Here is a 72089-nt window from a genome sequence, read left to right on the forward strand (position 1 = left end):
TTTTATTTAATTAAATTCCATGTTTAAGATTTAATCCTCATGGTGATATACAACTTGGAATTGTAATGTGGCATGCTAGAAAATTAAGCTTATGTATAGTTCTTCACATATATTAAATTGGGATTAATTGCATAAGAATTGCAACTTTTAATTTATATTTAACTTTAGTGAAAGTTCAATTCACATGGTCTTAAATTGAATGAAATAAACTTGTAATGTGATCTTACATTAGTTTTTGGCATTTCCAACATAGGTTAATTTGAGAGCATTTGGCGAAGTTTCAAAATCAAGAGATTTTAATTAAAAGAATTAATTAAAATCTATTTTGTGGTCCCATTAGCTTAATTAAGGTTTTAACTTGATATTTGTATTGGCCATGACTTGTTTACTAGTATATATTAATTTGGGACTATTTTAAGTTGTTTTAGAACCTTGGGATTTAAATTAGCATGATTTAATTAAAGTTCTACCTTGTTGTTGTATTTAAACTCTTGAGCTTATGTTTTCAATATTGAATATATTATTATCTTACGTAATGATTTGCACACTTCATATTTAACATCATTCATGCATAGCGTGTAACGAATCGCACACTGAAAATTCGACATTTATCATATCATATTAGTTGTGGATTTAGAGCATGTATTGTATAGGTTTCCAAATTTGGTTGTGCTTGGTAGATAGTTGATTATCTTGCATATTCCTGTTGATATATGCATTGTTGCACAACTTGTTGATTTTGGAAACTTGGGGATGTCGTTGTTTGACTATGGCTAGGACGTGGTTTTAGTACGAGGGATAGTCACTTTATGTAGTCTAGTGCGCACATAGGGAGGTTACCCATGGGCTAGTAACCCTAAAGTAACTATGTTGTCGGTCTGATCCGACGTGACATCCAAGTATCCACTTTGTTTGACTTCGCATTTCATTTTCAAGTTGATAACTAGATGATGTTGTAACTTCTTGTTCCTTATTTGTCGTTCCATTTTAAGTTACATGATGTTAACTTTGCGAAATTATGCTTTATGCGTTGTATTGAAAATTCTAATGTTGGTTAAATTGCATCAATATTGAAAATTGTGTTTTGACATTCTAACAACGCTTAGGATTGATCCTATTGATTCATTTAGAACTTAGACGTTAGGTGGCATGAACCACCATTGTTATTTTGTGCTTTAGATTCTAAGTTGATGGCTTTGAGAACTTATACCTTGTTGCATTGTATAACATGCTCTTTTGTTGTTGAATTGCATGGATAAGGTGATTCTTGTTAACTGGTATTCAAATATGCTTTTGTCATGTTATATGGATTACTCTAGACCTAATTCAATTGTATTGAAAACGCAATTCATGTTAATCTATGCTCAAGCATTCTTCTTGTCGTGTTCTTTAGATTATCCCAACCATGATTCGTTTCATACACGTATGTATATCATGATTCTTGTTGCTTAGACTCTAAGGTAGCTTAGGATACTCCCCGAGTCTCATTTGGACATAGACATTAGGTGGCATGAGCCCCTTTAACATGTTTCACCTTAAGGTGATAAATTTGTAAAATGCTAGGTCGATGCATGCTCATCTCTTACGAGTAGCTTTATGTTACTCACCCCTAGATACTGGGGCATATTTCAGATACAAGAATCAAAGTTGAGGTCTTCATTATACTTGGATGGTTTGTGGACTTGGAGACTTCCATTTTCGTAAAGGTTGGCTCGGAATGCCAATTGTAGTCTCATATGTCAAAATATGTATATTTGATTCCATGTATGTAATGTATACTTAAGTACACTTCTTTCAATGTATTTGATATGTATGAGATGAGGTCGGAGGCCAATGACATGTATATTGTATTCTATACAACTTTTTAACTTCATGAAATGTTATGAAAACTTTAAAAAATCGCAAGTCATTGCTTCACCATGGTTGCATCAGGTGTGGGAATTCCATTTTCATTCTTTCATAGGGTCTTATTAATCTTGTATGAAGTGTGGCCAAGGGCCAAACGGTCAATTGACTCCATTTTGTGTTTTTGGATTCCATGTTTTCCATTCCAGGTCCATTTTTGACTTTTTGCCCGTTGGGGGGTCGGATTTTGCATCGGCTATGTTTTTAAGCCATGGACCATTGTAGCACGTCTAAATAGGTAAGTTACGTTTGTGTACGTGGTCGTTTCCGGGCAAAACCTCATCATTTGTGTTTTGGGCCTTCTACGAACTTATTTTGCACTTTTGTTGCATATTCTGATCTAGGGGAATTCTAGACTTTTCAATTCAATTTTTTTTTCCTTCTTTCAATATGGTTTAATAGAAAACATGATTTTAGGGGGGGTTTCTTTTTCGTATTTTTCCAGAAAATGTCGTCTTGGTATCGGAAATTGCATACGAAGTTCAACTCTCAGTTTTTAAATTTAGCAGCTTTTTGGACCCTCTGGACCAGTTTTCTTGGTAGGGCATTTTGGGCATTTCACAGCGAGTTTTTTTCGATTTTTCTCTCAAGTCATGTAGAAAACTCGATTTTGAGGTTTCTTCTTTGAGTTTTTCCAGAAAATGTCATCTAGGTCTTCAAATTTCCATTTTTTCCGGAAAAACCCCTGCTGCTAGGTTTTTGGGTCGCACCCTTACTGCCCCTTCACATCTAAATGTTTAGATGGGGCTTGTAACCGGCTAGATGAGTGTGGGCAGCGTTTTTGTCACTGTTTTTGGCCTTCCAACTTGTTAGATAGGCCATCTAACCGGTTAGATGTTCATGGGTTGCCTCTTTTGGACCGTTTTTCCCCTTCTTCTTCCGTTAGTCATCTATTCTTCATCTGGACTCCGAATCAAGTGATTTTTGAGTCTAAGTTCATTGATTTTTCGTTGTCTTTCCAATGGTGTGCTCGATGGCACCTACTTTTAAGCTGGAAATGATAATTTTGCCCCTAGGTTCAATCTTGTTCGTTTTTGAAACATTGCTTCCCTATTTGATTCCTTTAGGTTCCGTGACCTCGTTGAGGGTCATAATGGTGTCTTAGAGTCATGTTGTATCTCTAGAGACCGTTGTTTTGTCTTTTGCTTCCGCACTTCGGATCCGTTATCGGGTCATCTTTCGGTTCATCACTGACGCACCGGGTTGAAAAACTTGGGCCGTCACAGGTGGTATCAGAGCGTTCGGGTTCGAATACCTTGGATGATGGGTTTTGGGTGCATATCATGCTCATGTTGTTTTGTTTTGATATGTCATTTGTATCTTGATAACATGCCTTGTTTGATAACATGTCTTGTATGATAACATGTTAATATGCTTAAATGTTGTGAGACGCCTATTATTATTGTTACGCATGCTTTCGGTGTATATGTGCTTCTTGATAACATGGTCTAGGTTAGTATCATGTCTTGGTGTGACATCGTGTTTGTGTGCTTGTGTTAGCATGACTGTATGCAATGTATGTTGGCATACCTTACGTTTTTTATTCACGTGTATTATCGTACCATTTACTTACATGCTTCTTGATAACATGTTTTGAGTTGACAACATGTCTGTTTGCTTATGGGGCAACTTGTTTAGAAGCATACTTTGACTGTCTTAGTATATGATATATGCTTGTTTACCTTAGCACATGGTACCTGTTTGTCATCTTAACATGTGGTATATGCTTGTCTACCTGAATATATTGTATACGCTTGTTCATCTTGACATGATTATATGAAGCATATCATCATGCTTTACGTCCTTCTCCTATATACTTTGACATGTTTTATGTGATCTTACTACTTGTGTGAGTAGATAGTCTGTTGCTATGTTGTATGCTAGTTGTCTCCTTTTATGTCTGGTTTTGGCATTGTCTCTTAGGATCTGTCGTATCCCTTGGATGCATTCTTGTTTCACGAGTTTCTTCCTTAGATAGGAGAAATTCATTCTGTAAGGACCTATGTTGGGAACCTTCTTGTCTGTTCTGTCGATTGATGCGAGTAAGGCTCATGTGAGCGTAGAGGACTAGTGCTAGTGTCATTGTTGTTAGAGTTTTGGGATTAGCTACCCCAACTCTCGCAAATGCCTAATTTCCGTAGTGCCTTTGGTAATGACCATTTTCAACATTGATGTCATTTATATCAAAAAGTTCCCTTCTGGAGCATGTTACGAACTAGTGCCTTATACTGTCATGCTACCTTACTAACGAGTAAGTGTGGGCGAGTTCTGGTCACTGTTCGTACTGCCTTGTCACTCTCTTCTTCTATCATGTTTCAACGTTTTGTTGTCTTGGGATTCTCTCGATAGTTGACGTTGAGTTAATGTGCCGATTCGTATGAGGTGTTGTCTCAGTCCATGGTTTCGCGTTCCTTCAGTTGATCTTCAGGATTTGTCCTTCAGTGCGTTGTGAGCTGTCCATTGATTTGACCTTTTGTTCGATCATTATTCTGTTCTCTCTGGTATGTTCCTAAATTCGGGGACGAAATTCCTTTAAGGAGGGTAGGTTGTAACGACCCGGTCATTTGCCTTCCTTTCCTTTTTCCTAAAATTTTACGAATGAATTTTTTTCGTTTAATTTTCTTTTCTGAGCTCTGTTTTGTGTCGCTTAGTGTCATCTCAAGTGCTTAGAATTGGTTTCTGAGACTCTCTCATGTGAATTGACAACTTCCATTGAGGACAGAGTCATTTTCGCATTTTTCGTTTTTCGGACACTATACGTTATTTCGTCTTTTCCCTATTCTGTCATTTTCCCTATTTCGTCTTATCTCCGTTTGTCAGTTTTTGGCACAACCTCACTTCTCATGCTCGGAGTTGGTTTTTGACTTCACGTGCCTTCATCTTGAGTGGTTTCCTCAAAATACGTATCTTTACTTTTGTAAGAAAGTACCCTGATTGCTCTTGGTGTCCACAGGGGTATAGATGCACAATTCTTCAGAATCTTTTTCATTTCTTGGGGTGTTTTTCGTAAATATTTTTTGAAAATATTTTATTTCAGGGGCATCTAAGAAAATATCTTTTGGAAGATATTTTCATTTTGGGGCAATTTCGCAGTTAACCCTTTTTGTAGGGGCCATTGTGCAATTAACGAAAGTTATTGCAAAAATGTCTCGTCTGGAGCCTGGATCCTCGTACGGGATTCATTTTAACTTTTCGTTGACTCATAAATTCATAAAATTTCCTTCTGGTCATTTTTCTCCAGTTTCAGAGTTTCTGGACCCGGTTGCCGCCGAACTTGTTCGGGGCATAACATTCTGCTCGAGATTCAGTTTTCAACACCGCTTCTTACGCTGTTCATATTTTTTTGTTCACAGAGTTTTTCCGTTTGAGCGAGTTTGCTCAAAATCCACTTTTCCGGACCTGGTGGGGCCCTTTCGGGGCACTTTTTGAGACTTACTATAAATATGGGACTTAAGAACAAAAAAATCATATTTCTTCTTCTTCCTCCTCTCCCATGGCCGGCCATGCTCCCTCCCACGGCTGCCACTTTCTCTTTCCTCCTTTGATCCACTTTTCTTTAATGAAAAGTCTTCGGCCTTAACATTTGTTGTTTGCCTCGTCGTGCTCTACCATTACCCTTTATTAGAAACCATTTCTGATCAAATTTTGAGTTCGGGATTGAGGTCAAGTTTGGATTTTCATGGGGCTTCTTGGGGATTCATATAGATCGTGTTGTCCCTGACAAAACCTAGGAGTTTCATCGGATTCGGAGCAGTTTCAATTCGGTGGGGATTTGGGATTTTCATCTCAAATTGAGGTAGGAGGTGTTATAGGTTTAATTCTTGTTATATAACATATTATTGATGCTTATACAACTTGATTGCATACTTAAATATGAAATCTAGAGATTTTATTATTTAATTTTCTTGTATTGGAATTGATTTTTCCGGTTGCTTATGATTTATTTTAAACATTTAGCATGGTAATATAATACTCTATAATATAGTCATTGACATATATTAAATTAAGGGAAATTAAACAAGTAATAAAGATTTTAGTTAATATTTATCTTGAATAAAATATTAAATCATGTGGCCTTAACTAGCTCAAAATCAATATGTGTTAGCATATTAAATTAGGCCTTAGCATGCTCTCCAACATAGTTGAATTTGAAAGTAATTGGAGGTGTTTTGAAAATTAGTAATTATTAATCAATTTAATTAATTAATTTGCCCCGAGTGCACTATTCACTCTATTTGAATTCCGAGTTGATATTCTTGATTTACATGTCATATAGCTTCACATATATTTGATTTAGAATATTCGGTTAGGTTTTGAAACCTTTTATTTAATTAAATTCCATGTTTAAGATTTAATCCTCATGGTGATATACAACTTGGAATTGTAATATGGCATGCTAGAAAATTAAGCTTACGTATAGTTGTTCACATATATTAAATTGGGATTAATTGCATGAGAATTACAACTTTTAATTTATATTTAACTTTAGTGAAAGTTCAATTCACATGGTCTTAAATTGAATGAAATAAACTTGTAATGTGATCTTACATTAGTTCTTGGCATGTTTTCCAACATAGGTTAATTTGAGAGCATTTGGCGAAGTTTGAAAATCAAGAGATTTTAATTAAAAGAATTAATTAAAATCTATTTTGTGGTCTCATTAGCTTAATTAAGGTTTTAACTTAATATTTGTATTGGCCTTGACTTGTTTACTAGTATATATTAATTTGGGACTATTTCAAGTTGTTTTAGAATATTGGGATTTAAATTAACATGATTTAATTAAAGTTCTACCTTGTTGTTGTATTTAAACTCATGAGCTTATGTTTTCAATATTGAATATATTGTTATCTTGCGTAATGATTTGCACACTTCATATTTAACATCATTCATGCATAGCGTGTAACGAATCGCACACTAAAAATTCAACATTCATCATATCATATCAGTTGTGGATTTAGAGCATGTATTGTATAGGTTTCCAAATTTGGTTGTACTTGGTAGATAATTGATTATCTTGCATATTCCTGTTGATATATGCATTGTTGCACAACTTGTTGATTTTGGAAACTTGGGGATGTCGTTGTTTAACAACGGCTTGGACGTGGTTCTAGTACGAGGGATAGTCCCTTTATGTAGTCTAGTGCGCACATAGGGAGGTTACCCATGGGCTAGTAACCCTAAAGTAACTATGTTGTCGGTCTGATCCGGCGTGACGTCCGAGTATCCACTTTGTTTGACTTCGCATTTCATTTTCAAGTTGATAACTAGATGATGTTGTAACTTGTTGTTCCTTATTTGTCGTTCCATTTTAAGTTACATGATGTTAACTTTGTGAAATTGTGCTTTATGCGTTGTATTGGAAGTTTCAATGTTGGTTAAATTGCATCGATATTGAAAATTGTGTTTTGACGTTCTAACAAACCTTAGGATTGATCCTATTGATTCATTTAGAACTTAGACATTAGGTGGCATGAACCACCACTGTTATTTTGTGCTTTAGATTCTAAGTTGATGGCTTTTAGAACTTATACCTTGTTGCATTGTATAACATTCTCTTGTGTTGTTGAATTGCATGGATAAGGTGATTCTTGTTAACTTGTATTCAAATATGCTTTTGTCATGTTATATGGATTACGCTAGACCTAGTTCAATTGTATTGAAAACGCAATTGATGTTAATTTATGCTCAAACATTCTTCTTGTCGTGTTCTTTAGATTATCCCAATCATGATTCGTTTCATACACGTATGTATATTATGATTCTTGTTGCTTAGACTCTAAGGTAGCTTAGGATGCTCCCCGAGTCTCATTTGGACATAGACGTTAGGTGGCATGAGCCCCTTTAACATGTTTCACCTTAAAGTGATAAATTTGTAAAATGCTAGGTTGATGTATGCTCATCTCCTACGAGTAGCTTTATGTTACTCACCCCTAGATACTGGGGCATATTTCAGGTACAAGAATCAAAGTTGAGGTCTTCATTATGCTTGGATGGTTTGTGGACTTGGAGACTTCCATTTTCGTGAAGGTTGGCTCGGAATGCCAATTGTAGTCTCATATGTCAAAATATGTATATTTGATTCCATGTATGTAATGTATACTTAAGTACACTTCTTTCAATGTATTTGATATGTATGAGATGAGGTCGGAGGCCAATGACATGTATATTGTTTTCTATGCAACTTTTTAACTTCATGAAATGTTATGAAAACCTTGAAAAATCGCAAGTCATTGCTTCACCATGGTTGCATCAGGTGTGGGAATTCCATTTTCATTCTTTCATAGGGTCTTATTAATCTTGTATGAAGTGTGGCCAAGGGCCAAACGGCCAATTGACTCCATTTTGTATTTTTGGATTCCATGTTTTCCATTCTAGGTCCATTTTTGCCTTTTTGCCTATTGGGGGGTCAGATTTTCCATCGGCTATGTTTTTAAGCCATGGACCATTATAGCGCATCTAAATAGGTAAGTTTCGTTTGCGTGCATGGTCGTTTCCGGGCAAAAGCTCGTCGTTTGTGTTTTGAGCCTTCTACGGACTCATTTTGCACTTTTATTGCATATTCTGATCTAGGGGCATTCTAGACTTTTCAATTCAGTTTTTTTTTTTCCTTCTTTCAACATGGTTGAATAAAAAACATGATTTTAGGGGGGGTTTCTTTTTCATGTTTTTCCAGAAAATGTTGTCTTGGTATCAGAAATCGCATACGAAATTCAGCTCTCAGTTTTTAAATTTAGCAGCTTTTTGGACCCTCTGGACCAGTTTTCTTGGAAGGGCATTTTGAGCATTTTATAGCGAGTTTTTTTTTATTTTTCTTTAATTCTTTTATAGAAAACTCGATTTTGAGGGAGGTTTCTTCTTTGATTTTTTCCAGAAAATGTCATCTAGACCCTCAAAATTTCATTTTTTCTAGAAAAACCCCTACTGCCAGGTTTTTGGGTCGCACCCTTACTGCCCTTTCACATCTAAACGTTTAGATGGGGCTTCATAACCTGTTAGATGAGTGTGGGCAACATTTTTGTCACTATTTTTGGCCTTCTAACCGGTTAGATAGGCCATCTAACCGGTTAGATGTTCATGGGTTGCCTCTTTTGGACCGTTTTGCCCCTTCTTCTTCCGTTAGTCATATCTTCTTCATCCGGACTCCGAATCAAGCCATTTTTGAGTCTAAGTTCATTGATTTTTTATTTTCTTTCCAATGGTGTGCTCAGTGGCACCCACTGTTAAGCTAAAAATGATAATTTTGCCCCTAGGTTCAATCTTGTTCGTTTTTGAAACGTTGCTTCCCCATTTGATTCCTTTGGGTTCCGTGACCTCGTTGAGGATCATAATGGTGTCTTAGAGCCATGTTGTATCTCTAGAGACCGTTGTTTTGTCTTTTGCTTTCGTACTTCGGATCCTTTATCGGGTTATCTTTCGGTTCATCACTGACGCACCGGGTTGAAAAACTTGGGCTGTCACAAGTAGTTAGTTTTAGTTGTGTATAGCAGGATTTTACTATAAGGCAGGTAGTATGGGGTCATTGGAGTGCTTGGTTGTTTATGGATGAAGTGATAGCTGGTGAGTATGGTGTTATCAAATGAATTATGTTTTAGAATTTGAAAGCTGTGGATTCGGGTTGTATTTCAATTGTGTCTGATGTATCAGGAGATAATGCTCGGTGTTTGAGGATCCGGAAAGGTAGACTGATAATAAGAATGAGTAGAACGAGGTTGATCTTGTAGGCTTAGTTGGTAGGCCATTTGATTTTATCGGGGTCAATAGTGTTTTAAGGAACAATGATGAAGGGAGGTAGTGACGTTGAACCTGGAGTATGAGGTTTTCTCATTTAGGCATGTAGACCGCCTTAGAATGAGTAGATTAAGTTGTCGGTTAAGCGTTAATGATTGATGGCATCATTGATTATATTGAGGTGATAGTTGGGTGTTGAGCATTCTAGGCTTTATACTTATTTTTGTTCTGAGGATTTAGCAGTATGGTATTGTCATTGAGGTTCTTTTCTAGTGGTATGCAGTGATCGTTGTGGGGAGTATCGAGAGTAATGCTTGTTCTTTTGTTACGATGATGTTATCACAAGGATATTCGAGGCAAAATCATTTAGTAGTGGCTTGATGGTCCGGTGGGATGATAGGATAGAACTGTGGTTGGAATGAGTGGCAGTAGAAGTGTTATGGTGTTGTAGTGTGATGCTTAGTGCTGATGAGCAGAGTGGTTTAAGGTATGATTCAACTACTATTTGAGGCGATTGTGGACGGTGTGGTCGTTAGAGTCAGTGAGGACGACATTGCCAGATAGGCACCCTTTTCTTTTGATAAGTCAGTGGGTCATTGTGATTGAGGTCACGGGTTTTATGTACACAGTGATTGAGGCAGTGTCGCCTTCAAAGGGTAGAGGTGGAACAAGTGATCAAGTGTCGTTGTATTTCATAGAGTTTCTCATTGGGAGATTATTGGGTAGAGGTGGAACGTACAGTGATGGTTCCTAGTGTTAGTATGTTGAGGGCGTTGGTGCTTTTATCTGATTGGTTTCAGTTAGCATAGTGTTGCAGAGAAGTGTGTGTGAGGTTTCTATGTTGATTGTGTAGAACGGTCCGTTAATGGCAAGGTCGCTTAGATTGGTGTTCGTGGTCTCATATGTGTTTCCAAGTTGGTTCTTCTCCTTGTGTATAAGGAGTTTATTTCATCTCATGAGAGATTAGGTGTCCATGGTTGGACGAACGATGAGTAGCGTGTGATAGCTTATCGGGTGCATTTAGATGTGAGTCGTTGGACTCTTGTGAGAGTGGGGTTTGTTACCCTTTCCGTTGTTCTAGTCCTGGCAAGGACGTCATTTGTTATGAGTGTTGTTCTCCGTTTAGGAGTTGTACGTGTCCGTGGGTGCACAGGCCTGTGTGTGGTTAGTTATATTGTCAGAGTTCACCGGTAAGGTTTGGTTGTATAAGTCGACTCACTCCCACGGAGGGAGATGGAGTCTTGAGTTTTTGTAGTGTTTGTTTTGAGAGTGGTTTGGCTGGTAGGATGTGAGGCACGGGTTGCTGAATAGGGTTGTGTTTTTTATGTTTAGTACTAGTGGTGATGGCTAGGAAATGTGTCATGAATTGTAGTTTGAGGGTAATTAGATGATGTGATGTGACTCATGTATTTGGATGTTTTTAGAGGTGATTGATTCTAGCAGTGTCTTGAGGACAAATGTTGGTGTTTTTTGAATATTTTGCAGCTAGAACATGATTGTGGGATTCCGTTGAAGAACTGTAGGAATGATTGACCTTGGTTTTGAGGTTTCAGACATGAGACGGTCGTATTGTGTGTTCTGAGGAAGTAGGAATTAAACCGAATGATGTTATGGAGTCGTCTACTTGGGATCGATATTTAGAAAAGATTGAGGTCTCATACTGGTTGATTATGACGTTTGGTGTCGTGTCGCTTTTAGTTTGTTATGATTGTGTGATTAAGGCATGATTGGGATTCTTAGAGCTGTTGTGTGATTGCATAGTTGTTGAGGTTACGTATAGTAATGGATGGATAGTGAGTGGATCTTATGGTTGTTTTATGGACTATGTAGGGTTGTGAGAATGGCCTGGCTAACCATTTCTCCTGAATCAATCCATTTTTAGCGCGATGTCGGGTCAAAGGTCAATGATTGTTTTGAGTCGTCACGAACAGTGAGAGTATGGTTTTGGGGGTTGTGTTGGTGTGATAGTGTGAATTCAGGTGGTTGATCTCGGGTGATGAAGTGTGTTAGGTAGCACCAATTGTCCGATAAAGGGTTTGTGGTACGATCATTGATTATTGAAGATCTTGTTTTGAGGATTTGTGTCCTGGGTACAAGATGGTACGTTTTAGTGATTTGGTGACTAATGTTTATGCAGTCATTGGAGGACTCATTGTTTAATCATCTTAAAGTTGTTAAGTACAATGATTGTCATACAGTGTGATTTGTAGTTGTTGGTACGGTTATGTGGTGGTGTAGCTACATACTAGATAGTAAGTGTTTGGTCTGCCAGGGATGTGTAGGTTAGAGTTGAGATTGATCAAAAGATAGACAGGATTTCTTGTTTGGGGTTTGGTGTGTCCTTTGAAGGATATGTTGAGGTTAGATGTTGTCTTTTTTGATGGTCTGATAACTGTCATTTTCTCGGGTTTTGGAGCCTTTTGTGACTGTGTAGAGTAGACTGATGTCCATTTTGAGTCAAGCGTAAGGTCTAATTGGTCTTGTGTTATGATGAAGGGAGAGTTGGGTAATCTCATTAGGTTTTGGTGGCAATGACGTGTGATTGCCTGGTGACGTCCGGTGTCAAAAGCAATAATGTTGTGAGTTCATAGTCTCAGAGTTTTGTGTGGTGTTCAAGGAAAATATGGGGTTGTGGGCCTTCTCTTTAAGGAGGGTAGATTTAGAGGACGAAATCTCTTTAAGGAGGGTAGATTGTGATGCTTCCAAATTTTTGCCATTTTTCATTTTTTCTGAAATTTTGTCGCAGTAAGGGCATTTTCATTTTTTACCCTTTTTTTTGTACCGGAAACTGCGGAGTGTACCGGTTGTGTCCGAGAGTTGTTTGGGACATTTCATTAAGTCCAAAACTCCTTGAAATGCAAGGGTGATCATTTTTTCATTTTTCAGTTTTTCGGGCTAGACAAACCCGTGTAAGACCCCCTACCGGTATTGTTATGTACGGGGATTTTAGTTGGGTTCATTTGCATCTCATGTATTTTATTTTATATGTTTTGTGTGGTATTTTATATGGTAGTGTACATAATTATTTGTGCGGTGCAAAAAGAAAATTGAAATAAAAAGAAAAAGAAAATCATTTTTGGTGGTGGGACTTACCACCACCATTTAAGGCCAAGGGCCCATTTAGAATTACACATTTCCTCTCTCTTTTCCTCTTTCCCATAACCCACTCTCTCCCCCATTCTCACTTCAATTTTCTTTTCTTTTCCAAGTGAGATTTTAATCTTAGATTTCTCCTCCGTCTTTTAGAATTTTTGGAAGCCGTTTGAGGCAATTCGAAGAGCACGGCGAGATCTTCACATCCATATAAGTAATTTCAGTTTTAATGCACTTTAGGGATTCCGGTTTTGAAACCTATTTGGGGGTTTTTAGCTTAAATTGAGGTAGGAGTTTCTAATCCATAATCTCTTGGATTTTTATGAGTCAAATCCTCCTAATTTGTGTTATTACATGATTAATTTTGTATATATTTCATGTAAAAATTTGTTATGTGTTGTATATGAGATGTATTTGTATGCTAAGTTGATATGTGATGAAGAATTATGTTTAAAAGATGATGTTTTTGTGCCTATTATATTATAAGTGATGAATTTTGTGATTAGAAAGCTTGAGATATATTTCTAGAATTTTTCTTTTGAATTAAAGCATCTAAATATGTGAATTAATTGATGTTGTATGAGAAACCATGTTTAAGTGGTGAATTGCTATGTCTATTGTGTTTGATTTGCCAAATTTTCATTATAGAGACATGTTGGTTATTATTAGAAATTTCCTACAAAGCTTGCTGTATTGTGAATACATGACTTGTACGGTATGTGATTCCCCTTTATGATATTATTGAAAAGCATGATGTATTCATGCATAGCATTGGGCAAGGAAAAAGGGAAATAATTGTTTTGAAATGGAAAAAGGGGATTTTTGGGAAAAAGATTTGATGAAATGGTTTTGTGAAAAACCCGGTCATCGCGGAGCTACCAAAGGTCCGTGGTGTTAATATAACCTAGAAAGAATTAAGAAGATTGCCCTAGCGTGGTTGGGCTATTTGGGCCCAAAATGACGCTGCGAAGGTACCAACAGTCAGGGATAGTAGCCAATCTTTCCCTCGTGTCGTCGCGGAGTCACCAACGGATGGGTTATATTAACAATTTGAAAAGTGATGGATTTGGATTTTGAAAATGGGAGTGACATTCATGGCATCACATATCATAGCACGGCATTGTTATTTTGGAATTAGAATTAATAATGTATTCTTTCTCAGCATAGTATGACTCCTATTCTCTGTTCCTATTCATTATTTGGATTCACGGGGTTACAAGAGGTGTGTCTTAGGCACCACCTACTGAGCAATTTACTTACCCCTTATATTTAATATTTTTCAAGACATGGATGGCAAGTGGCAGACGACGCTCCTCCACAGGGTTCGATGGGCTAGTAGACCGTTTTGACATACTTTGTAGCTATAATCTCATTTTATTATTATTTATTTATTTATTATTTTTTATATATATAAACCCGGAATGACACGTATAATATGTATTGACGTAAGAAAGAATGGTGTTGTCCCTAGTTGACATCGGGTTCGGTTAAGGACTCGGCTAACGGTTCGGACCTACGGGTTCGGGTCATTACATTATTATCTCATTATGTGGGTTATTCATATTTTGTTTGATTAGGCAATAGCCTATTGTTAGCGATGTTATATATTTCAAGTCATGTGTATAAAAGGGTTTTTATTTGTTTTGCTGCAAGAAAATACAGTAATGGGAATAATTCCCAATGCATGTAAATTGGTGAGATTAAGTTGCAAAGAAATGCAACGAGGCATAGATTAGCTTAGTATATTCTTAATAAATTATGAGATATGCCTGCTAATTATGAGTATGTGTGGATGGTTAATTTCCACACGGATAAAGGGAACATGAAAATTTGAAATTTAATAATCAAAGTTTTTCATTTCATGGATTCGTTAATTCCGAGGACGGAATTCCTTTTGTTAGGGGGGAAGAATGTAATACCGCGATATTTTGAATGATTTATTAATTGGGATTAATTAATTTTATTTTATTTTGTAATGATTTGTTTGATTTAATTAGGATTAATTGTTTTATTTTATTAATTGCTATGCCAAGAAAAAATATCTGAAACTTGGCATTTGATTTAAGCAAGTATTTAACATGTAAAAAAGAAGAAAAGAACAAGTCTAATTTAACTCATAGGGATAGTCCGAACATTTCTGAAATGCAGGAAGAAAAAAAATATGTAAGAGGAGAAAAGTAAACCTTTTACTTTGATTCCCTGCACATACCACACTATATCACATCATAAAATCAAATTGCATTGTTCATGCGCAGCTCGGTCCTACCCCAAGGCACATAAATATTTGTGTTAATATATTTTTGGGCACATCTCAATAATGGCGTAGTGTTCAAAAGTTTCTTGGCTCTTGCCATATGATTCAAAATTTAAACAAAGAAGAAAAGGAAACTGGACATGGCATTAAGAACATAACGCTTATATCTTGTGGACAAAAGTTGACACTAACTGTTGTCAAGTTAGGATTTACAAACATTAGGTGATTTGTAATCTCCCATTTTACGTAAACTGCTAAACTTGCACATTTGCCAAACTCCAATCCAACTGAGTCCTCCATTAAATGTGCCACCCAATAATCTTTTAGTATACAATAAGATACGTGTGTGTAACTTTTAATTGTAATTTTGTGTTTTGTTCAATGTTATCAATGAGGTTTATCTCCAATATTTTCCAATCTATTTTATGTTAGAACTAACTGTTTAATTGATTTATTTTTTCTCATTTTATGTTGTGTTCAATTTTGAGATGAGGTCTCAGAGTATGAAATCATCGAAATAGCGGAGAATATTTGCAATTTGAAGAAGCAGGAAGTAGATTGGATTATAAAAATTGATATAGTAGAACAAGGGGATAGATTAGAGGTGAGAATGATGTATGTGTTTCTTTTTTATTGTCTAAAATTATTTTTTTTATGGATCTTCATCGACCCAATGGGGTACTGTATTTTTCATTAATGGATGGCATGTTGTTAGAATGTCAATAAAATTATGTATAATTTTTCAATTAGGAGACAAGGATTGAGTTATGGAAGTGGGTGGGTGGGTTGCTTCCATGTAGCGGGGATGTAAGATTTTATAGTAATATAGTATATTAGTATTGTTGTTGTAAAGGTAGACTTTGATGCACAGATTGCGTACAACTTCAGTTTTTAATGCCTTAGCTAGATATCTATCTTCAATTTTTCAACTTGTGTAGCTTGTCGAACAAGACTCGGAAGGACAGAATGTAAAACAATTGAGTGGGCATGTCAGGAGGTGAGATTCCATACATGGTTATACATCTGTGAATGTATGGTATGCAGATTTGATACACGTTCCAAAAAAAAGGATGAACATATATATAATAATTTTAGAAGTGGATTATAGGCCATTAGGCCGATCAAAAATGACTTCACGTTAGCCCGAACAGGGGCCCTTAGAACCATACCATCTCAACCGAAGGAGTTTCTTCCCTATTTACTCCATTTAACAAGGGTTCAAGTTTTGATCGATATTTGCGGAGTTAATAGCTTATAATAAAGGAAATCGCTTTACTTCTTGTTGCATGAGTCAAGTCAGCCCATAGAAACATTTAAGTTCGCCATTGGCGGTTAACCAGCTGCCTGTTGATTGGAGGAAATAGGTTATATGTACAATTTTGAAGAGATGGTACTGAAGGGTGGAGGAAATAGGTTCCCGTCCCAATAACTGAGTGGCAGTACTTGAGGAAAAAAGCTTGTATTGTCCAAAGGAGGAAAAGCAAAATGGAATTGAGGTGAAATTCCGTGTTAATTGCAATATATGTTATCTGTAGATGCTATAAATAAAGAACAAATTTGAAACTATGATGTTGAAGGGGCAGTTAAGCTAATAGAACATATCATAAAGTATAGGGTAAAGTACAAAAACCTTCCTGAAGTATGGGCCAAAATGTAGTAAATCCCCCTGAACTAAAAAAATTGCAATTAACCCCCTGAATTATTGTACTTCGTTGTAATTTACCCACTCCAGTGACCGGCAGAAAATTTTTGACTGTAATCAAGCGCATGTAAGCCACTTTTTTTCTAAATGCCCATTTCACCCTTGTCATACAAAAATACCAAAAAAACCCTTATTACCCAAATCAATTACCCTAATTTGTACTTGGTCTATATATATAGTAATTTGATTTCTCTTTCTCGATCTATCTCTCTCTCTCTCTCTCGTCTCTGTCTCTCTCGATCACAATATCTATCTATTTCTCTGTCATCTCTGTCCCTCTCTCTCTCATCTCTGTCCTCTCGATCATAATCTCTGTCACTCGATCACGATTCCAGCAAAATATATACGGATTATTGGTCTCGATCTGCAATATCTCTTCTCTATCTCTATCATCTACCATCTACCATCCACATATATACACAGATATATACAGATTATTGCAAAGGATGAGGTCAACTGGTGAATCCTCTTGCAGTTCTGGCATTCGAAGAGGTGTGTTCAAGAATATGAAATGTTTTTGTGGTGCCAAGGCTGCTGTATACATATTTGAGTCCAACAACAATCCAGGTAAGCTATATTTCAAATGCAAAAAGGAATTTCATCCTTGTACGTTCTGGGAATGGTGGGTTGAACCTGGTATCCAAGATGAAGTAGCAGCTTCAGCTCCAACACCTTGCCTAGTTGGTCTACCTCATTCACCAAGTTTTGTGAATGATAGACTGCCATTGAATGAGTTCATTCAAATTGTAAAAACCATGTATATTAGCAACATGGTTTTGTTTGTGATGTGTTTTTTAGTTTTAATTGTTTCAGTTTTTGTGAAATGAAAATTTTGTTGGGTTTTGCAGGTATATCTGAAATGATTTGTTTTGTGGTTTTGTTTGTGATGTGTTTTGTAGTTGTGGCATCTGTTAGGTATCTTGTTGGTTATGTGGACATTGTAATATATTTTGAAGTTCTATTTACAACAAAATCAGATGCATTAACACCACCAACTGAGATGCAATGCATTGATAGAAAAATCAGTTTATGACACCAATTGACCTGCAATGCATTGACACGAAGCAATTAAGCACTTATGGATTCAATACCATTTATTGACACTAAAAGCACCTGTATTCACATCATGAGTAAATACCTGCACTTACCACCTGTATTTACATCAATCAACAATTTTCAACAACCATTACTGAACTGGACTAGGCACTTACTACCTGTATTGACATAACTTCATGCAATAATAACATATGACCATTATAAGCTAGCATACTAAACTGAATTTACATAACCAAATCATTCTTACAATAGCCATAACCAAAGTACTTAACATTCTTACATAACATCCAAATATTTAAAACATTCCTACATTATATTTACTAAATACATGCTACATGTCAACAGACACAATGAGACAAAAAATACTTCCAGTTCTTCATGTCAACAATAGCTATCATTAGTTCAGTACCAATCACACCCAAAAATACTTCCAGTTCTTCATGTCTACCATGAAGCATAATCACTATCCATCATGGACCTGTAAAGAAGTTGGGAAAATAAGTAACTTACTAACATGTCTATACATTAACATATTATGAAGTTGACATGAGAATGAAACACACCTAGAACTGGATGCCTGTGTTGATGACAACTGTGAAAATGGTATGTTATGAACCTATTAAGAGAATACACAAGTTAAGAATTTTAGTAGGAATTTCAGTAGGAATTCCATTGTTAAAGGAAGAAAAAAAAAAGAACAACTTAAACGTGTACCTCTTGACTCTGAATTGCAGTAGGAATTTCATTTCCAACAGCAGCTGTTCCACCTCTTGCACCTTTCCTGCCCCTTCCTCTTAATGGTATTCCTCTTCCTCTTCCAAGTATTGGTGGTCTGCCTCCCTTTTTTGGAAGAGGTTTCTCAATGACCACAGGTTTAGGGAGTTTACATGTCCTTGAGTTATGGCATTTCTCCTTGCAGTTTGAACTTATCAACATATCATTTGACCTATTAACCTTGGTTGGCTTACTTAAAGTACTAACCTTGGTTGGCTTGCTTGAAGTACTAACCTTGGTTGGCTCATCATTTGAAGTACTAACCTTGGTTGGCTCATCATTTTTCTTATTCTTTGACTTCTTTGGTCTACCAATAGGTTTCCTAAAGATTGGTGGAAGCATTTGTTCACTGGGTTGTGATTTCAGCAACTTTCTCAAGGGAAATGGATTAATCAAACCAGCATATGCCTTCAAGTAGGTTTCCCTATGATAGCATGAATCAACTTATGATTCAGGCACATCCCTCCTCCTTGTAAAAATGCATGCTACAACATGTCTACAAGGGATACCAGTCATATTCCATACCCTGCAGGTGCAACTCTTATTTCCAAGATCAACTGCCTCACTGATACCAAAATACTCAACCTCAAACTTGTTATCACCAGCATAGTGCACCTTTCACATCCTTGCTACCTTCTTCACTTTGTTCAATTTGTTTTGAATATCTGGACAGAATAAGCCATCCTTTGATTCCATCCACTCCCTCTTCTGTTGGAATCTCAGCATGAGATACCTCCTGATCCACTCTAACATATAAATTCACTAGGAGGATTTTGCTAATACCATTTTTGATCTGTGATTTTCAAGTGCTCAGAAACAATAGAAACCATGCAGAAACTACCAATTTTATTATGCATATATGTAAACTAAACCTGGTGCAGGTTTTACAGTTAGTAAGGTAAATAGGTTACTTGCTTCCACAAATTTCTTTTATTAATAAAAATTGAACCAATGGTAGTAGAACTTGTTAAGTACTTGTTAGTTGAATTATATATATGATAATATCCCCACTCATACCATAATAAAGAGAGCATAAAAAAAAAAATTAAGAATAATAAAATAAAAAATTGAAATACTTATCTTCCTCTTAATAGAAAAGGGTTAATTACACTCACACCCCCTGAGGTTTACACTATTGACAGCCAGATGAAAGTTAGTCTATTTTTTAACACTCACACCCCCTATCAGAAATTGCAGCCAAACAACCCCTAAAAAGATGTAAAATGACACTATTGCCCTTCAATAAAATAATAATTCTTAATCTAAAATATCCGAGTATTTAAATGACCAAAATACCCCTCAGCAGTATTAAATTACAGCCAAACAAGGCCTCACCCTCACCTACCACTACCGCCTCCCAAAACTCGGCCACCACTACTAACGCCACTTCTCAAAACTCCTATACGCCTTCACCACAATGGCCACTGCCACCTCCTCTCGCCATTGCCACCTTGTGAAACCACCGCCTTAATCGTAACAAATCGTCGTTCTTATCTGTGTTGAAGACGAGCAACAAACGTGTATGATGTGGAGCTAGATCATTCAGTTCAGATTGAGTTGAATTTCGGCGCCGGAGGTTTCAGAACGTCGTCGTCATCTAAGGGAAGGGGATGGAACTGTTGGGTTGGATCACCCTTTTTCCGGCCCCAACCTTTGCCGGAAGAGGCATCATGCACCCCCACTCACCCAACAAACCTAGAACGCAGAACGCAACCACCAGCCCACGTCATCATCTTCTTTACAGGCGTCGTCACAATATTGTTGCAGCATAAGAAGTGTGATTCGCAGTCGACGTTTTTCCCGGGCATAGTCAATCGCCACCGCCCTTCTCCATTTCCACCACCACCACACAAAAACTCAAATAATTTATACTCAACCATGCCGTCAAACCTAAACAAACCCCACAACACACTGCCACCACCATCACCAATTGTTAATCTACATGTACAGAGAAACACACGCACCCAATTCCACCAAAATTTCAGAGACCTCTGACTTGGTATAATTTGTTGTGTGTGTGTGTGTGTATATATATTCAGAGAGAGTCACACACAAATATATATATATATATATATATATATATATATATATATATATATTGTCTATGGAATTTATTTTTGTATGTTGTATGTGGATTTGGACTTGATTAAGTTGGGATTTGGTTATGGATGTATATGGGTGGTGGCGGCAGCTGTGGAGTGGTGGCGGCGGCGTCTGTGATATAAAGGTAAGGGTAAGGGTGGTTTGGTCCAATAAAATGAGTAATAAAGGTTAAAAATGTAATTCCAAGTTCAAAATAGGTTAATTATCAAGTCAAGGGGCAATAATGTTAATTCACTATGTATTAGATGTGGGAGGGGTGTCTTTGTCAACTTTATCAAACCTGAGAGGTGATTATTGTTCAAAAAGGAGTCCACTTTCATCTGACTGTCAATAAGGCAAATCTTAGGGGGTATGAGTGTAATTAACCCATAGAAAAACATTTTAAACCCTGGAGCTTACTTTTTTAATGACACTCGCAGACGACTACTCACTTTTTTAATGACAATTTAAACCCTGGAGCTTGGGTGTGGAAGGAGGATGAAATACTACTACTCAAGTAGACTGACTTTGGTATTGAAGATATTTCAATTCTTTATAAAATAAAGTTTATACAGATGTTTACAATGATTAATATGTAGTAAAAATGAATTTTGGATTACGGAACTTCATTTTGCAACTATTTTGACTCTAGTTTTTTTTTTTTCTTTTTTTTTTTTTGGTAAATTTGACTCTAGTTAAATTTGGTTAACATGTGATATGGAATTTGTGCACCTGTAACACACCCAGTGTGGTAGTTTATTGGTACCACCTGCACACACTCACACATACCCGCCCATAGGATTGCCGCAAAGAATGAAAATGTAAAATGTATGAATTTGCTTGAAGAGAGATAGAGATTCTAGTATGCTATGAAATTTTCCCTCTCAATCTTGAAAACCGCTTTTAAAAACAAAGCTTAATCAAACCCTATATATATTTATATATATCCTTATAGATGGATCGAAAGGGTCAATTATTTATGGAGTGTCACATATTAATTCACTATACATACTTGTAATCCACATTCGTAGTTTCAGATTGCAACAAAAAGTATTAGAATTTCTAGCAAGTCCAGAAGGACAACTGTTTCATTTAAAGGAAAAAAAAATAAGAATCATGTTTGAGAAAATAAAGATAAAGAAATTATTTTAGGCTAAGTTGTATAGAATTGGAGTCTTGAAATTGGAATTAGTGGAATCAGATACAAACAACTCAGAAAATTGAATTAAATTTTTCTTCAATTCTAACAATTTCAAATCCAAAACTCCAATTACATGCAACCGAACTCAGTTTTAATAAATTTACTATCATACCTTTTTATATAGATTTTATCTTTTTAAAAATAAGGTTAAATTTGATATTAACAAAGTTTCATTAAAAATACTAGTATTTCTTTTAATTTTAGAAGATAATAAAACCAACTCATTAAGCTAAATATATCTTTCAAATCCTTTTATTTAAAAAAAAAAAATTAAAAATAAATAATAATAATAATAATAATAAAATTATACCATACACAAAAAAAAAAAAAAAAAAAAAAAAAAAAAAAAAACCATAACCCTTCATTTTCTTTCTTTTCTTTTCCTTTCATTTATTTCCAACCAAATTCGGCATGATGACTATACAATTATTATTGTATATCGCATTCCTCTTATTGTGCAAGAATTCCAAAGTATGAATCATGTTAGTTTAGATTTTGGCTCCGTTTGTTTGGTTGTAAAATATTTTTTTTTGTTTTTTGGTGTTTGGTTGTCGTAAAATATTTACAAAGAAAAAAAATATTAAAATTTAACAAAAATAATTTATCCATCAATTTTCGACAAGTTATTTTACATGCCCTATCCGATGAACTCGATCTCAACCTCGACGTAAATCTTTGTCAAACACTATCAAAGTAAAAATAAAAGAATATTTTACTTGAAAAAGAAAAATATTTTTCAAAAAATATATTTTATATCGAAACAAACAAAGGCTTTATGTAAATTTTCTTTCCATTTTGACTTATAAATCATAAATTTCATGTTACCAAACGCAATATTGTCGAAGTAATGTGGGATTGAAAAAAGAAAAAACTCAGATTTGCATCAGAAAATATAATGTAAAACAAGTGACAGTGATCAATTATTCTCCATGCTAATACTGTTGTCCAATTAAGTTTCACAGGTCAGCTAGCTGCATGACATTTTTTAGGTGAAGTAATTACTTCCCTCTCTACCTATAAATAGGCTTCACTCATTTTTCTTTAAATATATAAAGTGAACCATGTGATTTTAATTTTCGAGGAAATATTTGACCTCTAAACAACACTTAGAATATGAACCCTTTTCATGAGTTCCAATGTGTAAACCATGGTATGTATATATATATATATACACACAAATGTTAACCTGAGTTTGCATGGTTGCATGGCTGGCTATGAGCTGTAATATTATTATGCAAGCATTCCTAAGAATTAAAAGTATATAGAAATTTTAAAAATAAAAAATAAAAAAACAAGCAGATAATTAAGTTAATTAAAATTTAAGAGCAAGAAAGACATTATGGTCAATTTGTGTTTTATATATAAAGGCCCTTAGTCAAGCAATCTTATCCTGATTTTGTGTATGTGGATGTTCTTGGATCACAATTTAGGAAATACAAGAAACTATTCTAATATAGTAGAATTCTTAATTATTTTATATAAAAATTCATTTTAAAAAAAATCAATTATATATAATATATATTGAGACTTGACATACATATAATTGACATATAGAAAAATTGTGACAAAAAGGTGATTCTTGGCGCATATGAGCACGAACTTTCTTGGTAATGCACTCCATGCCATGGAAATATAAATATATATATGGCAGGAAACTAAAACAAACGAAAGTGGAGAAGAAACAACAAATACACAAATACATTTTTGTTTATCTACAAAGATGATATTTATACCGCCAATAGGCATAGGGCTAGCATTAGCAGGTCCTGACCTTTTAAACAGAGATTAAGGGTTCAATCGTATACGGTATGTAAATATAAACTAACCAAAAAAAATAAAAAGTGATATATATATATATAAAAGAGACCAAGAATATACAACCACTACTTAATTAAGCTGCAAGAAATTTCCAAAATGAGAACAAATTTTTGAAGAATACTTGCAAGTATATTAGTCACCGGCAAGGCCTATTGTGACCGTCTTAGAGTTCATTAATCCAAATGGGGTTCACAAAAACGTGTTTGTACAGACAAGCATGCTTTGGAATAATAATTATATATATATATATAGATGTACTTATCTAAACTAATTTTGGATATGCGTGTTGAATACATCAACAAAATTAAAGGAAAAGAAGAGGAAAGAAAGCAGAAGGAAGCTAGCGAATTTGTTGAAACATGAAACTCACTATAAATTTGTATTCTTATTATGGAGCTAAGAGTCAGTATTAATATCTGAACTACCCAATATTCTACTACAACTTATTTCTATTAATAATGTGGACGAGATCTTTGGAACAAAAGTTTCCTACGTGGCATCTTGTTATTGGCCTTGTATCTCCTCAGAAGATTCGTGCTCTCGGATAAGGGTACAGGAGACATGTTAATTCCTCCCTCTCCAAAACCCTCATCACATGATCATATGGGTAATTTATTCTACATTAATTACTCTAATCCGGCCTCTCTCCCTCCCCTATATTCTCTCTCTATATCTATATCCATATCTATATATATATATATATATGTTGGTGTTCTATAGTTAGTCACACTTGAAAATAGAGATTTCCGGACATATTGTCCAATATAATAGAGCTAGTTTAATTAATTAATCTGATACTTACCAATGTCAACCTTTATTTAATTAGCTACTCAAATAAACTATAGTTTTTGATAGCTAAGAGCTGCTTAGAAGTATAATTTGTAGAAAGAAACCATTAGTCATTAGTACAGCTGGTATAACCTTTACTTTCTCACAATAAAGGAGTTTGAGCTCCATAATGGACATTTGTAAATCTTATTTGGTTGGAAACATTAATTTAAGAAAGAGAAAATCACATAAAGAGACTGGAAAAACAAAAAATAAGAAAGATTAACGTGATTTGTCACATTAGTCTCTAATTAGACAAGTACTTACACACTCATGAATGTTTTCCTTGCTATTAGAAGATATTAAATTCACTATGAATTGAAATGCAAAAAAGGTCCACCATATAGAGTTTTGCATTGAATCCTCTGCGTAGAAGTAAAGGTAGATTTATTGTGCATACACACGGAATTTTTTGTTATTTATTTAATTATTTTTTTGGGTAAGTTAAAAGGAGGAGAAACCAATAAACTACCGTGCTTGTGGTGATGTACTCGAATTGTTAATTATTTGCAAAGTTATTTTGTTGCTTTGATCGCCAACATTATATTACTAAAAGCTATTGATTCCACAGCATATTAACATATGAAAATCCTGGTTCCGTCCCTGTATACAGAATATATATGTGTCATGTTCTTGAAAACCCGCTTCTTCAAATATATAATCCGGTTGTCTGCTTTCATAAATATAGCTAAATGTAGGGCTGTAACTTGGCCAGTCCAACCCAACCCGCTTCGGACGGGTTGGGTTGGCCAATCCAAATTGTACTCAACTTGGGTTATGGTCGTAACCCGGACCGAATATTTTTAGACGGGTTGGGTCGGGTTGACGGGTGAGTTTTTCTTTTTTTTTTAAAAAAAATTTTCAAATTTTTTTTTATATTATATATATATATAATATATTACTTTTTATATATTATATATATTTGATTATATTATTATAATAAAAAATAAAAAAAAATAAAAAAATAAAAAAACAAACAAACAAACAAAATATTTTTAGGGCAAATATTTCAGCCTCCCTATCGCCTCCATCTCTATTCTCTCTGAATTTGCCCTCTTTCTCTCTCTCTCCAACTGCAAACTACAAAATTTATAAGAATCAGAAGTTCAAAACCCATATACTTCAGTTATATCTATCTATCTGCAAGAATCAAAAGTTCAAAACCTAGATCGGCATATCATTTCAGATTGTTCAAAAAATCAAAACCCAGATCTTTCAGATCTGGATTGTTCAAAAAATCAAAACCCACACATCATTTCGGCATACCTTTCAGTTTTCAAAAAATCAAAACCCGGATCTTTCAGTTTCGACAAATTACAAGTTGCAGAAAGTGAGAATATTTGTGTTGACAGATCTGGTGATAAAAAGAAGGAGAAATATAGATTCTCGAGAGAGAAACATATACATGTATCTATTCATATACATATATTTAGAGAGAGAGAGAGAGTTTGGAATTTGAAAGGCACGTTTTAATCACTCTTCAAGCGGCGGAGAGAGAAAGAGAAAGAAGAGAAAGGAGAGAGAAAGGAGAAATAATAATAATAATGATAATGAAATAAAATAAAATTTTGGGTTTCGGGTTGGGTTCGGATTGAGCTCGGGCCCAACCCGAATATGTTTGAGTTTTGAACAAATTCAACCCGAACATAAACCCGATTTGTAAATTTAAAACTCAATTTTCAAAATTTTGGGTTAAGCTTGGGTTGGGCTGGGTTAGCCCGCCCAAATTACAGCCCTAGCTAAATGTCCCGTCTCTTTCCTATATATGCAAGTCCTACTCAAATCTCTGGGCATCTTCAGTGACTTTTAGTGCCTCTTAGTTGTAATCCACTTTTAAAAATAACAACTTTTACTTTAATGTGTTTTACATCATAATATATACTGCATTTCTTTCTAGGGGTACCTAACACAGGCATTATCAATCAGTGGCGAAGGCAGCATGTGCCCCGGGGGCAGCTGCCCCCAGCCCATGCTGCCCCACTATAATTTTTTATTTTTTTTATACATATATTTGTAAAATTTGATAAAATGTTCCTCCTGAAATTATTATAATGGTCCCTTTACCCCTGAATTTACTAAATTTTATTTTATTTTATGCGTATAATTTGTAAATATTTATAAAACACTCTCATAAAATTTATAAGCTATCCCTATAAAATTATATATTTCTAAAAACGTCTTTAATTCTTTATTCTTTTTTCCTTCTTATTCTTCAAATTTCTTTTTGTCATCTTCAAAAACTTTTGTATTCTCTTTCTACAATTAAAATCTATTTTTTCCTTCAAAATGCTCTCATATTTTTTTCTTTTTATTTCATTTTCTTCTTAAAAAATTCATTTTTCTTTTTAAAAATTTATTTTTTCTTGCACTCATGCATAATTTACGTGCAATAACCTTTCTTTTTCTTTTTTATCTTCTTATTCATTTTTTATTCACTTATTCTAATGCACTGTTGTTATACTATTATATTTTCGGCATGCTTGAAAAAAAATTATTTTGTCAATGTTAACATGCCCCCCTGAACCAAATTCCTGACTCCGCACCTGCTATCAATATATATATATCAACAGTACTATATATTGTAGTAATTTATTTGGTTTTGGTATTTCCTGCACAACCCAATGTAGTGTGTGAAAACTAAATGACCACTAAATGAAGTTTATGGAGAATGAAATATAGAGATGAAAATATATATATATATATATATAGAAGATAGAAGGTGAGATCACATAGGCTTCGTATGATTATATTCATGAGGAGATTAAATACGTGTCAATAATGTGGACCGTTGGACGACATTATACTTCATATTCATATTTGACTGTTCATAATTTTACATAGAGAATGAAATATAGAGATGAAAAAATATATATATATAGAAGATAGAAGGTGAGATCACAAAGGCTTCATATGATTATATTCATGAGGAGATTAAATACGTGTCAATAATGTGGACCGTTGGACGACATTATACTTCATTTCATATTTGACTGTTCATAATTTTACTTGAGTATTATTTTGTATTTAACGATTCACAACACTCACACATGTGAGTAATGTGGACTGTTGGACAACATTATATTCCAGAGAATTCAGACTCGGACAAATTCAAAGAATATATATATATATTTTAGTTGAGTGTTATTACTTGTGTTTTGGGACTCAAACCTCTCACCTCTCTTTAAAAGAGGAGAAGTTATACCATTAAACTAATGGTGCATTAATACTCAGTGTCATTTATATATACTGATGAATATGTACAACATTCTAAATTGCTCTCTTTCTCACACCAAAAAAAATACTGTACATATTAAAGTATGTTGTACTTTGGCAGTCATTTAACTAATTCAAAGTTTTCAACCAGTGATTTGAGATTTTTTTGGGGCTTCAAGTAAAAAAAAAAAAAATGTTACTTTAATTGACTCCAACTACTAACTCACACCATTCCAAATTAAGAATTAAAAAAAAAAAAAAAAATGCATGACAAAGATAATATAATGGATCTTCGTATCTGTTAAAGACCACTGGATTATGCTTGTCTGTCCCTTAGCCTTTGTGTTGCAAATCTGATCGTGTTGAGTTCATTGCACATGGATTTTGATGATCTTGATCTTGAGCCACAGTTGATGAAAAATAGCATATTTTTAGTCATCATATATGTCTCTTATTGAATTTCTTTTTTCCCTCTTATGTTTTTTATTCTCTTAATTAGTTAGTTGAAATCCACACAAAGAACAGAATCTCGACACAAATATATATATATATATATATATATATATTCCTATCTCCTACATTTAGGTGTATATATTATATAGTACTAATATTTCAACATTATACCACCCGAATGTATTTCTATATATAAACATGCATATAATCACATTCTGAATAAGTTAAACATAATTTTGTATCAAATTTACGTACTCCTCAACACTCGATTACTGAGACCACAATCGAAAATGACAATGACGTAATGGATGAAAGGTGACTATGCTAGTGGTACAATAATATATAGTCCTTTGCCACTATTGAGAACACTCGAAAATGACATTGACTAGTATGTATGTATGTGTCTGTACTAGTGGTACAATTATATGTAGTTTAACCCATGCAGTTGAACTTAAATTTTAAGCATATATGTCAATTAGAAGCTGAAAAATAAAAATCTTAACACTATTTTTTAAAAATAAAAAATAAAAATAAAAACATATATTTTCCAATTATTATGTATACATGTGTGATTTGGAGGAAGTTCCTCCTTTTTGATAATTTCGCGACAAGACTTGTACAACTTTAATGTTAATAGTCATAAAATACACCCATGCTTGTATACATGCTTATATAGTTTATATATCTAGGGCACTCATTCACATAATAAAACAGAGCATTCTATTTTGAGCACATGCATCATAATGATCACCATTTAAGAAGCGATTGCAACAGACCCATCATGATTGCATTGATCAAGAAAAGACTAAAAAAATGACAAATTATGATTAAATCATGAAGTGCCCATGATTAGAATCGTTAGAAACTCAAAGGAAGTTATAAATTCTGTTGCTTGAAATTAGTGAAAGTGTGGGTCCATCAAATCTTCTCGGAGCTTCTATTTTGTCTTAACTTTGTTTGCAAATCAGAATCTTAATCTTGTGCAAATTGGTATCTTGGTCAGATCATCAGAGATTTAATTAACCACTCCTAAATCTCCTCAAATTATTTCATGTATGATTTGGTTTTCAAAGATTTTGATTTTAGAGGTTTGATCAGCATATATGGCTTTGATTTGTCATAGGTTGGGGACGTGGTGACTAGTAATTAAGTGGGAACTCTCTACCTCCACACAATTAACTATTATTATTATTATTATGAATGAATTCTCTCTCTATATGTATGTATATGTATGTGTATATATGCATCGATACAAATATATATGCATCGATACAAATATATATATAAATATATATATATTTGATGTGGCTTAAACCTTTAAAGGGAAAACACCAACCCCATCAACCACCATATTTGATGTGGATCTTATGGAGATTGAGGTACCATACAGAGATAGAGGTTTGAAAAGATGACAGAAGCCAACAGTTGTCACTAGTGATAAAAACTATATTTGTAAAAGGTGAGGTTTGATCTTGCTTACTCTACACAATCAATCATTAGTTCCTTTTTCCTTTTTTTTTTTTTTTTTTTTTTCTGAAGATGCAAAGAGAGGACTTTATCAATATCTCCTCAGTCCTCACCAATATGTAAGCTCATGAGGGGGCCCCCACCCCCCATTTGTGCCTAGTGTCACGATCCGATTCCTAAGACGCTTGGAGGATGGAAGACACGCATGCTGGTTGGTAAAGAGCAGAGTTTGACTGGGAATGGTTCCAGGGAAGGGGCGTGCAGGAGCACAGGATGGTACCTCTTCAGAGTTCAGGCAGGTCGACTCGGTTCAGTTCGAGGTGCTTGTCGCTGGTCGTGGACTTGACTATGAAGAAGGGAGTTGGCCATCCCTGCACAAACTGGTCGGGAGCTGGAGCCGTTCCCCTGACGAGGCCATGGCAGGCCGAAACCAGTCAGCATGTATCCTTGGGAGGGCAGGTCGTGGTGGCTGACCAGGGCGCTTGCGCGAGCTGAAGCAACGCCTTGGTGCCGCACGGGCCGTGCCGCTGCGCCAAATCTCTAGGCCCGTGACAAATGGTATCAGAGCAGGACTTGGGGTAAAGCACGGTGGGGTGCCCCCTTGTCGGTCCGGGAGGGGTCAGAGGATGAAGACGGTGCATTGAAGTTGCGTCGATGTGGAGGAATCAATGCAGTTGGGAGGGAGAGCCTCCATCTCCCCAGGAAGAGGCGTCCGTTGAAGTTGCGCATTGAAGGGCCGGAGGGCCGCGCGCACCAAAGTTCGTGCTTAGTCCTTGGGTGATGCAAACCATGGTGAAGGGCGAGCATCAAGTCGGCAGAAGGCCATTGCTTGCTCGGGATGCCGCGGAGGCGGCATGACGGAGAAGAGTCACGTCCTTGAGGAGTGGACGTCCCCTTGGTCCGAGGCCTATCATTGGGCGAGTGCAGTGCAGGGAGCTGCACAAGGAAGCGATGGTGGGAAGGCGAGCATACCGCATGGAGGCAGACTTTGGAAGGGAGTGGACGCAGTAGTGAAGCGCCGCACTGCGACGAGGACGTCGCAGGATTTGGGTGGGGGAGAATGTCACGATCCGATTCCTAAGACGCTTGGAGGATGGAAGACACGCATGCTGGTTGGTAAAGAGCAGAGTTTGACTGGGAATGGTTCCAGGGAAGGGGCGTGCAGGAGCACAGGATGGTACCTCTTCAGAGTTCAGGCAGGTCGACTCGGTTCAGTTCGAGGTGCTTGTCGCTGGTCGTGGACTTGACTATGAAGAAGGGAGTTGGCCATCCCTGCACAAACTGGTCGGGAGCTGGAGCCGTTCCCCTGACGAGGCCATGGCAGGCCGAAACCAGTCAGCATGTATCCTTGGGAGGGCAGGTCGTGGTGGCTGACCAGGGCGCTTGCGCGAGCTGAAGCAACGCCTTGGTGCCGCACGGGCCGTGCCGCTGCGCCAAATCTCTAGGCCCGTGACACTAGGGTACCCTTCCTATATATAAAGGGACCTTTGACAAAGGTTTCATTCAGCAGTTCCCTCTCAGCTCGCTCTCTCTCTCTCTCTCTCTCTCTCTCTGCATAATAGCTTAATAATTTCTATAAAGAAATTAAAGGGTAGGTAGCTAGATTGAGCAACCTTCAGTTGGGTTATCAAAAGTTGCAGTGTCTGAAACTCATGGAGAGGACTCCCCATATTTTGCAGGATGGAAAGCATATGATGAAAACCCTTACCATGAATCCAACAACCCCTCTGGAGTCATACAGATGGGATTGGCTATATATATACAAAGAGTGTGAAAACTAAATTAATACTCACTTGATTTTCTGCCAATCCCATCTGTAGGACTCCAGAGGGGTTGTTGGATTCATGGTAAGGGTTTTCATCATACCATCCTGCAAAATATGGGGAGTCCTCTCCGTGAGTTTCAGACACTGCAACTTTTGATAACCCAACTGTATATGGATGATGGTGGTGTTATGTGTATTGGGCACATGTAGTTCCGTCTGTCTCACATGTACCAGACAATTATGGGAGAAAATTCCCCCGCGTTTGAATTTCAACTTTTGAAACAATTAAGTGACCTTATTTGCTATGAATTTGCTATGAATTTGTTGGACAGGTTTCTTTTGATTTGCTGGAAGAGTACTCGGAAAAGCATTCAGAAGCAGCTAAGTTGGGCAATAAAATTTCTAACTTCAGAGAGAATGCTTTGTTTCAAGATTATCATGGACTAGTATCTTTTAGAAAGTTATATATCATCTTGGTTACATATCACACTCATCATCATATATATGTACTAACTAATTACATATTAAGATTACATACCAATTAATACTTAATTGTTGCATATACAGGCAATGGCAAGTTTCATGCAACAAATAAGAGGGGGAAGAGCAAAATTCAACCCGGACGTACAGAGTGGTTATAGCAGCAGGCGCTACCGCTGCTAATGAGCTATTAACCTTCATCTTAGCAGATCCTGGCGATGCTAGCTTTACTAGTTCCAACTCCTTACTATCCTGGGTAAGATAAAAGAACCAGTTACAATTTATTCAAACAATTCTCTTTAATTTAGAATTAATTTCACAATTTTCATAAAATTTAAAATTGAGTACTAATTTTGATGGGTACTACCATTTTATTTATTTTTTTGCAGATTTGACAGAGATTTGAGGTGGAGGACGGGGGCGTAAAAATCGTCCCGGTGCACCGTGACAGTTCAAACAATTTTCAGATCACTCCACAAGCTTTAGAGGCTGCATATAACAGTGCACATGCAATCCATGAACATAAAAGTGAGAGGACTACTCATCACCAACCCATCAAACCCATCAGGCTCCACGATTCAACGCTCAATTCTCGAGCAAATTCTTGACTTCGTCACATGAAAAAACATCCATCACTGTTAATTATATGCAGCCTCTAAAGCTTGTGGAGTGATCTACAAAAAAATTGATGGGTACTACCATTTTATTTTTTGGCAATTTGACAGAGATTTGAGGTGGAGGACGGGGGCGCAAAAATCGTCCCGGTGCACTTTGACAGTTCAAACAATTTTCAGATCACTCCACAAGCTTTAGAGGCTGCATATAACAGTGCACATGCAATCCATGAACATAAAAGTGAGAGGAGTACTACTCATCACCAACCCATGAAACCCATTAGGCGCCACGATTAAACGCTCAATTCTCGAGCAAATTCTTGACTTCGTCACACGAAAAAACATCCATATCATGTCCGATGAAATCTACTCAGGATCTATATTCTCCTCATCAGAATTTGTCAGCATTGCAGAAATTCTGGAAGATTCCGAACGAGTTCACATTGTTTATAGTCTTTCGAAAGACCTCGGCCTACCAGGGTTTAGAGTTGGCACAATATATTCATACAATGACAAGGTCGGGACGACAGCAATTTGAAACATCATGAGCAATAATGGCTGGAAACAAAGCTGAAATTTGCTTTGGGCGGAGCTGGTAAAGGATGTATATAATTGAAATATATATATATATATAGTTTTGTTCCTACATATATTGATTCTTTGTTTAGATGATGATAAAAACCCATTTCAAGAATTGGGTTTGTCTCAAAACAGTGTAAACAAATTGAATTGAAATATAATTTTGTTCTATTCTTTTGGCCTAGAAATTAATTAATTGGTTTTCTGAAAATGTTTACCATTGAATTATGAAGACAAGGAGAGGGATCCTAATCTGCTCCGGTGCACCTCTCACTGAAGCAGATTCAGTGCAAATCCAAGGACTGAGGTGAAACCACCTTATCCCATTTGCCATGTCATTGCCCAATCAGCACCTCGTCAGTATTTACACAAAAAAGTTATTGATGTATTATTTTTATTTACCATATATACGAATACTTTATACACTTATACTAATACACTTATTGTATTTTTTTTGTTAAAAATTAACTTCAATTTTACCTTTGGGGTTAAAATTTCTTTGTGCCGTGACCTCATTCTTTGTTATCGCCGGAGTTTCCTTGCTGTCGTCGCCCTGTGTCGTGTCCCTAGTTTCATCACCGGTCGTCCTTTGGTTCATACATCGGTGCAGGTGTTTCTAGCTTCGCGTGACTCGGTTCGTTGGTCCGTGGGTACCGTCTTTTGTTTCTGGCCGGTAGTTGCAGCTTTCGTTGAAGAAGAAGAAGAAGTGGTTGTGCGGTGTTTGGCTAGATCCCCAGATCCGTATCACAAAACCTTGATTTTTTCAATCTTTTTGAGACTTGTCTTGTGTTTGGACTTAATATGACCTAAAGGACCGTCGATTTAAGGTTTATTATAATTATTATAATATAATGAACAGGTCATGTGGATTGGAAATTGATTTCCTCCATTATTGTGGCGAACTTTGATTTATGTTGAAGATTAGGTCCGATGATTTCCTCCATTTTTGTGGCTAACTTTGATTTATGTTGAAGATTTCACTGCTGATTTTAGCTTAATAATAATTATAATAATATAATGAACTCCTGTGGATTGTAATTCCTGTGGTGAACTTTGATTGAAAATTTTGAGTCTGAAGAAGAAGAGAACAGAAGATGAAACCGAGTATATCTATTGAAGACTTGCCTTGGCAAGAGAGAGGAAAATGATTGTGCTTTTTGTAGGTGTTCTTTATGAGTTTTCACTGTGATGATTACTCTCTTTCTAAAACCCATATCACTTTTGCTGATATTTTGTCTGTAAATTCTTTTTTGTTCCATTGGTTGGGACTTGAGAGAGGTTTAAATCTCTTTTTTTAGATTTAATTATTTTTCAAATCTATTTCTTTCTGTGACACCTTTTTTGTCTTGTAATGTAGTTCTTCACGAGGTGGTGTCAGAATTTTTGTTTCAAAAAATAAATAAAAAATAAAAAAATTCAATCTTTCTCTTTCTCTCTCTATTATTTTAAGATTTGATGCTCTTTGTTAATCTTTTCCACCACACCGTGTTGTGTTCTGTTTTCATCACATCTCTGCTTGCAACATGTGTGGAGAGCATAAGTACCTCTTGGACATTTGTTTCACCACTAGTGTGGTAATCTTGATTCTCCTCTCTCTTCTGTTTGTAGGATATATTGTATTTCTCTCTCTAGACTTTTCAGTACAGAGGTTTCTTTAGAGAGAAGATGGGGAAAGCTACCAGGTGGTTTAGAGGCTTGTTGGGTATGAAGAAAGAGAAGGAAAGAGTGGATAATTCAAGTTCCGGCGACCGCAAGGAGAAGAAAATGTGGAGCTTTGGCAAATCGGGGAGGGATTAAGGGGTTGTGGGTCAGATTCCGTTCAGCGTTCCCACGGCAACTGATTTTGCTTGGCTGAGATCTTTTACTTGTCCAAGACAGAGAAGAAGCAGAACAAGCATGCCTTGTCGGAATCCTTCACCTTCTTGCCGGAATGGATGATCGCAGCTTCAGCTCTTCATAAATTTTCATCTTTATGTATTGGTTTACACAGCAGAGGCTTTGATTTTATGTGTTGGTTTACAGAGCAGAGGCTTTGATTCTGTGTTTTTGGTTTATATATCAGAGCAGAGTAGAGGCATATATCAGAGGCATATATCTGTATATATATATCAGATCAGTTTTGGCTCCAACCTTAATTTTGGTTTTGGGAGGAATTTTAAGTTGAAAATGAAATACAGAAAGGGAAAGGCGTACAGAAAGGGTAGAGAAATGGTATAAGCAAAATTACAGTTCTTCAGTATTTTACCTGCTTTGCCACATCAACAGCGGAGCCCACCACTGGACCGGTTCCAGTGAGAAGGAAATGGAGACGATTTTTCTCCCGAGGAGAGTGGACTTTTGTGGATACTTTTGTGGATGTTCATGCCAATTCATACACCTGCGGTACAAGTAATCAAACGGTGCTCTGAATAAATCAGAGATTGAAAAATTATTTTGAAATTAAATGCAACTTTTTCAAAGCAGTTCCAAATTAATAGAAGCTTTGATTTCAGAGCTCAAATAAATGCGTCTGCAATTGCTTGTCATGTTCATTGTTCACATCACCATTCACTCAAAATAAATAATTTTATTAGGGCATCTCTAATGGAATCTCCGAATTAAGACTCTTCCAATTTGTCACATCAGCATTTTCTTATAGTCACGTTAGCATTTTCCATAATCACGTCAGCATTTTGAGAGTCTCCAAATTTTAACTATCGAATATACTCCAATAGTGTATTTTCGCTCTCAAAAAATATTAATATTTTAATATTTTTTAAATTTTTAATAAATTTTATTTTTAATTTTTTTCCTAACAGTTATATTTTTAAAACGACTATATCATAAAATAAAATAAAAAATAAATAAACAATAGAATATTTATTATTAAAAACAATACAATACGACATAAATTTAAACAATACAATAAAAATAAAAAACAAAACAATACGACTTGAATTAAAAACATAAAACAACTAGAAAAAACAGAACAATAATATGGAATGCTTGAGATAATCCTATGGAAAGCTTGAGTTGCCGCGTGTGCATATATGAAGTGAAAACTAAAAGATTAAGAAAATGACTTAGTGGTTGTAGTTATAGTTGTAGGTTGAAAACTAGATAATGTGGGTTAAATATGAGGTGAATAATAGTAGGGATTGTATTTATAGAGGAAAAATGAAAAGGTTTTTTTAAAAAAATAAAAAATACATATATATATATATATAATGAATTTTTTCAAAAAAAAAAAAAAATCAAAAAATAGGTTTTTGTGCCAATATAACCGTTAAGGCACTGTTTAGGTAAGCCAAACAGTGCCTAAAACGGCTATATGTCAGTAGGAATGTTTTAAAAAGTAAATTTTAAAATTAAAAAAAAACACTTTTATCTATTTTTTTAAAAACTTTTTTTACCTAAAAAAGCCTTTAAGGCACTGTTTGGCTGACCCAAATAGTGCCTTAACGGCTCTTTGGTTCAATTATTTTACGGAAAAAAAAAAAAAAAAAAAAGAGACCAAAATCAGCCAAAAAACTGATTTTTTCATTTTTTTTCAAGCAAACATGCCTTTAACTACAGTGTTTTGGATCCCTCGACGGGCTAGCAGTGATGGTGGGGCTTGGGCCTGGCACACACGAGGCCATTGTTCGAGTCATTTACCAAGCCTTCTAGTTTCGTCAACTAACCTGGTACTGTAGTTGTGGGGCCGGCTGCAGTATCCCCAGTTTGGTGCCTTGTGAGTGGGTTCAAAAGGCCCTCCCTCAGGGAGTTCTGGGTTATCGAAAAAAAAAAAAAAAAAACTACAGTGTTTTGGGCTAAAAGAAGGTTTTGGGCCAAAATAAAAAAAAATTTAAAAGAAAATAGATGCGGACCCGCATGGTAGGCCCGCAAATCGCCAACAAGGTCGCGGTATTCCGCGACCCATTCCGCTATCCAACAAGTGGGGCTCAATTTTTGGCTACCCCATTGGAGCTGCCCAGTCTTCAAATTTGGCCCAAAATCACCGGAATCTACCCTATTGGACCTGCTCTTAAGCACCAATTCGATCTTCTCTGACACAATTTTTTAAAAAAAATACCATCTTCGTCCCATAATAATTGTTCATTTCGAAAATTTTGACTCACTACTACCTTTTATTTTTGAATCATTGATATCATTTTTAGTTATATTCCTTTTATATACTTACATATTACCTATATCCTATATTAGAGGTTTATTTTAATAATTGTGAGTCAAAAATTTTAAATTAGACAATTAATATGGGACGGAGAGAGTAATACGAAATGATAAGTAATACGAAATGATAAATGAGGCTATAGATTTGAGGATGAATTGCATTTTGTTTAAACCCTTTTTAATTAGAAATATTAGTTGTATATATATTTGGAAAACAACTAGTACAAGTTTTCTTTTGGATTAATTAATTTTTTTAATTAAGCCTTTAACTCAGTCGCTATCTAATTCAAGCAAGAAATTTATTTAGTATTGAGTTCATAATTAGCTTTAGCAACCTGATCAGACTATTAAAGGTTTAAGTTGAATAGAAAATTGTACCATCCATTAAATAAATTGATCTGTCAGTAAAGTTGTGTGAACTCTGTTTGTGTGTGGGGGCAATACTCTAGTACCGTGTGATATGCGAAGGCTTACTAAAGTCAAAAGTTTAAGTTGAATGAATGAATTTTATTTCAAATTTGATTCGTCAATCTAAGCTTTGCTCCTTCGCATGCATTGAGGGGACCTTTTGTTCGGGTCAACCACCATGTCGATCTGTGTGTTCCACCAAATATTGCATGTTTGCTCTACCAAACACCTAGCATATATCCATTTTAAACCCCCAAGATATCTCCACACACACACACACACACACACACACATATGAATTAGCATCAGGGTGGCCGACTTCGATAATTACTGGAACCTTGTTTGCAATCTTCCATTATGTGTAATTTTTTTACTTTACATGCAAAGCCATTAGCAAGTTGGATAACGTAGAGCATCTTCAATAGTTGTGTATATTTTTTTTGTATAAATATGATATGTTATAATAGATTTATACAAAAATTTAAAATTATTTATTTTTAATTCCAGCGGTTGTTTTATACTCCTTTCATTCCAAATGTGACATTTTACACAAAAAAGTTTTAACATACTGTTGAAGATGCTCTTATCCTTTAAGGATGATACAATGAGGGGTTCAAGTTTTATGATAGGAATTTGCCATTTGTGAATGTGTGTGTAAGTATCATTTTTAAAAACAATAAAACATTTACAATAATTTACATGTGTTAGAAATTATTTTGACAAGTTCACGGTTAACTAACGAATTAGATTTACTTATGTTAGAGTATTTTTTGGTAATCGATCAAGGTTGTGCTGAGGCGCATTTTTTTTTTTTTTTTTTTTTTTTCGATTAGAGATTTTGCCCCGATTAATTTACGGGTGCTGTGTAAAGTGATTACTTCACATGAATCGAGTAAAGTTCGAACTATGTTTGTGATCGTAGTTCCTAATGAATTGATCGTACTAAAATGATTCAAACCTAAAATTTAATATTCATGAGGCACTAATTGTAATTAACATTAATTTTTCTTATTGTGGTATAAATTTTGCTACTTTTCATTATGTAAAATCAAACGTACACTCACAATAATATTGACAACTTTAGAATCAAAGTATCAAAGTCAAAATCTCATAAGCCATCGCAAGGTAAGAAATTAGAGATTCGAACTTTTGACATTAGAGTTGTTTATGTCATGGGCCAATGACAATACTAATGATTATTAAAGTGGCTTGATTAAGATGTACTTAATTAATTAAGATATATTATTCTATCAGTAAGCATTTTTCTGCAATTAAAGCTCTAAATGGTATACCAACCAACACCATTTTGGTTGACAAGACCTTCATTACATTAAAATATTAACCATCATATCATGAGCTAATACTAATCTATTTGCTCAAACAATTATAGCTAGAATTTTCAGATCTGAATACTTTAATCCATCAAATATATAGTGGTTTTAATTATGTATCAACAGATTAGTGTCTACGAAGCATAGAATTCTGATACACCTTAATTTGATCATGATCATGAATTTTGAATATTGCATGCATTATTTACTGTATCTGATTGTCTTCGTGAAGCAGAATCGTTTTTATAATATTAAATTTGCTTTATGACCTTTTAGCATTTATTCAAAGAGAATTGTTTGACTTGGAGCCCATCAAACTTTCAAGTAACCAAACTCGGAATTTACAATTTGTTTCAGAAACCAATCTCTTATTTATTTTATAGTTTTCCTTTCCCCCAAATTTCTTTTGCTTAAGGACTTCATTTCTTTCCCAACTAAACCAATCTCTTAATTAAGTCTATTACTTTGGCTCCGTTTGTTTAGACATAAAATATTTTTTTATTTTCTGATGTTTGTTTGTTGTAAAATATTTACGAAGAAAAAAAAATATTAAAATTTAACAAAAATAATTTATCCATCAATTTTTAACAAATTATTTTACATATCTTACCCAATGAACTCGACCTCAAACTCGACGTAAACCTTTGCCAAACACGACAAAATAAAAACTAAAATATTTTTCAACATCGAAACACGTAGCCTTAGTTTGCATTAGTTTTTTTCCCCAAGTTTGCATTAATTGTACTAGCTAGTTTGAATAACAACAAATTGGATTGACTTTAATAACACTAATTAATTTATTTATTCAATCAAATTTATCTAATTTTATGTTGGGTTCGAACAGAAGTGGTATTTTGGAATTGGAATTTAGAAAGATTTTGTTCAAAATTTTAATTATTATTTTTTAAAATTTTAATTTCAAGATATTAATTTCATGTAACAGAACAAAATAGTTTTATGGATTCTATAAAATACCAAATTTATCTAATTTTAGAAAGGAAAATAAATAAATAAAATAAAATAAAATTCCCAACCACCACCATAGGAGAAAGTATTAGATATCCGGGATATATAAAACACTTTGAGAGAGTGATAGAAAGAGATTAAGAATGAAATATCTTATTGATTAAAAAAAAAAAAAAAGAAGAAAAAAACAACAAACAAAACTTTATGATGGTCTGGCCTCACGTGCATGAGCATGAAGGCAATTGTCTTCTCTGTAAAATAAAAGAGCTTAGTTGGACAAAGTACAAATTCCAATTATTCCATCACCTAAAGCTCTTTAATCATAAAAAGTCAACTGCTCCACATTGAATCACAACCGTTCAATCTCTCCGTATGGCTCACAAGGACCAATCATAGTTTGCCACATCATATTCCACAATATATTTATTATATGTACACGCTATTGACAACTAATTGTTCGGACTTTAGATTAGACAATTAATCTCTCATCATCTTTCCCAAGTCTACAAGTGAATGCCGCCTAGGCTTTTTACTCACTCAAGTTGCTGTGATCGCAGCTGCCATGGGCACACGGTTGACCACAATCGGGGCCGCTCAATATAGTTTGAGGCGGTTAATAATATAAAATCAATTTTTAATATTCAATATATTAATTTTAAAAAATAATTAATTATGTTTGTTTAATAATCACTTTTCTTGCTTTTTGAGATTTAAAGTTAGTAATTAATTTTTTTATTTTTTTATTTTACATAGTAATTATTGTATGCTAGTTTTGTATTTTTTTTTTTTTTTGAGTAATTTACATAGACTTACTTTATGGTTTGCCATAATTATAAGCAGCACCCTTCCTATTTCAGAAATTACGCGGACCTTTCCTATTTTTGAAAATACCTTACACGGACCTCTCTTATGTGTGACGGACCGTTAAATACACTAACAGAGCTGTAGAAATTACTGAAATACCCTATTCTTGGCATCTAAAATTACGAAACTATCCTCTCCATGACATCAGCCTCTTAGTTATACAACTATACATTCATTTGGAGGGAAAATTGCCATTAATGTGTCTGTTTCCCAAAACAGCGTCTTTTCATCTGCCTTACCAAACTAGTGTCATGTATTGTGATCACTTTGAGAGAGAGAACGAACGAACGAACGTTTGGTTAGGGTTTGTGCATATGAAGGATTAACCAAAGATCGCATCAACAGAGGAGTTCGCTTCCCATATTTGGCAACAAATCCAAGTTCGTATTTGCAAAGAATGAGTTAGGGTTTGCGCATAATATAACTTTGTCTTATTGTTATAATCATTAAAATCTGTGACATTAATTACACATTTTGTTTTTGATTTACATTTGCAATACAGATCCATGTACCTTAAATCACCCAAGCTTGAAGCTTTTCCCTTTGAACTTGTAGACATGTTTTCAAAAACGAAAATCCAGATATTTGAAGAACAAATCGTAACCCACAAAACCTTCGTTTTTCTCCAAATATTTGAAGAACAAATCGTAACTCACAAAAATCAAATTTTCATATTTTTGGGAAGATAACAAATCGTAACTCAGAATTCAACCTTTAATTTGTAGATGAACAAAACTTACCCAAATGGAGCCCTAAGTTGCAGACAGATGAACAATCTTCTTCTTTATCATTTTTCTTCAAATTACATAACAATCTTCTTCTTCTTCTTCCTCTCCAAAGCTCCCAATACTTGATTTGCACAACACAACCAATATGGAGCAGCTTCTCACAACGGCAACAGTTTCATCTTCTTCTTCTCTTCAACCCTAAGAGAACCGTTTTGTCGCACAACAGTTATACATGGGTCTTTTATATATATATATATATATATATATATATATACATACATAAAATATATATCATATATAGTAGTGTTCAATTGCTCTCTTGTCAGTAGAGAGTTATATACTCACTTTTAATAGTGGCCTTAGGATTTAATCCGACGGACAACCTTCCTTTCACTGTATTTAGGAAATTTAATAATTCTTTCAATTACCATCCAATTGAAATGACAAAAGTAGACACTCCCTTAAAGAAAACAAAAATAAAAATATTTTATAACTAATTTGAGCAATTGAACACGTAGGAATCAAATAAAAAATTAGTAAGTCTCTTCTGCCCAAAAAATAAAATTAGAGATTATTGTGTACTTTGTGCGAAAAAGAGAGAGAGAGAAAAAAAAAATTCTAAATTACAAGAATTATACTAAAAAGACTTCTCTGAATTACACTAAAAATACTGTCGCCAGTTTCAATGCCATTTCACTAATAATTACAAGAATTTTTGGTTGAGGTTTTGATGGTTAGAGTTCTTTTAATTAAGATATTGTGTTCTTTAAACCTAATTCTAAACTACGTTTTTTGGGCACATGAATAATAAATGTTAGAGATGATACAACCCTAGAAATTACAAATCACAACACATGACTTCATAAATAAATAAAAAAATAAAAAAACAGGTCAGACTAACCATGAACTGAGAAAAAAGAAGTACTATGCTATCAAACTTAAATAATTTTAAACCATCTTAAACTTTAATTGATTTTATGTCAAACACTAAATTGCCAGTGTTTTATTTAATTCCTAATGTTCAATTGACAAATTTAGTAGCAAAATATTTTTATTTTTGTTTCTTTTAAGTGGTGTCTACTTTTGTCATTTCAATTGGATGGTAATTGATAGAATTATTAAGTTTCCTAAAGACAGTGAAAGGAAGGTTGTCCGTCGAATTAGATCCTAAGGCCACTATTAAAAGTGAGTATATAACTCTCTACTTACAAGGGAACAATTGAACACTACTAATATCATATATATATATATATAATTTTAAATATAATATGAAATAATATAGGCAAGGGTATTTTCTGCATTTCATGAAAAATAATAGCTGATGTCATCATTTTCCGTCGTTGATTGCCGCTGACTCTCACAGAAGGGTGGTCCGTGTAGGATATTTTTAAAAGTTGGAGAGGTCCGCGTAATTTTCAAAACAAGAAGGGTGCTGCCTGTAATTATAGCAAACCATAAGGAAGATCTGTGTAAATTACCCTCTTTTTTAAAAAAAAAAAATACCCCCTGTATATATAACCAATTCAACAAATATATATATATATATATATATCTTGAGGTTTTTTTACACCTATTCTATTAATTATTGAATATATATTGAGGTTTTTTTACACCTATTCTATTATATATATATATATATATATATTCAATAATTAATAGAATAGGTGTAAAAAAACCTCAATATATATTCAATAATTAATAGAATAGGTGTAAAAAAACCTCAAGATAGAGGGGAAAACCCAAAAAAAAAAAAAAAAACACTAGAATGATGGGAGGGGAGGAGCAAAAAAATAAATTTTGGAAAGGTAATAATATAAGAAAGTAATTAAAATTTTGGGGCCTCTCCGCCTATTAGTTGAGAAGAAAATAAAATTTTTAAATAAAAATACACGAGAAAATAAATTTTTTTGAACCATTTATTAATTGGGGCCTTAAGTCGCAGAAAATAAAATTTTTAAATAGAAATACACGAGAAAATAATTTTTTTTGAACCATTTATTAATTGGGGCCTTAAGTCGCGTAAGACTTTAACCACCCCTTATCACGGTTAGACGAAAGTCAATTAAATAGTTTACTTTATCAATTAATATATATGTATAAATATCATCAAGCAAGTTAACAAACACTATAAGTGAGACCAAAAGTGAATATTCAACCAAGTTTACGCGTGGTACACTTTGATAGCGAAACTTTTAGTTGGAATTTAATATGCATTTTGACTTGTATGTTCTGTGTTTTTAACTTTTCATTAATAATATATGTGCTTTTAAAAAAATATGTGACACTACATGCCTGGCGTAGACACATAAGAAATATGTTAAAAACAAAATAAATTGACGCGTATATACTCGTTGTTTTCTACTATGTTTCTTCTTATACAAAATATGCACTTTAACAAACTTGAATTTTCAATCTTTTACTTAGATTTTTTTTTTTTTTTTTTTACTTAGATGGCAAGGAGGATGTTGTGGAATTTATTATTGTTGCATTGTTGGGCTCTAAGGGGTGCTACTATTAATATGTTTCTTTCATGACAATAAGTCCAGTTAACCCAAAACTTTCAGGGTTGGGCTTAATGGGCCAAACATCCACGAGGTCTTGGGCCTGAATTCTTTATTTGATGAGCTTGCCTAGATACTGGCATAGACCGTGAGATTCACAGTACGCCTTAGTATGGGTGGTACTTGATCTTGATGGTTGATCCTCGTCAGTTTCTCTCTCTATTCTTCGAATTTGTAAGCAAGGACACGCAGACTCTCGCCGTATCTCTGGAATCATCAGCAAACAGGTTAAATTCGAAGCCACTTAACTTAATTTCACTTTTTGGTCTCTGATTTGCAATTACTTCACTTATTGTGTTTTTGGTTATATATTAACCAATTTTGCTCAGATCATATGCTTTGATTCATTAGTATGTGTATTTATTGTAGAATCCCTATATCAATGTATATGTGTATCTGTGAATACTTACACGGGCGGTCTGTAATTTGATACTTAGGGTTTGATTTTCTGAGTAAAATTCCTCTGATTGTTCCTCTTGAAGGGGTCACAAGTACTTCCAAAATGTGAACTGAATAGTGCTATATTTATTGTTGTTTTCGCTGAATTGATGGTATCTGATTCGGTTTAGGAATCTTATTCCCTTTGCTTCATGTTATAAGAATTCAATCTTGTGACATTGAACTCTTATCACTTTGCATTCGCAGAACAGCTAAAGAAGTAATTGAAGCAATGGAAAAACATCTTCTAGAGAGTGTACGCACGGTGGTTTTCAAAGAATCAGAGACTCTGGAAGGCTCTTGTCTTAAGATCGAGGGCTGTGATTTCAACCAAGGGGTGAACTATTCTGAACTTCTCAGGTCCTTGATCTCTACTGGTTTTCAAGCCTCCAAACTTGGAGAGGCCATTGACATCGTTAATCAAATGGTTAGTTTCAATTCTAAGAAAATCCCCCAAATTGGGTTTCTTTTTTTCTTTTCGTTTTTTTTTTTTTCCTGAATTTATTTGTCTAATTTTTGAAGTTAGAGTGGAGCCTTGCTGATGAGTGTGTGACGGAAGATTGTAGTGAGGAGGAGAGAGACCCGGCATATAGAGAGTCCATGAAGTGCAAGGTTTTTCTGGGTTTTACTTCCAATCTCATATCGTCTGGTGTTCGAGACACGGTTCGCTATCTTGTTCAGCATCACATGGTAAGTGAGTGATGTGATAGTGTTTTGTTTTGATATATTCAAATGGTATGTATGTGTCTGATGAAATCGTGATTGTACTATCAATTGCATGGAACTTTAGTCATTTTTATTTATTTATTTTTAAAGCAGATAAAGCAAAGTTGCTGAAACAAATTAGAACAAGCCATGATGTCGTAAAAAAAATTAACTTTAAATTAGTTTTAGTTCCATGTATTATGTTCAAATTGTGGTCCTTCGGAAAGGAAGAACAACAGAATTTGGTGTTGGATTCAGTTACATACCTGAGTTTTGGGATCTAACTCTGCATTATTGATGAACCAGTTTCTGTGTTCTGTGATACCCACCTTAAATATTTGCATAGTTGTGAACTATCCTGGCATACTATGTAATTGTACATCGTTATGAATCAATTCAATGAACAGTTTCAGTGATGGCCATTTTATTATTTTGACATTATCTAATACAAATGTTAACTTTATGAATGCATATTCTATATCCCCAAATGTATTGGTCGTCTTGACTTGACTCGTAAGTTATTGGGAAATTTGAGCAGTTCAGAGCTGGAATTTTTTCTTGCCTTGAGTTTTAACTCCCATGCTCAAGATGTTGAAATTATTGCATTCTGACTGCAGGTTGATGTGGTGGTTACAACAGCTGGTGGTGTAGAAGAAGATCTTATAAAATGTCTTGCGCCCACATATAAAGGTGATTTTACTCTGCCTGGAGCTCATTTACGGTCAAAAGGATTGAACCGCATTGGTAACTTGTTGGTTCCCAATGACAACTATTGCAAATTTGAGGACTGGATCATTCCAATTTTTGACCAGATGTTGGAAGAGCAGACTGTAAAGGCATTCCTCTCTACCTTGATTCCGTGCATACTACAGACAACTAGTTCAGAACTTTCTAAACATTTATTATTTTTAATAAAAACTTCTATTTTAACATTTTCTCACCTTGGTAGCTTCTTGGTTGCGTGGCTTTGGCTTTTTTCTGCTCAAATTTAGTTATGGTTGGATCTTGAGACTTGAATTTTTCTGGATCCATGAAAGCCTTTGACTATTAAGAGTTTCAAGCATGGAAGTGTGGTTTAGATCTGTATAAAATGCAACTCTATCGCATTATGTTGGTTAGAGATATGAACATCATGCCTCCACGTAATGAAAGAAAGAGAATGGTGATTGGTTCATAATGAGTTATTAATATTAACCCAAGTTTCTCTGGGATCTGCTTACTAGTGAGGAATAATACCTTATACATCATGCACATTGGTTGGTAGTTATTTTATAGAATGCTCAACCCGCTGCAAAAAGAAACACAACATTTTATCTTTTAGATTTTTTTTTTTTTTTTTTAATCTCTCACCCTCTCTCTCTTTTACTAGACCACTCCTTTTTTGTATTGTTTGTTCAGTTATTTTTTTAATCCTGCAATGCTCTGCTAGAACATAATGTACTTCAGTTCTAACCTTTCCTTTTTGTTTCACAGAATGTATTATGGACGCCATCTAAATTAATTGCTCGATTGGGGAAAGAAATAAATAACGAGAGTTCATACCTTTACTGGGCATACAAGGTGGGTGTCCATTCAATTGTATCTTGATTTTTCTAGATGCAAGCTTAAGATTTTTAAACTCATCATATTACTTCTGTATCTTCTTCTCTCTCTCTCTCTTTTTTATTATTTATTATTTATTATTTATTTAAACATTTGTATTGTTAATATTTTTGGTGATTTGCATTGGTCCACATGATATAGTAATCTTAAAATAAGAGGTACCTTTGCATGCACTTGCGCTGCTTCCTAAATACATATTGTCTAAGAAGTACAAACACTTGTATATGAAATTTCAAAGAAGTACAAACACTTATATGAGGAGCCGTATTCGTGTCGTTTTCATGTGCAGGATACCGACACTTTGCATATACTTCTTGACATGTGTCCGACTCTTTATGGACGTGTAGCCAATTTTTAAACAAATTTAACTATTTCTGACACTTGTTGATGTTCTCCTGACACTCGGCCGACATTTTTGGGACAATCCTCAACACAAATCTTATATAACACAAACACATCTAAGGTAGCCATGCCTGGTGATGTTGGAAATATGAACATATTTTTTTTTTTGAAAAGTAAAATTGACATTATGCGCATGATTATAAGTCTAGCATACAATGATACTTTTTTGACATAGGACAAAAAGACATGTTTTTAATTATAAAGTAGTGCCATAGTACATAATATAATAATCATTACAATATTCGCATAACGCCATCTTCTAGATTATGTAACTCTTAGTATAGAAATTAAACATTACTTAAAGCTATATAAAAGTCTTACTTGATATATATATATTTTATATTTCCGTATAGCCATGTCCACACCATGCCCATGTCCTACCGTTTTAGGATTCAACGTGCCACTATATCTGTGTCGTATTGTGTTTGTGTCTGTAGCATATTGACCTCTCAGGGTAGTTGCTTTGAGAACCAGCCTTTTTTTTTTCCTTCCTGTCCTTGTACTGTGCATCCAAGTGCTGAAACAAGTTTGTGGGAAATTATAGATCAAAATCTGGTTTGTGAATATTTTTGGATACTGTAAAATTGCGACAAATGATTGTTTAACTGAGCTCTTTGTTACAGTATTACAAAAGAAACTTGCATAACAGTTGGTAATCAGAATTTAAGAATGAATCTTATGGCCATGCAAGCATAACCTATCCAATAAGCCAAGCTCTTGGCATATAAAAAGTAAACATTTGTCTTCATTTCTTCAAGGCATTGGATTATAGGAACATATGTATGCTGTCAAGTTTGGCGTGTTATCTCAATATAAGTGCCTACATTGGCTTGATAACCTGATGCAATCTTTTTAGTTATGATTGTGTAATTTCTGAGTTACACTGATTACACCTCAGTTGCAATATTCATTTCTTTGCAGAACAATATTCCAGTCTTCTGTCCTGGCTTGACAGATGGCTCACTGGGGGACATGTTATACTTCCATTCTTTCCGCAACCCTGGCTTGATCATTGATATAGTGCAAGGTAATGCTTTCCCCTTCACTGTAATTTCATGAGACATATTATAGCTTATGAGGAATCTTCAATTCTTAGTCATATGAACAGATATTAGGGCCATGAATGGTGAAGCTGTCCATGCAAATCCCAGGAAGACAGGGATGATAATTCTAGGTGGGGGGCTGCCCAAGCATCACATTTGCAATGCAAATATGATGCGTAATGGAGCAGATTATGGTGTCTTCATCAACACGGCCCAGGAGTATGATGGGAGTGATTCTGGTGCCCGTCCTGATGAAGCTGTATCGTGGGGAAAAATCCGAGGTTCTGCCAAGACCGTTAAGGTTTAACATTTTTTTTTAATCCCATCTTTTTCTTGGCCGGCAACCTTCAACTTTCTTATATAGTAAACTTTATAGATTTCTTTTATATAATTGCATGGACATGTTGTATTGGTCACTATTTTGGTTATTACGTAGAAGCATGATTCTAATTGTGTTTCTTCCTTTTTCTGGTTCCAACTAGGTACACTGTGATGCAACTATCGCCTTCCCTCTGCTAGTTGCAGAATCTTTTGCCGCGAGGGGGAAGAAATCTGCCAAGACCAAGTCCTAATACAAATTTTGGGAAGATGCAGTTTATATTTGTCAATTACCCTTTATGTAGCCCTGAAGCGATTTAAAACTTATACTTAACTAGGGACTTTTCCACAGCCCAAAAGGATGTATCTACAACCCTCCACATACCCTTGGAGGTATGGGGAATTTGGATACAGCTACAAATGCTTTAGGAAAAATAGCTTTTCCAATGCTTGCCCTATATTATTGTGAGTTAGCTCTAGTTTAGGTAGCCAAGGCATTTTTGGGGAGACATATTATTATTGGGTCAGCATTGACGTCTTTCGACATATCAATTTTCTTGGAATAAGAAAGCTGTGTATTTGGATTCCTCTACTGAGATTATTTGTTTTGCGTGTGTGTATCGTATCATCAGGAACCTGACAAACCATTTGAGGTTTACCGTCTCTGAATCTATGCGACATGCTTGATACACCCGCCCCACTTTTTCTAAACAGTCTGAAAAGTTTCATAATCGTCATAACTTAGCATGTATGTCCGTGGGTAACAGGTAGTTGTTCAGTCTACCAGAAAGAAGTCGCAAAAAAAATTTTCATTTTATTTTTTATTTTTTGAATTGATGAAAACCAAGTACAATTATGAATTACAAATGCCTGTATTATACGAAATGAATGATCGGTGCTAAGAGTAGTAGACGTGATGATACAAATCTAACTTTCGTACTATTCACAAAAACTAGCTATGGTAATGTCTCAAACAATTGTACTTCCAAATTTCATGGACTGATGGAAGCTTTGAAGATTGCAGGGCCTGCTCACAGTTTCCTTCATCCACTAGACCATGGAAATATGATTCACTGCCCAAATTATTCGACTCCACTTGGGGTTTTCCGAGTCTGGTAGACTGCTGATTGACGGGAAGCTCGGTTGAACTCAACCTTCTCTGGAAGTCAGCATTTAATTCTGTATCTCGGTTGTTCTTCGGCAGTACTTCCAGAGAATCCGAGTCATCAGAAGAGGAGTCTAGCCGTGGATTTCTGTCAGATCTTGAATTTCCTTCCTTCACAGATGAAGATCCCGTTACCGCATGTCTTGCTCTTTGTGTTGGCTTATGGTTACTGCTGTGAACATTCTGTTTCCGGGGAAATGTACTTGAGTCCATTGTCCCACTACGCCTAGACTTGTCCAGCTCATCTTCACTTTCTGAATTCTGATTATCTGAATCATCAAAAGTTACAGGTGACAAGTTATTTGGTTTTGAAGGCTCTGCAGATTCTGTAAAAATTGGAGAAGGGTGGCATTCCTTGGAAGAATGCAAATGTGAAGTGGACTTCTCCAATGATCCACTCGTGTCTTCTCTGAAGCTCCAAGAATCTGCAGTTGGTGAGAGAGGGCAAGTGATTTTCTACCTGGTGATAGGAAATACTTGGAATCCTGTTCATCATACTTGGGCCCTATATCAAACTTATATTCATCATCATCTGATCCAGATTCATCAAAAAATACAGCAGCATTATCATATGAGCTTGTTTCTCTACAGTCTCTAGTAATGTTTCCTTCATCAACTGCCATAAAAGGGCGAACAGCATCATTTGCCAAGTTGTTGTGGTTAGAGTTTGTGACATCATAATCATCACCAAGAGTGCTAGAATGAGAATGAGAGGAGATGTTGCTGGATTGTTTTGTGATCGTCTCTTCTCCAAAATAATTGAAGTTCTCAGATTTCAAGCCATCTTGTAGGTCACTCAAATTCTTCCTCAGACTCCTGCTTCTTCATTTTCATTTTGATGACATGCTCATTCGCTTTTACAGCCTCGTCTTCTGATGAGCCCCTTTGAGAATATCTACCTACCTTTTCTAGTCTATTCGGCGCGTCATCATCAATTGAAGTCCTGCGCGGCCTCGAAGAAGCTGATTGACTAGATCTCTTAGTACCACCATGACCATCCTGGTAAAACCCCTCAGAATTTCTCACCAGGTAATCATGCTCATTCCTATATATTTGTTCATTGTGGATCTCATGATTTCTGTCATTAAAGGAGTTATTCACTGAGTTGTTAGCAAGAAGCTCACCCGGCAACTTTCAAGCATCATAATTTCCAGTCCCTTTGTCTTTTATACCACGAACATTTAACTTCTGTGATTCTGTGAAATACTGCCTTGAAATCTTGCCAAGGCTTCAAAGTTCTGCTGCAGCTCTAGCAGCAAATGCTTGCTCGTTCTGCAGATTCGGCAGCAGCCTGTGCTGCAGAGGTTGCATCTTTAAATTCCATATTCCAATTTTGAACACCAAATGAAAATTCATTCCTATCTCTAGAAAATGATTGCTCGACTTCCATCCTCTCAGCTCCTATTCCTGTGGGACAGAACAACGCATGTTATTAATAACAGACGGACATTTAATAGTAAGTTCTATAATTCAAGACTGAATACTGTACCTGAAGGTCTCACTTGAGGGCGAGAAGTTGTGGACGTTGTTTTAGTGCCACCAAGATCTGCTGAAGCAAAATTAATGAACCATCTGAAAATGGTCAAATCTTACCAGCAAATCATCAGGAGGCTTTGAATCTCCCTCACCAACTGAGTTAGGATCCCATTTGATGTTATGTTCCTCTGCAATTGCGCTCAAGATCCTAAGTTTAGTCTGCCCATCAGCTATAAATTTAAGTCACTATCCAACTCCAATAATAAGGTTGCTCCTTTCCTTGATCATTTTGCCTTTAACAAGTTTCATTACGGTATCCAATTTCTACTGAAAACATTTGAGAATAATATGTTTCAGATTCAGAGTGAAATGTGTCAATCATTTTTAACTAACCAGTTTTCAGCTTCACTACATTTTGTACAAAAATAATTTTGATTTTTTAATGTAATTCTTTTGTCTGTTACGAAGAAGCATGAAGTACCAGATGCGTTTGGGCTTATTGCATAATGAAAGTACTACCAGTAAAAATAACAACCAATCTTGAAATTTATAAACTGTAAACTGAGGATATCATTCAAGATTGTATAAATTTTTACGTACTTCTGTAACTCAATGATAGTCAAGCGTGCCACAATAAGTTTCATTTAGCTAACAATTTTGTGCTGAGACTCAGAAATGAAAACCAATGGCCACAATGACCACAGAAATCAATCTGTGTATGGGTGAGATATATATATATATATATATATATGTTGGGGAGTGGCTACACGCACTTTGCGCATTGGCCGAACTATAAAATCACTTCCAAGTACCAACATAAATTATTAAAATAATAAAAACTTTAGAAGGGAAAAAAAAGGGCATCATCTTCAACCACGTTTTTAAAAGGCTTGTCAACTTTTAAAGGCTATAATTGTCTTGATGCTCCTGCCTCAAGTGCCAAAACAAACCAACATAGAAATGGAGGGCCTCTATATCCCCTTCGTCCAAGATAAAACAAAAAAACAATTTTGTATTCCTTGCATCAACAACTGCATATTTAACATATAAGGTGCATTGTTAGTTAACATGCTTGCTTTTCAATTAGTAAATTTTATAGTAGTCACAAAGAGTTTATTCCCCAGCTTAGCTATTGCAACACAACTTCTCTGCTACTTCCATTTTTACTTAACTATGGACATTGGTGTGACAACTCAACCTCTTAATGCACTTTTCTCATTCACTTCAATACACAAGTACTTGCTTTCTGGGAGGGAGATGGGGAGAGAGAGTAAAAAAAAAAAAAAAAAAAAACTTTCAATTAGCACTAACACTATTCCAAACAGTTTTGTGCACTTAGATGTCTCCAGCCTGCATTTTTTAATTCACTGTACATAACCATTCGCCAACTACTTCAGGATCAAAGGGGCTCTTACAACAAGCAATATAAAGTTCATTGAAATACTGAAACCCAAAATAAGGCATTCTATCATCTAAAATTTGTAAAGCAGTGCCAATAATTACAAAAGTTGCACCACTCTCCTCCGATTGAGATAAGAGATTCGTCTGGTTTGATCATTGAATAATTAGGTTACAATTATAACCAGAACATTAACTTAAAATCAATATGAAAGTAACTGAAATATTAAATCAGAAATAATAGTTTAACTAAAATATTAAGTCAAATTACAATACTGGAATGGAAATTACAATGAAAATTAACTTACAAAATTACTGATAGATATCGGCTGTGTACAATATATTGGTGCTGTATTGCTGTCCGAAATGATAGAAAATAATACAAATAAATATTACAATGGAAAATTTCTTGAAGCCTGAATTCTCTCTCTGGAGCCTGATTCACCAATGGAATGGCATCGGAATTTATATCCATGCTTCTGAAATGTTGAAGAACTATTGGAGACATCTCTCCGGAATCTGCGGCGTAACTTTTAGCTTTAAAAGATGCTTCTGACTTTCCTGACTGAGATGTTTTTGCTTTTAACTGTAGATGAATAGTGTTCATTGTTCGTGTCGTTTTATGCCGACAGCGACGGCACTGTAGATGAATAGTGTTTTTGTCGGGGGACTGTAGAAATAGTGATTCTGACCAAATAGTGATTTTGACTTGGATTTTGTACTTTGACTTTGATCATGCAAATGGATCTTGGTTATCCTGATACAAAGAATCATTATACGAATTCCTTGGGTGACTTGATTCAGCAGCTGAGGATGCATCATCAGCCTCTTCATCATCCTGAGAGAGGTCTTGGATGCGGTCTAAAATTGATGCTGCCATTTCTTTGAGTTAAGCAATTTTTGACTTAGGAGGTCTTCTAGATCGAGTTGTGTTCTCAGAAGAGGCCTGTTATGGATTACTTTGCTTGAAATTTTGTGTTGCAGTGACTGGAGTAACATGTTTGGGAATATGTTTTGGAAATTCATCTTCAACATAACCCATGATCCTATCAATTTTGAAAGTGTCCCACCATTTGACGTAATGGCGTCGAATGGCTGTATTATTTTGGATATCATATTGCCATTTGAATATTCAGGGGACCTTATATTTGCAAAAGAATAGGAGGAGAATTGGAAACTGGGAATTGTGTTTGTTAACTTTGTAAATAGTAAGAAAATATTTTACTTGGTCTGCCAAGGTGAGAGGCAAGATTTCTGGAATGGCGCCATGTTGTGACCACCATTTGAGAAACCAGGTTGAGATTTGACTTTTGAACTTGTTATCAAAATTGATAAACCAAGAATGAGTAAATGACTCATTATGTAGTGTTTGTAAACAGCTTATTTCATTCGTTTCAAAATGACTCAATAGATTATCTTAAATGGTAAAAGCATTGCCATACAGTAGGGTTTCGTACTTTAGGCTGTTTCTTCATAAACATTTCCAATTCCTGCTATTGCTTAAATCTCATATTGTTTATTATGGTAGCCCATACCATCCTTTATTCAGATAATCACCTCAAATTAATTAGAAGCAATAACTTTTTATGCCAATAAAGAATAAATTTCAGTAAGAATGCAAAGAAAAACCTATTTTCACATGTACATACTATGAAAATATCTCATCTGAAAAAAAATATAAATAAATAAATAAAAATAAATAAAAAATTGAAAAAAAAAAATGATATACAGATCTGTGTAAACATACTCATTTATATATCATACCCGAATTCGTGCAGTCCGGTCCTGTCCTGACTCGAGCAATTGAGCCACTTCCTTCTTAAGCTGCTTCAATTGTATTTCCTTCTTGTTCTTCAATAGCTTTATTTGGGCCGACGCAAGCTTTAATGATGTCTTGCTGCATAGATCATCAATTTCAAAAGAAAAAAGAAATTCTCATCCATAAAAGTTTCATTCACATAATCAAACACTCCAATCAACCAAATCCATATACAAACACACACATAATATGTATATATGAGAATTTTTTTTATTTTTTATTTTTTTTGACTGACTGAGATTAGTAACCATTTGGCGGGTTTGAAGCTCCTATGTGGCATTATGGGCTCCAAAATTGATGCAGAAAATCTGCTGTTTTTGTTTGTTGATGGGGAGAGATAAATTTCTGAGCAATCAATCAAATTATTCAATTTAGGGAACTTTGAAATGATGGAACGGAAGAATCAAAAAGAAGATAGAAACGATTTGATTAAAGTTTTGGGAGGTTCTGATTCGTTAACCGAAGACCTCTCTTTTCCGTATTTATATATAAATAAATTAAAAGGAAAAGGAAAGGAAAAATCAAGAACTTGTGATAGAAAGAACCAGGAAATGACAGGACTGACTTTTTCTTTTTAACCAAATTACAACCAACAATATCTTGTTCAATTAAAAATAAAATCAAATAAATATATAAGGGCCATTGCAAATTGCAGTGAGATAAATATTGACATTATTGTAGTAAAACAAAATAAAATATATACGGAGTAGTAACTATTGTTCGGCTTTAAATTTAGTAAGCACCTGCAGCAAATTTATGGATTCCAGATCCGCAGTATTACCCGAGTGGTAAACGGCTCGCATAGTTATATGATAATGAGTTTTGGTTCAGTAACTGTAGCATATTGAGAGCAGTTGTTTTTTAATTTTTACAGGATCTAGAGATCATATAAAATGCATTTGATAATGTATGGTTGTAGAACCGATCCCATCATATGGGATGGGATAAAGGCAAATATGACAACAATGAATGTATGGCTGTAGAAGTGTTTAAAACTTATAAAGTAAATTCATAATTCACAAAAAAGATAGTTGGAGTCTTGGTGGTTGCCATGCTTATTCTAGCTTTTGTCGCACGGGTTTCAATTCTGGCAACTACAAAGTGCTTATACTTTTACAGAAAAGGGGATAAACTTAGCATTCCCCCTAGAATTGGCAATGGTCTGCTTTCACGAATTCGAATCCTGTGAAATATTTTCTAGGCCTCTTTTCCGACACCACCTCCTCCCCCCTCCTTGTAAGAAAAAAAGAAAACTACTCTCTTCCCAAATTTAACAGATCACAAGGAGCCATATGTTTCCAATTAGGATATTTTTTGGACCTTTAAGCTGTTCAGTTGCCTATATTTTGTTCTAGCAATAATTGAAGTTCTCATGGCATCCAATTTTTATCTATACACCTTAGAAGCTTGCTATGATTCTCATTTTTTTCCTATTTCTAATTTAGGGTAAACTACGCTGACCACCCTTGAGGTTTGGGATAATATCACATGACTTGACGTTTGCAAATGTGTTTGAGAATTTTGACCCTTTTACCATAAGAAAGACTATATCCGTCGGACAGATTTTCAAAGGATGAAACAATCATCTGAAATACTTCTACCATTTGATCATCAATATAGGGAAATTCTGGTGCTGTAATCCTTGTTAACTCACTAAGGCATGAAGCTAACATCACAATTTGAATGCTTTAAAAATTCTTTAGCAATTAAAGCCTTCATTATTGGAGAGAGTGCAGCTTGCATTGGAGCACATGTGTCCTGGTGTATTTTGCAAAGCAAGTGATGAGTTTTGTTAAGCAACCAAAGGAACTCATTGATTGAGGATGGAGGTTGAAAAAAAACCTATTTCCAATTTTCAAAAGTTGTTGTTCCAAATTTATTTTCAATGTTGTTTTTTTTTTCCCTTTCATTTTCACACCAATTAATTCGATTTTCGTGTGATGGGAAGCTTGGTTTGGACTCAACAATCTTAACCTTGCTTGGCTTAGAACAAAGCCATTGGGGACATAAAACAGTGTTCTCCTCTGACATTGCTAAGAAGATGTATCAGCTAGGTTGTTGATGGTCATGGTGGAATGGTATGACATAAGAATGGGTGAGGATAATGTTGACATAGAACTCTAATTGAATTAAGTAAACTAAATTAAAAACTCAAACAATGCACAACTAAGAATTCTGAATGCTATGAAATCTATTAAGCCAAAATTCATGCACTGATTTTAAGTGTTTAGGTGTAAAATAAGGTGGAAACAATGAAAAAAAATTATTAGTATTATTATTATTATTATTTTTAAACCTTTGGCAAGAAAGGCATTCAAAGGAAAATAATAGTAAAAGAAATACAGTAAATAATTTGGTTCAAGAATCAAATGGGTTCAATTAGGACCTTTTGCAATTTCTAAACTAATCAAATAGATAAAAGTACTACAACAATTTTAATTGAAGTATATGTACCTTTTTGAAGTCCAATGTAGAATTGAATGCTCCCCTCCCAGGTGTAGAAGACTACCCCAAAAGTGGCTGCTTGAACAGTAAACTGGTTCAATTCTAGGCTGGGTCCAAAACTAGGATAACTCTGAACATGTAGCCAAACAGTGCCAATCTGATCCTCTGATATATATATATATATATATATATATACACCCTGGACCTTCTTTCCAAAGGAAGAAGAGAACAAAACTTTAGGCTTGACCCTGTGACCTAGCAATGATAACAACGAACCGCAGAATCGACTGCGGCAACGGCCAGCAATTACTCCAGATATGATTATTCCGGTGATGGCGACGAAAACTAACAATGGCAAGGACAACGCGATGCGATTCCGACGATGGTTTCCGGCGATGATGTTTGTAGCAGATTCCGTCGAGGATTTGTAGCTGCGGTGAAGGTTGAAGACGATGAGAACGAACAAGAAGCTCTTTGACAACGGCGACTGTTTCAGATTCCGGCAACTGTGGCAGATTCTGGCTTTGATGTGCAGAGAATATTCTGGTAAGGAAAGCTGTTGATTATTGGCGTGAGGGGCTGTGGATTGCGCTGGTGGGTTGGGTTCGCTTCAGAAGTCTATGGGTTTGGGTCTATGGTTTTCGGGTCGATGGGTATGGGTTTTGCAATTGGGTCTTGTTGCTAAGGTTTGGGTCTTATGATTGTTGGCTTGGTTACAATGGCCGGGTTGGATCCAATCACTGTTAGGGATTCAATTGGCTCAGGTCTTGTTGTAGAAGGTGGCGCAGCTAGGGTTTGGAGGGTGGTGGCTGACAACAACGATTTGAATAGGTGATGGTTGTTGTTATGGGTGGCAGTAATCAGGGTTTCGGTTGAGATTACAAGGAACAGTGGGTAAATACTATGATGGTTGCGATGGATGATGGCAGCGGCAGTGGTGGCTTGGGTTTTAGGGTTTGTTTGGATTGCAGACGGCAACAACAGCTAGGGTTTTGTCTGGATTGATTGTTGATAAAAAGTACGGGTTTGATTGTTGATAAAAAGTACGGGTTTGATTGTTGTGAACGGTAGAGTGCGAGTTTGATTGTTGTGAAGAGTAGAGAAATCTATGGATCTTTTCCTGATATCAATTGATGCAGCAACGGGTAGGGCGATTCGAAAACATAATTCAAGTAAATAAGAAATAGGTTAAGAAACGTTATGGATGGCATCATTTCTGACTCTCAAAATGTCTTTGTGGGAGGTTGTCACATTTTGAATTCCATTCTTATTACTAGTTGTGACTTCCGTTTGAGTTGTGGGATTCCGAATGTTTTATGCAAGCTAAATATTGAGAAGGCTTATGACCATTTGAGTTGGAGCTTCCTCCTCTACTTATTGGAGAGGATGAAATTTGGTGGGCGTCGGAGGAGATGGATTATTTTTTGTATTTCTAGTGCTCAATTCTCTATCATTATGAATGGAGCCCCGGCGGATCTTTGAGAAGTTTTCGGGTGGGTAGGGATATTGCTAGTCAACTGTAAATCTCCCACTTGATGTTTGTGGATGTTACGTTAGTGCTTTGTGATGCAGATGCGTCCTAACCGAGATAGTATTTACAGTACTTTTTAAGGCACCCTTTCTTGCAATGGCATCCTTTGTTGTGCTTTCCCAACGCTAAAACTTCCCCAACCTCCTACATATATTTCAAAGTCAATTTGCATGTCAACAGCAGCCCAATACAAATGCAATGTTTAGAATATACCAACAATACATAATTATATTTAAAACGAGAAGTACTATCTAATTTGGTTCCATTCATCCAGGACTTTTCCTTCAATTTCACATTTATACTCTCCAAAGACCAATCGCATATGAGATATTCAGACAAAAGTAGCAAATAATAAAATTACCATCTTTCGGAAAAGCAATATCATGCCTCCCACATAATGATTTTTGAAGAACTACAAAAATGCATATGATTTGACACAATATTTTCTAACCAAAATTATTGGATATTTATTGGGTCTATAATAGCTTAATTATTTTTATGAATTGTGATTCGTAGCATTTTACTTTGTTTATTATTTGCACAATCAAGTTGTTTTATGTAGCCTAATTTCTACCATAGGTTACATTTTTTAAAACGTTAGTATTGCAAAATGAAAATCCTCCTAACGGATTAAAAACCTTGCTTTCTGTGTAACTGGACTACTGTTCTCCATACATATGTTAATAAAGATACATACCCTAATCAACCGAGATGCATGAGGACTGTTACCAATTTTTGGTCGGAATGCATTTGGATTACGTTCTAAAGTAGCTTCAACTGCTTCTCCGGCCACCTCATTTTCAAAATTATTATGACAATTTACACAGTTGCACCCATCACAGTATATTCCAGATGCAAAGCACTCACACTAACTGAGCAACACGTCAACATAACAATCATTATTATTATGCAGTACATAATCCATCAAGAAGCATTTCCAGGAAGATAGAGAAAGAATACATTAGAATTCTTATTTTTAAATATAAGTATGGTTGGAAATATTTGTAAAGATATAATATAAGTTCTCAATCACCTATCATAAATCCTAAAGAGTTACATTATAATTTTCAATGCAACCACTATATAATTGCTCCGTAGGACAAGTGCACAACATCTACATTACATGGCATGGTATATTATATAATGTATAGTAAAAGTATGTTCATATCTAAGATATTTAGTAGAAGGGTTCCAAAAACTTCCCCTAAGGTGGTTGGAATATTCTAGAGGCCTTATCATATTCACTAGTTTGTTTTGATCTCAAAAGTTGATTATGAAAACTATTTCAGCATACTAATAAAGGAAAACATTGTTTTTACTCTTTAATTATATATTACCAAAAGTGTATCTTTTAAGCAGTGTTTACCATTGCATTGTTTTTGCTGTTTTTGCTTCTTCGGAGTACCATCTTTTGCTTCAGCATTTTGCTTTGTTCTTGTTCTTGGAGATTCTGATTTTCTGTAGGAAAAAAAAATAATAATAATAAAGTCAGTCAAAGTGCTCAACTGCGCCAATATATAAAATAGAAAAATCATCAATTCTTATTATTCATATCCAAGAAATAGAAACAGTAGACAAACTCCATAAAAGGGGCTATTTCATGATCCACAAGTTGGTATTAACCCCGGCAGGAGAGTGAATGTGCGTACGCATAATAGAACCTATTAAGTGATTTAACAAAGAGAATTTGAAAAATGTATATTAGTAATGTATTGACATAATTTTGTCAAAACATATTCAAATTATACCAAGTTAAGGTTGGTACTAAAGAATAATAGATAAACAACCAAATATTAAAGAGACAATCAAAACATCTAAACCCTTTGGAATCCAACATTTTGATAACATAACTTCCAAGATCTTCCAAACAAATTTGAAATTGTTCCAACAAACAGAAAAGGTATAGAAACTTTACACCGGGCTTATTGGAGGATGAGGTGTCCGAGATTGCATCGGCATCAACTGTGCAGTGGCGGCTGCATCTGTGCGCTCGTCTGTGGCTGTGTTGGTGGCGGCAGCGGATGAGTCGCGGGATGCTGAGGGTACTCCGGCAGCACAACAGTTGCCGACGAAGCACCACCGAAACCGGTAAAATCCAGCTGCCTCGCGAGCCTCTTACCTGGATAATCCGAGGTCGCCGTCGACAGTGGGGTGCCCGATTGAGCCTTTTCTGTAGGTAAATCCCCTCCTTCGCTTTGCTCCATCAACTTCAAGTTCAAAATCCAAAAAACGCCCAAACAAATTCAAAAAAAAATCCAAGATTCCAATAAATGAACTCAAATTCACTGATTTCTCTCCGAGAATCACAAAATTTTCACAAATACCGGCAAATTCAAAATCATTATCGTCTGAACATACAATTGGAAATCGGAAACGCTATCGTTAAAATAGCTCAGACTTATGCCAAAATCCACAAAAATGTTAAGTCGAAAATTGTAGCAAATTGACCTGAATCAACGAAACTTCGATCCCTACGTATATACCTACATACATATAACTATAAATACACAGAGAGAGTGATGTGATGAGAAAGACTCAGCTAAGATGCACAGAGAAATCGAGGGAAGGGAAACCAGAGAAAGAGCAAGTGGCTTATGTCGCAACTCCCTCCCCAGCTTTTGAATTTGTGAAAATTGGACGGTAAGATTACCGTGATAATGGCATCCTACGGTGTTTATTGAAATATTTAATCTAAAGGACGGAATTCATAGAAGGCTGGAAGCTCATTGTTACACCGTTCGATTAAAAAAATTGTGTATTTTACTGGAACTTGTGTGAATCGAAGCGAGTGGTAGCGTACGAAGAGGAGCTATCTGCTATTATTGATATTAAGATTGAGCCTTGCGACTTTCCATAGCAATCTAGCCAGCATGGCAAATGTATTTCCGAAATAGTGTGTGTCAAGATATGAGTGGACAAATTAATAAACTTTGACGAACTAAAGAGTACCTTATCAGTTTTTGTGTCTTAGGATTCTGCTTCTTTAAAAAAGAAACAACAATTAATGAAGTGGAAATATTGGCGCCAAAGAGTTTACGAAGGTGTTGACTTGTGACGTTATGGGTAAATTCTATTCTTCGATGTGCGGTAGAGATTTATTTATTGTTAACATGACACAATGAATCGACGGACAAGATTTTAAATACACGGATAACTACGAGAACTCAAACTTCTTGTGCTGTATAACTGTGTTGAGCGATTCAAATATTTCGAACTCCTACTCAAAATTTCACATAATATAATTTACGTTTTTTTAGTGCAGAATAACACGATATCTGAGAATATTTTTCAACCATATGAAGTCAAATAGATAAATCTATATTAGAACCGCATGCTCCACAACACACACAGCATAATACATTGAGAAAAGGTTCTGAAAACCTCTGTTCCAGAATAACTAGAATTTATATAGCACCAAAAAAAAAAAAACACACATTCAATAAGCGCCCTACATGCGATTTTTGTTGTTGTCGATAAGTACAAAAGATGAGAAAATTAATGAAGATCTATTTGTTTTAGTTAAAACATAAAAGCCACATAGAATACGACCGGCATGCCGCACCAATATGTGAAAAAACATCACATTATGAAGCAGATGTAAGCAGAAACAAGTATAAAGAGCCACTTTGCTTCAACATTGCATCGCAACATAAACAAGGCCATAATACATGACAAATTAGCCAACCTCCACATTTACAAAAAAATTTAGTTATCAAAGGCAGTAAGGGCCTAATAAGGCCAATGAAAAATACTAAAATTTAAAATGCTTCTGGGTGTTTTAAAATGAACCAGATCAGATACAATGAAGCCATTAGAAAAGAGATACAATGAAGCCATTAAAGAAAGTGGATAGAGCGCCGCTAATAATATACGGTCAATCATACGATTTAAGAAATGCATTAGTTCAAAAGTTTTTATCATTTTTTTTTTTTTTTCATTTTATGTGATGATAGGAACAATTTAACATAATGCATGGCATAATTAAAACAATGAATTGATGCATGAGATTATGAATGTTGTTGGATGAAAATTTTTACAGTGTTCAAAAATTTTGAAACAAAGGATAATTTGCAAAAAAAAAAAATCTTTTTGTATGGATCTATCCTAACCCAAGCCATTCCTTGTTTTACTGAAATTTTGAAATGAAGGGATAATTTCCAAAAATCCTTTTTTGGATGGAAAATCCTACACCAAGGCATTTCTTGTTTAACTCAATTGAAAAAAAAAAAAAAAAAAGGAGTGGTATTTTTATTGTCATTCCATTACAATGGATGTTCCAAAATATTCTCATCAAGCTCCTTTTTTAAAAAATAAAATAAAAAAGGCACATAGAAGCTTAATCTAACAAAACAAATAGTGAACAACTCAAGTAGTAGATCCCACAGTCACATAAAACCTCAACAGGGTGTGACTGATTTTAGGGAATAATAACAGAAGAATGAAAAAAAAAATGACAGGAAAATCCCTTACAGAATGTTTGTCTGTAAGTATCGCATATTACTAATATGCACAATAAGTATACATGCATACGCAAGTAAAAGAACATTATGCCTATATGAAAAAAATATACGAACACTAAGGGCACTCAAACTCTAAAATAACTTTTAAACTGGCACTCTTCAGCACTAAGCTCTGCTAACTCAAGTTTAGTTCATTTCAGTTCTTGATAAAATACATGACAATACCAACGAAACAAAAAATAATAACAAAGACAAAAAAAATAACTTTCTTACAAACACAGAACTAAAAAGCTAAAAACACACCAAACAGGACTGTAACAGGCACCTAAACTTGCTATGCACTCTATAGGAGTTACCATCCAAGACTTGCAAATTGATTATCTCAAAAAAATTGGTTAAATATCAACAACCCCCATGACCTACCATTCCATTAGATGTGTTGTGAATTGACACAGTTAAGACCAAATTCCATTTCACGTAAACCAGTCTTCCAATCTCATGATATAAATCAGAGGATATTACCCAGTATCGTTCTCATTAATCGAGGATCCTGGGAAGTACGGTCTGTGCCAGACCTAATTTTCAGAATCATTAACGCAAACTGGCTGCCAAAAGACCCGATTCTATGTCTCATACAATGCTATGTTTGGTTGGAAGGAAAGATTGAGGAAGGATGGAAAAAGCTTCCCTCATTTGGTTGGATGAAAGGGAATAGATAAAAGATGGAATGAGCTTCCCTCATTTGGTTGGATGAAAGGGAAGAGAGGGAGGAAGCATCCCTCCTAACCTATGTTTTTTTTTTGTCCATCCAAAATTGGGCGGAAGAGTGAAGGGATAGAAAGAAAAACAAAACTGTAGTATATGTGACACAAATTTTAACCTTCAATTATTTACTAAATTACTTTGTTAAACCCTACTAAAATTCTCTTACACATACAGAACAATTGCATTTGTCCTCGTGGTCATATATTGGTAAAAAAATATATATAAAAACTCACATTCTCTTCCTTCCAACCAAAAAAATAATAATGTCACCCCATTTATCATTTCAACTATCCCTTCCATTCAACCAAACAAAAAATGAGGAAGACACATTCCCTTCCCAAAGGATGAGGGATGCATCATCCGTCCCTCCTTCTCTCATTTCCATTCATTTTTCCATCCCTCCAACTAAATGGAGTTAATTGTTCAGATGCTTTGGTACTTAAAGGAAATAAGGGATCATCATTAGGACAATATATTTAGATATATGGAGCAAATTATGACTCTTATATTGGAGGAAAGCAATCATATCTCTGTAGAGCTACTTTGTCCTCTTCTAGCTAATGTTAGAAAGGAAAATCAGACTATTTCACCTGAATCTTACAAGTTAGGAGAAAAAGTTTTGAACAATTATGCTACAATTCTTAAGTCTTGTCTTTCAAAAGCTCTACAATCCATGGCCCTTTTATAGTATTTTTACCAAGCCAATATATTATTTATATATATATTAATAAAATAATATTGGAGAAGGTATGGATGAATTGTCATATTATAAATCTTTGCTTTCTGATTTAAATAAATAAAATCATTCATTAGTAGTTATGGGGTTTTGGATTAAAGGAATTATTCCTTAGATTATGGTTTATTATTTAAATAATTAAATAATTATTTAAAATGAAATTAAGGTTAAAAGGTTTCTCTTTAAAAGAGAAGGAGATTGTGGATTGGTTTAGGTAGGATTATGTTTTAATCATGGTTTAATGGTTTTGAAAATTAATCAACCTATTAATGGAACTGAAGGTTATAATGTATATAATTATTTATACATATGTGTATCTTTATTAAACTTAAAACTTATTAGGTTTGGTATTGATGAGAGATGATCTGCTTATTGGTTTTCAAAGTCCTGGTAGAGAGAGTTTGCTCGTAGGGTTTAACCCGCGATTTTTTTTTCAGGTTATTAGAAGTTCCAAGTCTCAAGGTTGAGGATCCGCAGTTAGGAGACTGTCTTTCGTCTATTCATCTTGTTTACTTTTTTAAGTAGTATTGTTATTTATTGGATAATGGATTTTGGTTAAGGGGTATTTAAGTTACGAAATTCCCGAGTTGTAACTATTGGAGAGTTATTAATGTAAATTATTATTTATTAGTTTTTCTTCAGCGTATTACTTATTCTTAATTTTATTTTGTAATTTGTGCTTGTTTGAAATACTTTAATTGTTTTGATATCCTCTAATTTTGTGCGCGGATTTGATCAACCCGTATTCCGATATTAGGGGGTATCACATGAAGGCCCGTCTTCTAATTTTGAAAAGAATGACATTTGGAGAGCAGGGAAATATCGTGATTGCTTAGTGCAAATTATTCACATTTCTTTCAAAAAAAATAATAAATAACCACCACTGTTGCCTAGATATAGACTCTAGATGCGGGGTGAATAGAGTCTAAGCAAAATAAGGTCAATTTTCGGTTTTAATTAAAGAACAAAGCTTAACTTTCTTGATAAATATTGAAAAAAGTAATCTGAATTTTAAACTTCAAAAGACAATATTTATCAAACAAAATATAAAGTAATAAATGTAAGAGATAGAGATAGAGATTGCAAACATATACTCAGCGATTTTAGCGAGGTTCGGAAATTCCTACTCCTCGGCTCAAGACCCCTCTTGAGACTTCCCAATTCACTATGGCTCCTCCTTGCAGGTGGAGAACAAACCTCTTACAAGAAACTCTTCCTTGCTTCCAAGTGCTAAGAGAAACACCTTCTCTTAGTCTTTTTTAGGCCACACCAGCCCTTACAAGATTTGAACTAGATTAAGGAAGTACAAGGTGATCTCTCTTAGATCTAAAGTACAAGATTCAGCTCACTCTAGAGTATATATGAATAAATTGAAGCTCAATACTCTTTTATGATATGAAGTGTGTATTTGATGATAAAAGGCTTTATGATTACAAGAATGTATTTCTCAATGAATGCAACAACTTTTTATGAAGACTACCAGTCATTATATAAACTTTCAGAACTATCTGATATGTATTCTAACTGTTGGACACGCACTTCGAGAAAAATGGCAGTTCAAATTTTAAATTCTCGCAGGTTCAATCATCCAAAATAAAACACCCTTGAGGTTCAGTTGACTGAATTGGTTAGAGGTTAGCCATTAACCTTGGTTCGGTAGACCGATGAAAAATCCCATTTGTTTCGGTCGACCGAAACTGCTTCCTCCATTGTTTAAAACCATTATGTGTAAATCGGCTCTACTGTTTCATTTGCTTCTTTAGTTTCGGTCGTCTGAAACACAAGTGATGTTCTTTAACATGCTAGGTTCGGTAGACCGAAATATAATGGTCCTGAGTTTCGGTAGACCTATATTACTTATAAACTTCGATCCAAGCTTTTGATAGAATCGGTCGACCGGTTTAGATTATCCTTCCATTTCGGTTCACCGAAATGGAACTTCATTTTCAGGAACATGTTTTAATGATATATTGAACTTGGTCCTATGTTCCTTAGACTTATGAATGAGTTTATATGCATGATTGTGATAGTGTGAGCTTCAAAGTGTTCATACAAACTTTAACAAAGTTTCCTAAGATGCTCACCATTCTAGCTAACCCCATTGATGAGATCTTGATAACTTCTCTTGAATCTTTATTCCTCTTTGTCATATCTTGGTGATGCTTTTTCCTTTGAGCTTTAATATGTAATAACTTGTCTAGATGAATGGTTTTGATCTGTAATTTTGCTCAAGATAAACATTAGTACACATAGAACATCATTAATGAATTATGATCATCAAAATCATTAGATTCAAGGTCAACAATCTCCCCCTTTTTGATGATGACAATTCATTGATGTGTTCGTCAAATGAGAATAAATATAATAATAAAAATGTGAACCATTCTCCCCCTATCAATGTGCATGGTTTTGCAAGCGAGGATATACATATACGAGATTTACAAATCTCCCCCTTTCTTTGTTCATTCAACTAGACATATTTAAGTCATATATTCATATATATATAAATATATATATATAAACATCAAGACAATGTATTTGAAAGCATGCAATTCATAAATACCAAAAACATGTATTTCCATTTGATTTCAAGAATTTCAAAGTACATTCAAAGGATAGCATGGTCAATACATCTACTTCATTTTATTACCCCATTCACAACATCTCAACTATATTTTCAATCACAGCAATTAACATCCTATATTTCATTCTCATTCACAACCTACCTACATTAACATCATTCTCCCCCTTTGTCATGCATAAAAATGGTAGGGGGGAAGGTCATCAAAAGTGAGGAAGTCCCGTAGCTCGAAGATCAACAAGGTCGTACTTGATAACGTCGACTTCGGTTGCTACCTCTTCAACTCGTTCGCGCAAGGCGAGAATGTGGTCCTTATTTTCCTTCTTAATGGCAATTTGCTCCTTTAAAAGAGTAATACTCTCAAGGAGAAGCTCTCGGAGAGACCTTTCTTTGGAAGGAAGGATATTCATAGATTCTTGGTGATCTTCCTCTTCTCTTCCTTCTTCCTCTTCTTGTTCTTCTTCTCTGTCTGCATTTCCACCCACTTCAGCACCTTCAGCTTGGTGCTCTGTCATGACAATGTCTTGGCCCTCATTTGTCGGATCTCCAAACTTAGGGTCATACCAAATGTGGTCTTCAAATTTTTTAAGCCCCATCTAATTCAGCAAGTCTCTGTCTATTCTGTAGAGTTTAGTAAGCTCCTTTTTATCCTCCCCTTCTATTCACACTTTATATTTTTTGAAGATTAGGGTAAGAGGCATGGCATAGAATAGGTGTGTTTTCTCCTTTTTAACACAATCTTACATGTGGTGATAGATTATGAAAGCAAGATCAAATTTCTTTCTGTTTAGGACACACCATATGAGAAAAGCTTCCATAAACTACACATCCGAGCATCTGCCTAATTTTGGAAGGATGGTATGGATGATGATATAATAAATGAGGCATGCTTGAACGGTTAACTGATTTGCTATGATTTTGTTAATGTTTTCAGTGGGGAAATGGCTCATTTGTTGAACTGCTTAAAGAGGATCAAATTCTTCCCCACAGTACCAGTTATAGGATGTGAAGTAGGTGATATTGCCGAGAGGAATTTGAGAATGCGCCGAATGATGGCCATGGTAAAGTGAATGTGAGTGTCTACGACGAAGGAATCATAAGTGTTTTGCCCTAGACTTTTTTCCAGATGAGTGTAAAACAACCTTACAAGCTTAGGGTAATAAGGGACTTTAAGTGATACAAATTCACCTAAGCCTATAGCATCAAACAGTGAGAAAGTTTGTCGAATCAATGGTTCATTTTCAGTATTATCAAAAAAATTTCCTTTTTCAACTATCTTGTGGAGGAATCGAGTTTCATAGACTTCCTTGAACTCGGGTTCACGGAAGAGACGCATATTTGGAGCGGGATATGGGTTGGGAGTTTCAAGATTTGGTGGGTTGGACCCTCCAGCTTCAGTATCATGTGTATGCCTAGTGCGCTTCTCTATATCTCTATTAGTTCTAGAAGGATTCTTCCGGGACGCCATGGGTTCTTTCTAGGAATGAAGGATTCTATGAGATAGATGACAGGATATAATGCAACAAAACCTAACCTAGGAAGATGTCAAATTATTGAATAATATTCAGAAATGAACAATAGATAAGTTTGACCAAGAGTTGATTGAATTAAGTAGGAGGAATGGAACTTACCTTAGAAGCGATGAGAGAGAGTGAGAGTGGTTCGCAGTCGTCCTTAAGAGCGAGAGAGAGAGAGAGTTATGAGATTGAAGAAAAAATGAGATTCGCGGGCCTTTTAAATCGAATTTGGCCCTGTTCGTATTTGGGCCCCCAAAGAATCGGTTGACAGAATGTCTTCATTGGTCGACTGAAATGGCTTTTGAAGGGAAATTAATTTCCTTATTTCGATCGACCGAAATAGAGGAAGCTTTAGTTTCGGTCTACCGAAATATTTAAATCGGTCGACCGAAACATAGTTTTGGTTTGCCGAACTGGAGTTAGAAGCACATCTTTTATTTTTACTTGAAGGATACATTAGTGATCATGAATCTCTCTTTCTATAGCCATTCCGATTTCTCGACGAAGAATGCAAAATCTATCTTTTTGAAGTGGCTTTGTGAGAATGTCAGCCAATTGATTTTCGGTGTTGATGAACATCAATTCAATATCACCTTTAGAAACATAATCTCTTAAGAAATGATATCGAATTTCTATATGCTTTGTTTTAGAATGCTGAATGGGATTTTTTTATATGCAAATGATGTTGGTATTATCACATTTGATAAGGATTTTGTTGAAAAATAAACCAAAATCTTCAAGCTGTTGTTTGATATAGAGAATTTGAGCACAACAGCTACCAACAGCAACATATTCAGCTTCAGCAGTGGATAGTGCGACTAAATTTTGTTTCTTGCATGACCAAGATACAAGGGACTGACCTATAAGGTGACAAGCGCCGCTTGTACTTTTTCTATCAACTTTACAACTGGCAAAATCCGCATCCGTAAATCCTACAAGTTCAAATGATGTGTGCCTAGGATACCTCAATCCTAAGTTGATAGTGCCATTTAAGTATTTAAAAATACGCTTGACAGCATTTAAGTGAGATTCTTTAGGACAAGATTAAAATCTAGCACATAGACACACATTAAATATAATGTCTGGCCTACTAGCCATTAAATATAGAAGACTTCCAATCATCCCTCTATATTTCTTAATATCAACATCCTTGCCCTTCTCATCCTTATCATGCTTTAAGGAAGGACTCATGGGAGTTTTAGCATGTTTGGCGTCTTTCGAGCCAAATTTCTTTAACAAATCTTTAGTATACTTTGATTGGGAAATGAAAATGCCATCAAGAGTTTGTTTGATTTGCAACCCTAAGAAGAAGTTGAGTTCGCCCATCATGCTCATTTCAAACTCGTTTTGCATGGAGGTAGCAAATTCTTTACTTAGAGAGTCATTTGTTGATCCAAAAATAATGTCATCAACGTAAATTTGAATGATCAACAAGTTGCCATCAATGATTTTGGTAAAAAGTGTATTATCAATTTTTCCTCTACTAAACCCATTTGGAAGTAGAAACCCACTAAGTCTCTCATACCAAGCTCTAGGAGCTTCTTTCAAACCATAAAAAGCTTTAGTCAATTTAAAAACATGGTTTGGATTTTCATAGCTTTCAAAGCCCGGTGGTTGTTCTACATATACTTCTTCATCTATAAAACCATTTAGGAAGGCGCTCTTTACATCCATTTGAAATAATTTGAAATTTTTGTGAGATGCAAATGCAAGTAACATTCTTATAGCCTCAAGTCTAGCAACAGGAGTAAAAGTCTCTTCATAATCTATACCTTCTTCTTGGTTAACAAGTCTAGCCTTGTTCCTAACAATAGTTCCCGACTTATCCTTTTTGTTTCTAAAGACCCATTTTGTGCCAATGACTGTTTTATTTTGAGGTCTAGGGACAAGATGCCAAACCTTGTTCCTTTTGAATTGAATGAGTTCTTTTTACATTGCCAAAAGCCAAGATTCATCATTTTCAGCCTCATGTATATTTTTAGGTTCGAATTGAGAAACAAATGCCACAAAATTGCATACATTTCTTAATTGTGACATTGTGCTAACACCTTTGGATGGATCACCAATATGTTGGTCAATGGGATGATTATGAACTAACTTCCATTCATTTGGAGTAGTTTTATTTTAAGAAGTATCATCACTTGAATTGGAACTTTGATAGATATCAATAGGAGACTCAATTATGCTGAGATCATTGATACTCTTCTCAAGCTCTATAGGGAACCTACTTGTATTGAGTTCATTAGTACCTTTTTCAAGTTCAACTTCTTCATCATTGTCCATCACACTTTTTATGGGAGAGGTTGGGGATTCATCAAACACAACATATATGGATTCAACCACAACTAAGGTCCTCTTGTTATAAACTCTATATGCTTTACTTCTAGAAGAATATCCAAGAAAAATGCCTTCATCGAATTTAACATCAAATTTTCCTAGATTATCCTTGTCATTGAGGACAAAACATTTGCACCCAAAGACTTTAAAATAACCTATATTAGGTTTTCTTTTGTTCCATAACTCATAAGGTGTTTTGTTGAGAATCTTTCTAATAACAACTCTATTTAAAACATAACATGAAGTGTTTATGGCTTCAGCCCATAGAGATTTAGGTGAATTGTGCTCATTTAGCATGGTCCTAGCCATTTCTTGAAGAGATCTATTTTTCCTTTCAACAACACCGTTTTGTTGGGGAGTCCTAGGTGCCGAAAGATTGTGATTGTAACCATTTTCGTCACAAAATCTTTCAACGTCTTGATTGTCAAACTCTCTACCCCTGTCACTTCTAATGGTTTTAATTTTACATTCCTTTTCGTTTTCGACTCTTTTGCAAAATTTTGAAAGAATTGAATGAGCCTCATTTTTGCGTGCGAGAAAGAATACCCAAGTGAATCTAAAATAGTCATCTACGATCACAAAGGCATAGAGTTTACTACCAAGACTAGTAATTTTCTTCGGTCCAAAAAGATCCATGTGAATTAATTCAAGTGGTTTTGAAGTGGTTATATCCTTTTTCCTTTTGAAGGAGGACTTAATTTGCTTACCAATTTGGCAAGCACTACATGGTTTGTCTTTTGAAAAATTTGTCTTAGGGAGACCTTTGACTAGTTCATTTTTAGACAATCTTGAGATTAAATCCATGCTAGCATGACCTAACCTTCTATGCCACAACCAACTATGTTCATTGGATGACATGAAACATTTAACATCTTGTTCTTGAAGTTCGCCTAAGAGTAAGGTATATACATTACCACTTCTAGGAGCACAAAATATTTGAGATTCATTTCTTTTAACAATGCATTTATCTGATTTAAAAGTCACATCAAATCCATTATCACAAAGTTGACTAACACTAAATAGATTGTGCTTTAAACCTTTAACAAGTAAGATATGTTCAATTGATAAAGAAGGAGAAATACCTATGATCCCAATGCCAATTACCTTGCCTTTAGAGTTGTCTCCAAATGTTACGCTTCCGCCGTTGTATGCTTCTAGAGAGGAGAATTTTGTGTGGTCACCTGTCATATATCTTGAACATCCGCTATCTAGAAACCATTTGTCCTTGGAAGATGTGGAGATTTTGAAACCATCCTACAAAAAAGATTTCAAATATTTTCACTTGGTACCCAAATCTTGTTGGGTCCATGGGAGTTAGCTAAAAGT

The 72089-nt window shown here is 35.1% G+C and overlaps 2 protein-coding genes and 1 pseudogene across 2 annotated transcripts; 2 read left to right on the forward strand and 1 right to left on the reverse strand.

The window, feature by feature from the left end:
* Positions 1–20679: 20679 nt before the first annotated feature.
* LOC132305000 (1-aminocyclopropane-1-carboxylate synthase 7-like) lies at positions 20680–32974 on the forward strand (annotated as a pseudogene).
* Positions 32975–44103: 11129 nt separating this feature from the next.
* On the forward strand, positions 44104–49191 carry LOC132303295 (deoxyhypusine synthase-like). Its single transcript, XM_059800510.1, has 8 exons — positions 44104–44252; positions 44671–44890; positions 44986–45153; positions 45786–46004; positions 46642–46728; positions 48094–48199; positions 48281–48516; positions 48698–49191. The coding sequence occupies exons 1-8, from the start codon at positions 44158–44160 to the stop codon at positions 48785–48787; spliced, it is 1221 nt and encodes a 406-aa protein (XP_059656493.1). The 5' UTR covers positions 44104–44157; the 3' UTR covers positions 48788–49191.
* A 3602-nt stretch (positions 49192–52793) lies between these two features.
* LOC132305001 (uncharacterized) lies at positions 52794–59267 on the reverse strand. Its single transcript, XM_059802689.1, has 4 exons — positions 59191–59267; positions 56846–57444; positions 54640–54736; positions 52794–54469 (listed from the first exon to the last, which is right to left on the reverse strand). The coding sequence occupies exons 1-4, from the start codon at positions 59265–59267 to the stop codon at positions 54331–54333; spliced, it is 912 nt and encodes a 303-aa protein (XP_059658672.1). The 3' UTR covers positions 52794–54330.
* Between the last annotated feature and the right edge of the window lie 12822 nt (positions 59268–72089).

This window comes from Cornus florida, unplaced genomic scaffold (assembly GCF_030987335.1).
Source record: "Cornus florida cultivar Cherokee Brave unplaced genomic scaffold, ASM3098733v1 CherokeeBrave_3.0.0_Hap2_Chr04, whole genome shotgun sequence".
In the NCBI taxonomy this organism is placed as follows: domain Eukaryota; kingdom Viridiplantae; phylum Streptophyta; class Magnoliopsida; order Cornales; family Cornaceae; genus Cornus; species Cornus florida.

Excerpts from the sequence above, each read along its gene's own strand:
- LOC132303295 (XM_059800510.1), top strand. The coding sequence starts at position 44,158 with ATGGTTGATCCTCGTCAGTTTCTCTCTCTATTCTTCGAATTTGTAAGC. Across the intron at positions 44,253-44,670 it reads CTGGAATCATCAGCAAACAG|AACAGCTAAAGAAGTAATTG; the intron begins GTTAAATTCGAA and ends TTGCATTCGCAG. Across the intron at positions 48,200-48,280 it reads GATCATTGATATAGTGCAAG|ATATTAGGGCCATGAATGGT; the intron begins GTAATGCTTTCC and ends TCATATGAACAG.
- LOC132305001 (XM_059802689.1), bottom strand. The coding sequence starts at position 59,267 with ATGATTGTTATGTTGACGTGTTGCTCAGTTAGTGTGAGTGCTTTGCAT. Across the intron at positions 54,737-56,845 it reads CTACATTGGACTTCAAAAAG|AAATTTATCTCTCCCCATCA; the intron begins GTACATATACTT and ends TTGATTGCTCAG. Across the intron at positions 54,470-54,639 it reads AGCTTCAAACCCGCCAAATG|CAAGACATCATTAAAGCTTG; the intron begins GTTACTAATCTC and ends TGATCTATGCAG.